The 72,089-nt window shown below is 33.6% G+C and overlaps 1 pseudogene; it reads right to left on the reverse strand.

Annotated features, from left to right (window-relative positions):
* Positions 1-9,844: 9,844 nt before the first annotated feature.
* LOC149566306 (arogenate dehydratase 2 pseudogene) lies at positions 9,845-60,563 on the reverse strand (annotated as a pseudogene).
* Positions 60,564-72,089: the final 11,526 nt, after the last annotated feature.

Raw genomic sequence — 72,089 nt, forward strand, 5'->3', positions numbered from 1 at the left:
AGATCTCCTGTCACCAAAGTTTTATCCTTCTTAGTTCAGCTTGCTAGACGCATCACTCATCCAGATCCATCAGCTTAAGTGCTCTCTGATAGATCCTTGCAGGATATAGCTTTCCTCATGTCTGATCTTGGTCCGTTAGTACCTCGTCCTACCCATCTCATTGGCAAATAGTTCTCTTTTGGATTTTCTCTTTCTTTTGATTTGGGATCTTCCCTTTTGGGTCTTAAAATATCTTTTCCAAGCAATCTCCTTGTTCCCTCCTCAAGGTTGTCGTGATCTTCCATATCATGGTATGCTGCGAATGGGGCAATTAGAGCGTAAGGTCTTGATTGGGTCTTTTGCTTGTTTTCTTTTTCTGCTTGTGGGTTACCTAGTGTCGTTTCCACACTGCTTCCTCTGAGATTGATGTGTGATACTAGGGCAATCCTTGCGTGTTTGTTTCGAGTCAGTTCGTGAGTCCTCTAGACGGTTGGTGAAAAGGCCTTGATGTTCTTGATAACCTTGGCAATTAACCAACAGTCCTATAGCAAATCTAGTGCTCAACTACATGGTGGTACTTCTCTTTGAAGTATCCCCCCACTCAAAAAGCTTCAATGGATTCCCTTCATCTCCATTATCCCCCATCCATATCCTACATCTGTCGCTCCTACCCCAGCTTATGCATCAGTATCTCTTTGAATCACTCCTCACACTTAGCTTTAGGGATCCACAATCCTAGTCTTAGGGATCCACCAATCAAATCAATCCACCAAGCCTCATCCTTCGAGATCCACAATCCTAGTCCTAGGGATCTCCGAAACCCATCTTCCGCCAGTCTGACTCTTTGAAATCCTGTTGCATCAGCTTTTGCCATCCCATCAGCCATCTCCCTACTATGGATTCCTTTTAGAGCACTCCGCTCCTCCATCCCCCCCCCCCAATCATGGAAAGTCTTAAGCTTGCTTTACTTTTGTGCCTCTGATTTCCCTTTATCATTCTCTTGTAGTGAGAGTTTGAGCTAATTCAACCCCTTCTCTTTGCCAACCTGTGTCTTAGCTCATCTCAATTTCTTGTACTTTTCAAGAAGTCGTCGAGCCTCATTTCTCTCCCCGCCGCCTTCTTGAGGGGGCATCATCTAAGTCTAGTCTCTCCTCTTCTTATCTGAGACTGGGGCAACCTCATTGCTAAAACATCTTCCTCGCGTCGTCTTCATTCGAACTTCTTTGAAATAGTGTTGTCTCAACACTATGTCAAAGAGGGGCAAAATGTAGACACCTAAATTTGATTACATCGCTTTAGTAATCCTATTTAGTTATCTCTAAAGGCATCATTAGTTAAATTCCTATTTAATTAATCCTTTGCCATCCCCTAGCTGATTAATTTAATTAATCATCTATAGTCCTAATTGATAAATAAAATAACCTATTATTTATCAATTAAATCCTATTCTTCTGTCTAATTCCAAAAATCCCCATTTATTAAATAAATCTATTTGATAAATGAAATCCTCAAATTCAAAAACCCCTAACCTATCTCTAATCCTCCATTTAGCCTAATCCACCCCATCCACCCATACTAACCAAGCTTAGCCACTAACTCACCCACCCTCATTAAGGCCATCCACTTGCACATCTCTAACATCCCTAATCTAATCCTAAACCCAAGCCTAATCCACCCCCTAATGTTGTCACATTCCTTAAACAAGTTTAAGACTTTCCTAATCCAAACCAAAGTCTCCCCTCAAAAAACCCAACCACTAAGTCATGAGTGCTCTTACAAAACATAAAGACTCTTACAAGCCCACTCATGACTCTTACACCCATCTTCCACACTCTTCCCTCTTCCACACTCATTCCTCTTACATCCCTCTTACATACTCAACCCCACTCATCATGCCTTTAACCAACCCTTTACCCTAACCTCTTACACTCATCCTCCTTGTGACAAGTGTCACCTTCCCATTGGTGCTAAACAAGCACAATCCATGTGCTCCCCTTTGAGTGCATCTTAGCCCTCCTTAAGCCTTCATCCATCCTTGCATCTAAGCCCTCCATCTCTCTACCCCTTAGCCTATAAATTGAATCCCATCCCAAGCCATTTCATCAACAATCTTTGAGCTAAAGTTACCATGCTATTTTGAGAACCAAAGCCATCAACGATACCCTTATAATGCCAAATTGAGAGCTCACAAAGCTACCAATTTGTCATTACCCATCTCCATTGAAGCAGCTTTTGAGCATCTTGAGCATACATCCATAGAAAAAGGACACATCTACAGAATCAAGAAAGCATGGAGTGCTTTTTCTTGTGAGGTTTGCACTTCTTGTTTTCTTCCTTTGTCTAAGCATATATGTGAATTTAGTTTTTGGTTTGTGAATGTTTACTTTATTTGTTAATGTTCTTTGCATACAAATTCTTGTTCTACAGAATCTAGTGAAGTATATGTTTTATACAGAGTTTGACAATCATGATTGGACCTTAATCATTTTGAGTAGGGTACACGATGATATGTTTTGGTTAGGTGAAGTAGATTGTCATTGATAATGACCTAATTCATAAGGTCATAGGATTAAGTAATGAATGTTGTAATCATGTTAATGAGAAGAATTTCATGATGATGGTTAATACAAACCTAAATAGTAAGTTTGATGGAAGGAACATGAAGATTGATTCCATTCAAGATGAAGGAGTGAAACTCTAAGTAAGATATTAGGGTACAAGTTTAACCACGGATCAATGGCTAACTCTGTACCAGAGAAATTTTTGCATTTAGCTTATGTAATGACAGTGCAAGGTAGAAAAGTTAATCTATGTGAGATTATCCTATTGCAATTATTAGATAATATTGCAAAGTTGAAGAAGTCAAAGAGTGTGGTTTTCAGATTTGAGCCCTTATTGACTCATTTATTCTTCTATGCTTCAAGGAAGTTTCTTGGATTGATAAATTGGGATAACAGTGAGTGGTTAATGAAATTGGTGACACAATGCTCTAGATCAAAGCCAGAAAATGTCAAAGATAATGACATTGATAGGATGATGAAGAGTTTCCAGTCTGAAATGAAATAGAGGTATAGAATACCTCCCTCTATGGTAGAGAAGTACAAGGAAGAGTTATGCTTTATGGTGGAAATAGACATCACCTATATGGAAGCTATAGTACCCAAAGTGAAATTTATAGAGAATATGGGATATGAGATGAGTGTAGAGCTCATAGAAGGGTATGCATAAATTATACTTGAATCTGAGAAGGACACAGAGTGCCCTAGATGGGGAACATTTGAGGACAAAATAAGAATAGTTCAATCTGAACTACATAGAAAAGAAAGCAAGCAAAAGGAAGAAAATCAGATAGATTCCATCTTTAAGGAATCAAAAATGACTAGAAAAGATTTTTATAAGATAAAAGGCATTGCACTGGAGATGAAAGTCAGTGGATAGACTGAAGTATTGGCAGCAACTCCCAATGTTGTTGAAGGACCTTCAGAAGGAGTGATAGTAGCACAACCTTGTGCATAAGTCCCTATTTCACCTTATGCAGTTGTACCACAAGTGCAACCAATCAGAACAAGGAATGAACAACCTAAGAGGCATTAGAGGTGGAAGCACTTGTTGCGCAGAGAAATTTTGAGAGATTGGTAAGGGTAAAACAAGAACCTACACCATCAGCCAAGAAAAGGGTCAAGTAGACCACCAATAGACCAAGAAGAAGGAGAAATTCAATACAAGTGAGAAGTTCAAAGAGTTCTGAGGATGAAGCAAGAGATAAACCTGTTGAAAAAGATGCACAAGAAGCTAGAACAACAACCGAAAAAAGAGCTTGGAAACCCAAGGTAGAGAATCTGAGCATGCAGATAATTAATGATGATAATTTTGTACAATTTAATAAGTATTACAATATGTATATAAATATGGATAGATATAAGGAATATGATTTTGAGGAACAAGAAGTTTGAGAATATATAGAATAAAATACTTGAACACCTATACAATAAGTTAATTAATAGGAAGAAGAGAGTGTTAGAAGAGGATCTAAGTATGAGGATCACATCAATAAATAAACTTTGTGATGTTGAATCCAAGGAGGGCTTAGAATTTTGAAGGGTATTAATCACTTGTTGAGGAACAAAAGAAGATAAATTCTTCTTATGGGAGGCAATTATGAGGATGTAAGGAAAGAAATAGAAGAGGCATTTGTAAAGTATATGACTATAGCACCAAAGGTGAGTGTGCAGTCAAAGTTTGATAGCCCAGTGTATGTACAATTCAAGGGAAGAGGAAGAAGTAGAGGAGACACAGCAGGCACTATCACCATCTCACATTTTTATGCATATTGAATCCATGTGAGAGGATAGTGCACACATAAGTATAGACACAAAGGAAAATCATTTTGAAACATTTGGCCAATTCATTGTTGGCAATATCACTGCATACACTAGCTCTGATGATGATGAAGAAGAAGAAAAGAAATTTAAAGTAGATAAAAAGAAGAAAAAAGGAAGAGAGAAGAGGAAGAATAGAAAAAGAAAGAAGAAGATGAAAAGAAGAAGAAAGAAGAAGATGCAAGAAAAGAAGCTAAAGAAGGAACAAAGTTGAGGAAGAGAAAAAAAAGGCAATTGTACATATGCCTATGGTAACTTTAGTAGTAACAATAGCTTGAGCACTAGAAATAGTATCAATTTTATCAAAAGATGAAGATTAGAAAAGGCTGATGAACACTTTAAGAAAGCTATTTAAGAAAAAAAAATTTTGAAGTCTTTGGAGAAGACTCTAGCTGAAGTCTTGTATCAAATGTAGAAGACAGTTACCACAACCATAGTCAATCTACACTTGTAAGTAAAGGAAAAAGAGTTGGTAAAGACCTTTTATGGGGAATTCACAACTCTAGCAGAAATAGCTTCAGTGCAATCATCGATGAAGCATGATGCATCACTATTTCATAAAGTATACTCAAATGTCATAAATGATCTGATAACCATCTAGATGTTTGTAGATTTGAGGAGGAGCATAGATGAAGGTAATAAGTTGTATGGACAATGCCTAATTTCATATAGTTACCTATCAGATTTTGATAACAAGATCAAAGGCCCAATGAGTGAGATTCATGTACTCACTAGAAGATTATAGCAACTAGAGGCCAGAATTGAAGATTTTGAAACTAAGATAGAAAAGATCCACAATGCTATCATAAGAATTGAGTATGACAAGGAAAAGCTATTAAGGAGATTTTCTATTCTCAGAGAAGACTTATTATCCAAATTTTTCATTTTGCAGAGGGATTTGGGGGAGTGTCTTGTAGCTAACACAATCCTATGACAAGTTTTCCTATACTGACTTGAGCACAGTTGAAGTGGCATCTTATGCACTTTGAACACTCATTGATATATCTGATATAGTCAAAGTGAACGAGAAGAAGGACTTTCACAAGATGAAACAGGATTTTGTAGATTGCATTTCCAGAATGACTAGTAGATCAACAGATGGTAACAAAGTTTTGTGATACAATTTTTTGACACCTTTTCCATTGATGTCAAAGGGGGAGTATTATGTAGAAGGAAAATTGTATAGTTGTATGTATTGTATATGTAAGGAAAAGTACACTTATGTACTTGTGTATCAATATAAAGGAGTGATAAGGAATGTAATGATCCATCAAAACATGAATAAAATTGTTATGTTTTGAAGACAATTGTGTGTAGTTAGTTTTGTTTATTTTATTATGTATGACACCGTTTTGGGACTTGGCCAATTTTCCCAAATGTTGTCATCAATTCCAAAGTGGAATATTTTAGGAAATATGGTTAGATAGATGTCTTGATGATTTTCATTTATGGCAACATATATTCAGCATTTCATTTATGCATTTAGAGTTAGAAAATTGTCTAAGTGTTAGACAGTTTAAAATAGCACAAAGAATAGATGTTTAGTGTACGGATGACTCATTGAGATTTATCTTATGCATAGTTGAGGAAAGCTTCATGAAAATATCATGATAATGTGTGTTAGTTCCTAGATTTGTATGTACAGTACAAAGTAAGTTATGATTGAAATACTAGTGCGGGTATTTAACAATGCAAAATAGAGCATAGTAGAGAATTGGATTGTACGGACTTAGAAATTATTTTGGTTAAAAAATAATTACTAATTTATGATGAGCCAACTATGTGGATATTATTCCATAAGTTATTTTATATTATGTCAAGCATGTGAAGACATGAAAGCTGACTGAGCAGATTTTTGTAAATATCAAGATATAAGTAAAGATCTTATTTTGTGCAGTTAGATGAAGTTGTGTATGCCATATGTGAGATGTATATGACATGAGAACTATTGTGATAACTATCTACAAGCCTTATGTGATACGAATTCTGATGTATGATTAGAACAAGTGTAAAATACAATAGATAGAAAGTATTGTATGTTTATCTATTCTTGTAAAAGAACTAAATTGTATAATTGCATGTTAGGGCAGTGGGCTCTTCTTAGATACATTATGTTTGTTCTACCAACTTCTAACAGGGTTGAGACTTCTAACAAAGCCTAGTCTCCTAACAAGAACTCAAGACACTATATGTACTTCATAGACTCTTAATAGGGTCAATATCCTTAATAGGATCCTATTGTTTAGTGAATCATCTAGTAGGTATCATCCCTACCAAGATTTTCCCTTGGCCAAGGTTTCCCTAGTTAACAAATAATGGTGTTATGAGTTATCTATGTCCATGATTATATTTACTATTCAGCATTGTTTCTTTACTTTCATGTGCAAGTTATAAAGTAATTGACAATATTTAGTTGTGGGCAAAATTTTGTAGAATACTAATTCAGCCCCCCCCCCCTGGGTATAACCTGTTTCTAACAGATCGACCTATTACCATACATATCAAAGAGTTATATAGGAAATTAGAAGGAAGATGTAATACTATTTTATAGGAATATTTTTGGAACTTCTAAAAGGAAATGGATCAAAGGAAGAGAATCCCCACCATCATAGTTGAAAAGTACAAGAATGGCATGTGTTTTCTAGAAAGTACATACAAGCGCATCATTAATGTAGTACAACCAAGGAATCATTGGTTAACATATTTTTCATATGAAGTGAGTGAAGAAGTAGTAAAGCCACATGTAGAATGGCTACTAGCTTTACAAAGAAGCCTTATTTTGTCAAGGTTCAACACTTTCTTAGAGGTGAGAGGCAAAATTCTCGGGGAAAAGAAGACATTAGATAAGAGAACACCAATGAGGGTAAAAAGAAGCCAAGTTACAAAGGCATCTAAGGATGCATTGGATGAAGTAATGGGTAATAGGGAAATGGAAGAACTTGCAAGAGGTTCCCTACACAAATCTTAAGCATAAGTGGAGGACAAAGGAAAACCAATGGCACAACATGAGAAGGAGCCATAAGAGACTAAGACTAACTTATAGGTAGCAAACATAGTAAAGAAAGGTAGGAGGAAATATACCTCACTCTCAATAAAGTATAGTGTAGATACTGTTGGTGTTTTGAAATGCTATAGGTTTCAAATCACTCCAATGAGAACAAGACACATCTAGGGGTATCTAAGTCCCATCCTTAACATGTCCTTTCAGACACTAGGCCAATTATAAGGCTTGACCCTTCTCCTACTTCAAGCTCTACTAAACCTAGGTAGGTGTACCTCAAATTCAATTTATATGGTACTAGTGCTAAACATATTCCTGAATCTAACAAAGCAGATAGAAAGCCTAAATCTTCTAACACTTATGCAAGGATCTCCAACATGGAATAGCTAATAAAAGTGAGGACATCATATTTTGGTTCTTCAACATGAAAGGGAGAAATATTTGATTAATGATGTTGATTTCAGCAAAACATGACATGAACAACATAACCCTATGATCCTTCAAAATGATTAGTGTCTTATCTATTGGGAAATCACACAAAACCCTAACACGCATCCCTGAAAGTCATTGAAATATGACATACATCAAGAGTTCATGATCTATCTATCTGCTTTGTGAATTAGACATCTGCATCCCACTGAATCTCATACTCGACCTATCCCTTCATGAGATCTACAATCCTATGATGATGAATCAAACATTTACATAACTCCTTGATTCATAAGCAAAATAGATCAACAGATTGCAATTGAGCTTCATAATTTTTTTTTACAAAACACAAAAGATCACAAACAACATGAACGGGAGACAAGATATCAGAGTGAAGACTAACTTGCTACTGCCTTTTCATTCATTTCTTTGAAACACATATAATGAGATGCATGAAATTGAAATGCAAAACTACCTAACAGATTAGAACTATCTGTATTCTCATTTCTTGTTGTTCATTACAAGAGAAATTGCTGAAGAAAATGGTATCACAGTCATGAAAACATGTCAAGAACTGCAACCAAGCGGTTTCACAGTGAAAAATTGGAATGAACCATGGTATCACAGTAGTGAGTAGTTTTTCTAAAAAATTGGAACCCTTACAATTAGAAAGAAAGAGAATGATATAGAGGAATGAATTCTCGGATCTGCTTTATGTCCAACATGTGTCCACTTGGAAAACTTCCATCTATAGATGTAAAACCTCTTTCATCTTTCTACCCATTTGATCTAATTCAGTTTTCATCATTATCCTTTAACAAACTTGGAAATATCTCTGCTGAATGATGAAAGCCATTCTATTTTTAAAATATCTGATATGCATCATGATATGCTGGCAAAATTTTGATTTAAACTGATTTTAAGGTGACCAAATTTGACCCTAATTGCATTTTTACCATGTTTTACCCACATTCAGCTCATTACCATGCTAGAAAATAGTTTTGAACTTCAACACCTGAATATAGTTGCAAGTTGGGAATCTAGAAGAAAACCTTGAATAACTTGAACAAACAGCTTCTTGTGTAAAAACAAACTCCAAAAATAGAAAGTTTTTCTTCTCTTGGTTCTAGCAATATATAATATCACTATATTGGCATATTGGAAACCCCCTAAAGCACATTTTTAAAAACATGCCCCTCTGTTATAAAAATCTAGTCTGCACTTTTAAATTTTTCAAAAATTTAAAAAATCCCAAAGTTCCAACTATAGAAAAATGCTTCTTTGAATTTAAAACCCTGTACGTGCATTTTTTAGAGAAAATAATTTAAAATCATTTTTTTTTTTCAAATTTTGGCCCTACCCATGCATCTCAGGTCAAACCTAGTTTAACCAAGCCGCCATGTGATAGTACCTAATTGGTCAAACCCTACACACTCACCAACTACTAGGTGACACGTGGTAGCCTCTCATTGGTCTGCCTGGCATCACCACATCATTGCCACATGTCACTTGCTGAGTAGGTTGCCATGTCACATGTTGAGTCAGCCTCATGCCATGTCATCACGACATAGTGACCACGTGACATGTGTCACCTTCTACCATGTCAAATCTAGTCACCTATCCATCTCAGCTTTTCCACATTAGCGTGACATCATTAGTCCATGTCACTACCAGCTCAATAGGTCACTATGTCACTATGGTTATCTATTGTGCATCTTCACTTGGCAATATAATGACCATTATAGGATCATCCATGTGTCACCATCCTATTGTCTGGGATTCCATGTCATTTCATCGTTTTGCATGCTCATTCAAAAAAAAATTGGTGTTTCACTCTGATCCTAGGGCCGATGCACATGGTCAAGCTTCCAAAAGTCGTGTGTCTTTAAGACACTATGTTGTCAAATGGATTTGTATTTATACATTATAAACGTTCATACCCTAGTGAATGTGGGATAAAACATCTTTAACCAATTCCCTTTGAAAACGTGTTGCATTCTATGTGGCCACATACTCTTCTTCTCTTCACTGTGGATTCTTTAAGTCTTCTAATCCTTCATGTTGCCGCCAAGGATGTCGACCACTTTCTCTAAGGTCTACTTTCTATCTTTGTTAGATTGATATTTCTTAGAGAAAATACTATAAGTGCTTTAAATAGTACTCCAGGCCCTTCCTCAAGTGTGAACATGATGCTCATCTTGAATGACCTGTCAATTCTTGGAATTATTGGTTCTCTGGCCAACATCAAAAAGCGGGTAACATTGTTTGAATCATCTTGAATCCCATCTGCAAGAATATCAAGACCATAAATCTCAGTAGCTCAGGCACTTACTATAGCTCCTGTGTCTTTGAGATTATGAGTAGCTATGAACTAGGTTGCACCTATTATATCATCTACTACCTCATGTATAACACCCAAAGCACTCAGTGTATGCTCGCATTAAGAGAGTTCCTATGGATGGCTTAGAACACACTTGAGATCTTCCTTCTCCACCACAGCAAGTGCTAAAACGAAATGATGAACTACTAACTACACTTCACCCATAATATGCCAACAATGGCAAAGAAGCAAATCATAATTATAGTGAATGTTGCCTCCATTCCTCTATCGTGAGTTACCTCTGCTCATCCTGTGCCCTAATGTTTTTAATCTTCATGTGGGTGTTCTTCCTTCTTGCTGTGGGTTGCTCTCCTAAATTCTTTGGGGATGGGTGTGGGCATTATACAGTGAAGTGTTTTTCATAACACAAACTTTTTTAAGAAATAAGATAAGCTCATGCTTTAAAAATATAATATTTGTTATTATTAGCATTGTTATCTAGCAAATGCATATTTGGATGTTATCTATTTTGCATGTATTGGCTGAATAAGTATGTAACATATGTCTCATTTATGGCTACTAGCCTCACATGGATAACAACAAAATCCATCAATTTTAAGTAGTAGTCCATAAGAGATATATATTTGCACTAATTAGGATATTATTTCTTTTTGATGCCCTCTTTTAAACAGTAGCTTGTACTTGAATGGGGAATAGGTTTTTCTTTTTTGGTACACTTTTTTATTGTTAAAAGATGCACTAAGAACCAATCTTGTGGCATAAATGTATTGGGGAACCAACTTCATAACTCATAAAGAGATGGTCTTAGCTCATCGCCTCTTTGCGAAGCTATTCACTGATACTCACCCATGAAAGAGGTGAAGATAATGCCTAATGACATTACAGGCTTCAAAATACTTTCTTACTTTCATGTTCCTCTTAAGAATTGCCTCTATTGCAATAAGATCCTTTGAGAAATGAGTATAGTTTTGTCATGAGGAGCATGTCCAAGAAGATAAGTCAATATAAGTGTAGGATCATGATAAGTTTTCTCCAGTGTCAGATGAATTTGCTTTAGGTTTCTAAATGCAAAAATGTTGAGCTTAGGTTGTCATGAAGCATGCCATCATGGTGGCCTATCAATCTAGCCTTTGACTATTCATACTGGTATTAATGCTTTCCCACAACCTCTTCTTTATTCCAAATATTGATGACATATAAAAATAGTCAACTTGACCTCTTAATGATTATGTTCATGTACAGAAACATTAGCATGGAAAGAATAATTACAACATCTTTTAAAAACATCTTCATTTCCCCATGTCTAATCAGTTTGATGCAATTAGTCGGGCCCCAAAGTGGGTCTGGCTAAAAACATTTTCATTTTTCAACAACTAAACTTTCAAATTGGTCCATTAGTCATCTGATACCGATCCAAATCAAAATCCATCACTGAACTACCAATTAAAACTCTTTTTAACTCTTTTTTGCAACTTGCCAACTTAGTGTCAAGAGGTCCTTTGACTGTCTTTGGAAACTGACCCAAACACCTAACCTAGTTTTGAAATCAACAATATTGGCTCTCTTTTTCACATACTTACACCATGTCAAATATCGTCTCATGATGAATTCTCAGTCAAAAGATATTGAATGTCAAACTTACCCTTTTAGAATTGCCTACAAGAAAACATGTCAGAAAACAATAAATCTCTTTCGGATTTGGCTCTGAAAACTGGGTAAACTGACACTTGGGGAAACAAAAATTGGGGCATTATTTCATTTTCATGAGGACAATCTAAATCTATGATTAAGGCTCATGATGAATAATGAGGTGGAAATGGCAAGCGGTCAAAGTGGGCTACTTAGAATTTGCAGACTGAAAGCATTGGTAGGAAAGCGATTTTTGCAAATGGAATGGACCTGGAAAAGTGTGTAGACAGATTCATCAAGATCTAAAAATTGTTGCACTTAAAGTATTTTTAGAGTACAACACAATGGTACAATCCATTTGATCTCAGCTATTATGGGTTTCGAGATATGACATCACGAAAAGGGATACTGAACAATCTGCCTATCTTGACACTAGTAAAAAGTTACAAATTGCATTTGGAATCACATTCAAAAACTAATCAAACATATTTTTTATAATCTTAAGAAACATAGAAAGTCTCTAACCCCTAAAATGTCATACAAAAGGAATTTTCTCATTTGGATCAATTGGGTCAATGTTATAACAAGTCAAACAAGGCTTCCCAGAATTCAAAACAATTCACATCAACATGACAACAGTAAATGACCAACTTTGAGGGGTTCAAAACCTAGTCAAACGGATTTGAAATGACTAAAAATCTGAAACATAGACTCTCTGGTATGGACACTAAACACTCCCAAAGCAGCAAGTCATGACACATTACTAAGTGCAAGATATTCAATTGCAAACGTAGCCTCCTGTTGTTGTTTGACACTTGGGAAAAAATGCAGAATTGGACATTGCTCAAAATGGGACTTCACGGAATAGCTCAAAATGTCAATTTATCTTCATGAAACACATAGATGTACTGAATGCATGGTGTTAGGAACATTAAACACCTCATGGACCTCAAAAGGATAGTCGGGTACACGTGCATCAAAAAGCACTTAAGGGCATTAAAATTTCTCAATGGTACTCAAAATCAAGGCTTCAATTTTGAGTCCCAACAGATACAATTGTCAAGAAAATTTATTGTGATATATGGAAGAATAGATTCTCTAAGTTTTCTAAAGAGAACAAAAACAAAGTTGAAAGGGTGACGCTTAAAGTTGTGAAAGCAATTGATGAAAGACTAGAAGACATCAATACATTGGTACCCAAGGAGCTAAGGAAAAAACTTTATAAAAAGTGGAGCACTAGTATACAAAATATTGGAAGGATTCTTTATGAATCATTATCCAAACTAAAGTGAAAAATGAAATGAATAGACAAAAGGACATGTATAGAAGTATACAGGAGAAATTTTAGCATGCACAAAAAAATGATTAACAAATCGACTAGTCACATCAAAGAAGTTAAAGAGAGTGTACAAGATAAACACTAGCATGAAGTTGCACGTGAAATAGATGAGTACATCTAAATGAACGAACTACATGGAGGCATCAAAGAATTATCAAGATCAAGAGGTGAGGATACATATAAAGAAAAAGAAGGGTTAAAGAACAAAGTGTTGACCCAAAGTCATGCACATGAGATGTTGGACAAAATGAAGACACACCTAGTCCTTAGATAGAAAAGGATAGTGCCCCACTAGTCACACATATAAGTAAACAAGTCATTAATACCCCAAGGGAGGAAGAAAGTATGGATAGAATCAAATCAACGGACATTATAAATCAATAATAGATTGATGAAACCATCACAGTGGAAACTATAGCATTTGAATTATCTCCAAAAAGTGAAGGAGAGAGAGAGAGAGAGAGAGAGAGAGAGAGAGAGAGAGAGAGAGAGAGAGAGAGAGAGAGAGAGAGAGAGAGAGAGAACATCTTATATGACACATGCATTGGTATAGGAAGAAGAATGGTAAGAGGACAAGTCACTAGAGATGGATCGAGTAAAATGGAAGTTAGAAGAGAAGAATAAATCTAATTATATAGTTGAAGAAGCCCAGTAAGAAGAAGAGACATTAGCATTAGGGCCAACATCTTCAAGATCCAAAGTGTCATATAAAAAAACACTTATACAAAAAAGAAAGCGAAGTGTAAGGGGTATTTCCAGAATTGAAGGAGGTGAACAAATCTAGAAGAAAAAATGAAAAGGTGGATATCTATCATCATCATCCTCTTCAAGCTTTGAAGATGAAGGAGAAATATTTTTAAAGGATGTAGATATAAAAAAGGAAAGGAAAACCCTAGATAACATCAATTATGAAAAGAAACCAACAATAAAAGATATGGATCTAGATGAACTCAAGGAGTATACAAAAATCTTGAAGATATGTAATAACCTAAGTGATAGGAGTAAGCGACAACAAAGGGAAAGAACACTAGTCATCACCAAAGATATTATTGTAGAACTAGACTTAGATGTAGTATATGGTCAAGATATAGATCTGATCAGTCAAATTATTGTGCTAGTTGACAATACCAAGGAGCAACTAGGAGATGTTGAGGTCCTAGTAGAGAAGAAGATGGAGGAAAAAAGAATGGAGAAACTCATCAACTTGGTAGAACTCAAAAATACCATGCTATAAGAGGTGAAAAATGAAATGATTGAGACATTGAAGGTCACTACACTGGTACTATAAAAGGTAATTGATCCTAGTTAATTCATACATGACTTAGAGTAAAAAATCCAACAATCTAATAAGGAGCTTCACTAAATGTAAATTGCATTCAATATAATAACTAATTCTGCATGAATATATTTCCAAGACCGAGGGACAATTGCACTTAATTCAACAATACAAGGTAGAACAAGAAAATAATATTATACTTCTAGCAGTGCAAAGCATAATGTAACCCTTGAGAGGTATAATACAAAGACAAATTAGGAATAAAGAAGCACTAATTGCCATAGCACTGGTTAATACACTAGATGGACTTGAAGATCTCTTGGAAGACCTAAGGATTGAGACCATTGCTTTCACTAATCTCAATGCATCATGGGAAGCTCATCTTGCCAGTACCTAGAGTCAATACAAGGATGTATTTGACACCCTATGAACCATTTTTCATTGATGAAAAAAATGGGGAGAAATGAAGAAGATAGTGGGAGAAGAGATGAAAAATAAAATAAAATAAGAAAAGGTGGAAGATGAATAACGTAAGCAAGGGGATATTGAAGAAGAAGAAGAATAGATAGGTAAGAACAAGGGGATGAATAAGTACAGAATATGGGGGGAAAGAGATGGAGAAGAGAATGTAGACAGAAGTTGAACAATAAGAAAAAAGGGGGAGAGAAAAAGAAGAGAATTAGACAAGACAAGAGGAGTAAAGTAAAAGAAAGCGAAAACCAAGAAAGGTAGAAAAGAACAAAGAATGGGAGGATGAGAACATAAAACAAGTAAATGAACCAAAGAGGAAAATCATAAAGCATTCAACTATTAGAAGTAAGTGGCAGAATGATCAAGGCGATACACCCATAGGGGAAGATCCAAAAGAGGAAATCACTAGAATTTGACTCTAAGAAGAAAGTAACAGTATGATCAATGAACTACACCCAAAGGGGAAGATCTGAAAGAAGCAATCATAAGAATTTGACTAAGTGCACATGTCAATGTAAGGTTCTCTACTGATACAGTTGGATGAATGCAGACAGAAAGGTAGTTTGACAAAAGAGACAAGAATGGTTCAAAATGTTTTTCCCTCAATGCCAAAGGGGAGATTATTGGACTTACAAGTCTCATTGGAATGAAGATTATAAATTGGTGTTTTCATTGATTAGTAACTGGTCAAGGAAGATATAGATGTTATAAGGTAACACTACTACTAGTAGAAGAATGAACCATTATGCATGCATATGATAATACAATATAGACCACCACCGAAAAATAGGCATGTAGGATAGTTGATCACAAATCATCTAAGATAAATCACCATGGACATTACAAGATGCAAGGTCAATCAAAGTTGATGTGAAAAGGAGATATGATAATGCAACAAAAGGATGCAAGGACAAAGGCTACATATAGGTCATAGGTGGACTAGGAGGGATGCCAGTCTAGACCCTACTAGTAGGTGTCATGAGTTTTCTATGAATAGCTTTGGCATGAATTTCAACTCTAAAAATTAGTGGAATTTTGTTTTGGGTAACCATGTCACAATATTGTAGAGTGTCTAAAGGCACTTAGACTTCATTAGTCATGTTGTTGTTGTTGTCAATTGTTGAGAAGAAGAGTTTTGTTGCTGCCAAAAGAATTAATATTATTTTTTCAAGTGAAAGCTAGTGAAGAATACATTTGCAAAGGATAGTGGAGCAGCAGACAAGCTATTTCAAACAATGAGACAGAGGTGAGGCCAAAGGGATCATAGGGAAAGCAAAGTAAAGAAGAAGGTCAATGCATCTTCAAGGATGTGCAATGGAGATCTACACAGCTTGAGATAGTGTTCTTCAAAGATCACTCACTTATATTGCTTTCTTACCATTGCATCTATTTGTAAGCCTCTAATAGGGAAAGTTTTAGTAGTAAGTTGTTGTAAATCCTCTTAAAAGATGTCTCTTGAAAAGAGATTTGTAAATCCTCCAACCAAGTAGCTCTCATAGGCTTTTGTAATCCTAACAAATTATAGACATTCCTAACTAAATTTGTTCTTAGAAGGAACATTTTTAGCTCTTAACCTAGAAACCCTTTACATACACTATAAAGGCTAGTGGATATATTACTCTCGTCATGGTTTTCCTCCTCTCATCAAAGGTTTCCACATACAAAATCATTGTATCACTTGATGTCTGCATTTTTGTGTGAACTTGCATGCTTTTACTTATCTGCTTTTATTGTTGCATTACTATTTACACAACTAGTGTTTAGAATATATTCAACGATAGCTCAAATATCTAATAGAAAAGTTCATACTAATTCACCACAACCCCCTCTCAGTACCCGTTGGGACCAATATACTTGATTAAGACTATTTATCCTAGTTCAAAGCTATTACAAAGACCTACTAGGATCTACCGGATTAAGAGATTTAAAACTTCTTATGAGATTCACCTGGTTAGAGGATTTTTTCTTTAGACTTATTAGGATCCTCCTTACCCTATTGGTTGAGTAACTTAGCTAAGGAATTTAGCTTGCCAATCTTTTAGAATTAACAAGTGAAAGTGATCTAATAATAACACCCACTACTTGACAAATTTAATACACTTTTTCTCAATTTCTCTACTTTGAAACTCTCTTACAAGACTTCTACACCTGTCCTAATTTTTCAAATCAAAATCTTGCATCGTAATCACATCCAAATTGATTTACATCACCATTTTTATAATTTTTTCAAGTCAATAAAAAATCTTAAATGTGTTACCATGAGTTGACTCCACAAGAAATTCAAATTTCCAGAGAGGGCACTAATCCATTGATTTATTTGCCTTGATGTCAGTATAGAACAATTCACCAATCAAACAAATCAACTTTTGACTTTGATTTTACCGAGTTGCTGAATCTACACAACTTTACCCTGTTAGTTGATTTGTTCTAACTATTGTCATTAGTTTAGCTCCTCAAATCTTTATATGTACTACACTCTAGATGTTGTGATGCTAAATATGCACTCTATGACTTTGATGATGTTTCCATGTCAATCGCACTCTATGAAACATCAAATTCCTCATCATAGATCATGAATACTATGACTAGATATCTAGTCACTGACACAGTAGACACTTAACAATTCTATTTGTTAAATTTATTCTTCTATTGGCATTGCCAATCCATCAAGTCGAAAATATTGTGTTGCCAGCAATAACAACACCACTATAATAATCCATGTTCTCTGGGGCCAACAATCTCTCCAAACTTCCTCATTATGCCAACTTATTCCCCCTTCATTAATATTGAAATATTGAAATATAAAATAGACAACACAATGTAAATAATAACAATTTATAATTTAATTTAAATATGACAAGACCAAGACAATAAATTATGTCAATGAAATGATGAAGAAATAATATGTAATTAATTAGTACATTCATAAAGGCAAATCATAATTTCAAATATACATTAAGAAATCATTAGAAAAAAGTTCAATCTTAATAGAACCTAAAATAGTATTATTTTTCAAAACATAAAATATAATAATACAATCCACTTAACCTTTGTAAAATATACTAATGACATAACAATAACTTAAAAATCATTAATACCCACAATCATATACTTCTAATATATATCTGCATTAGGAAGATAGAAAACAAAACAAAAAATCAAATATATATGTCAAACAATAACGCTTACTTTTACTTCAAGTCTCTAATTTTGTTCCAAAAAATCAAATATTTATGTCAAATGATAACGCTTACTTTTACTTCAAGTCTCCAATTTAGTTCTATCCTATATTTGAATCAACTCAAGATTACATGATCCATCCCAAATCATCATGTTTATGTAATGATTATGAATTGCACCTCTTGAAAATCTAATAACTAACTTCTTATTATAATCGATTATTACATTAAAAATTTACATATAAAATTAAGTGACCTTGTTTATCAAAAATTTTAATTCATTTCAAAAGGAAGTTTATTTTCCTCTTCCTACTTCAGATTTGATTTATTGAATTAAAGGAAAAGCCTATAAAATGAAAATAGTTGTCTAGCCTATAAACTGAAAAAAGTTGTTGAAGACAACCAAGCATAAATAGTGTTGTAATAATGGGAATACATACACTTTTACATGAGCCTTGCAACTTTACTTAGTTGACACGAGTAGAAGATATTGAGATCTTTGAATGACAAGTAAAGAATTAGTCTCATCTTAGTGGGCATCTTTGCACTCTTCTTCTCCCTCCTTAGTACATTAAACCTGTCGCCATTGCTTTGACCTACAAATGATTAGGTCAATAACTTTTTACATTTAATCTTTTGGATGGAATATGTCATTTTTTGATGATTGCACCCTCTTTAAGAAAGAATAGTTTAAGTTTACACTTAGTTATAGCATGACTTAATGATCACTTAAGTTACTTGCCATTTTTCATATGGTTATGTCTATTATTATATGTTCTTTGCCAACTTCCTTCGCAAGCAAGGCAAAATGAAGGGGAAAAAAAACCCACATTGATAATGTGATCATTGTCCTTTGTTTGATTATCTAGATTATATCTTCTTTGGTATATGAGATGTACGGATCACTTGATTGGCAATCTCAAATGAATCATTTTGAAGAGCTTTACAAGCCATTTTTCCCTTGGTGATTTTGAATGTAGATGATTTGAGGTGTGATAAGAAGCCCCACATTATCTTTTCCCAAAGAACATGGCCTACAAGGAGACTCTAAATTTATCATCATTATTGTTTTCCCATATTAGTTGGTACACATTAAAATTTGGTAGTCTGTCCCTAAAGCATTATTGCTCTTTCTTTCTTAAGTGTGAGGAATTCAATTAAGATAGAACTCTAAAATCAAGAATAGCTTTTAAGAGTCTTTTTATGGCTTCAAATGTTGTTGCCACTCTAAAAGGTTTGGGCGAGTAAAACGAGGGAAGGACTAGGGCAACATGGGTTCCACTCATATTAATGGTGATGATTGATTTAAAGAATAAAACACCTTTCTTCTCACATGGCATCCACATTCATGTTATTAAGGTTCAAGCAAATCATTAAAAATATGCTCCCCACTTTATTACGGCCAGCTTGCTCCCATGGCCCACAATGATACACAAACCTTATTCCACACCCACAAACAACACTTATAATGCCCCACATAGACTGGTCCATTCCAACTCTCATATAATGTTTGCATGGTAAATTGCAAGAATAATTAAGTTCTTACCTTTACTTTTGTACCAAATTTTCCATGCAGCCAATGGTGAAGATGCACTTTATAGTCTCATATAATAATCCCATGATCAAAACTATTTCCATCGGTGGGGGAGCTCACTTATATGACATAATTTTGAATAAAATTTATATGCTATTTTTTTTGGGGTTTTGGAGTTGATGTTAGTTCATTTTCTAGTGTATTTTTTTTAATGTACATGGTTTAATCATATATAAAGAATCACATTTTGATTTTGTATGTTAATTCTAAATTTAAAAGTATCATAGTTAAGATGATTTATTAGGAATATGATTTTTTTTATAAGTTTGTATATCAATTATCTTGATTGTGTGTCTAGAGTTTGTATTTAAATGTATCATCTAATGTTATTTTAAGAATTACTAGAAATTGACTCCAAGAAATTTGTACTAGTCCTAGATTAATCACACTTTATCTAGTTTCAATTGTATCAACATTCACATTCTCTCTATTACCTCACAAGACTTGTAAAGGAAGTTCATGGTATTCTCTCTATTTATAGCAAAGGATTGAATTAGATTTTAATCATCGCCAAATTCTCAAATGTAATGATAAATAAACAAGTTATACAATTTATAGAAGGTAAGAACTTTTATGGACTTGTCCACATGATAACCAAGTACTTTAAGAATAGACCACAAACATGGTCTTGCCCCAAGCCCTATAAATTTTAAATTATAGTTACCACAAATACTTAATGATTGATGGTGTCTATTTTTAGTATCAAACTTTTTTTTTTAATCAAAGCTTCTCAATCAACCAAACTAAATAAATTTGAAAATGTATCCAGAGCTCTATGATTCGTTTCTATCTTTTATTTCTTACTCTTAATTACTTAACTATTTTCTTATATTGATTAAACTCACCTATGATACGTCCAAACCAACAATCAGAGATTTAACAAAATACTAACAACAAATCAACATCAAAAATTACAATAGTTTAACAATAGTTTGTAAATTATATCTAACAATACACGAACAAACAAACAAAACTAAAGCATTTCTTAGATGATAATCATATGATGCAATTTATTTTCTCGGACCTTGGTGGGCTCGTAGCTTTCATACTCATCCTTCATGATAAAAGTCAATGTAATTTATTGTCAACCTTCTATCTAGAGTGTATTTATTATATTTTAATTCATTATGTTTGCCTTTGTTTTCCTTTCTTAAATCATGTGTCTACAAATATTTATTTTTTCTTGAATGTTGGTCACATGATGTATTTTTATGAGGAGGAGGAAGAAGAATTTGTACATGGTGTATAGTTTTAATTTAAAATCTTTAAAAAAATTATAAGTTAATTATTTTCAAATTCATTAGATAATATAGATGATGTTTCATACACTTTTGTTATCATTTATGATATTTATAAGATACTTATCAATAAATGTATGGTATAGATACAATTAAGGCTATAGGAAAAAATGGTCATGACATTAAATATTATCCTATTGTGACCATATTTCCCTATCGCCTCTTTTTTTCATTATATAATCATGATTTTATCACTAGAATCTCAATTCATAGATCTCACACACCAATCACCCTCATATTTTTTCTTATAAACTTATAAGTATTATTCATTCATACTTATAGTCTTGATATTATTATTGTTTATATGCATTGCTCTAATATCTCATATGTTGTTCAACCTTCACCTACTACACTTTTGTTTATACATTATACATATATAGCTTTATCTAGCTATAGCAACATTAAGTCTCAACTTATTTATACTCTGCATTTGATTATGTGTATCCCCCTTTGTTTCTTCCACTCATATGTCTTGGATTTCTAGCAAGTTGCTTGTATGTACACTTATATAAATTTTATCTTGTACACTAATAGTTTCCCACACATTTGCCTCAATGCTTTACTGTACCATCCAACAATTGGCCACCACTACAAGTGAAATACAAAATGCAAGCCCTGTTTTAATAATTTAAAAATATATCCTCATAAGGACTTGACAAGTGAATCAATGTGTAATCTATTGTCATGTGACTTTTTTTATGGAGGGTTCAGACCTGTGAGACAACCCAGTGAAGGCGTGAGGCCTACAAGCTACTAACTAGCCAAGGCCATCACTGAAACAATTTAGAAACCTCTTTGGCTTAAAGCCAAGGACTAAGGAGCGTCCATGCCATCAAAATCACCTGGGGCATGATCCTGACCTCATCCCTTATGATGTTGAAGCCTTGCACTCAACAAGACTTTATCCCTAGTGTGCTCTTTCTGAGCAATTCAACTTCACCAATAGACCAAGGGCCCATTGATGACATGTGACATATTAACCTATCATTCGCTAAGAAAAAGTGTGGCTTTTCAATTTGTAATTAATAATGGTAGAAGAAATCCATTAACTTGATTCAATATTTTGAAGAAATATTTTCATATTAATTTTATAATGGGTATTTGCTAAATTATTTACATGAAGCCAACAAATGTATTTCTTTATTTGATTTTATTGTTTACATCACTATTCCACCAATCTCTTAGGGACATAGTTAATGATGTTATTGATTACATTTGACTAATATTAGGGTTAAAAACACTTTTACATAATTAGTACAATATAGTCAATAAATAAATGAGACTATATCAATAATTATGAAAAAAAATTAATTGCGTTAATGAATATATAATTTGTCAAAAAACAACAAGCATCAATAATTATTTACCAGTAGTCACCTTGCAATCATCAAACTTAAAGTAACTCATTCAATTATTAGAGTTATAAAAAAAAAAAAATAGTCCTATAGTATAGTACATATCATAATTACGAGATTAAGTTGGTAGAAATTAATATTACTACACTATGGCATCATTATAACTTATTACCCTCATATATCTCAATAAAATAAATAAATGTCACTAGTTTCATATCAGTTCACCATTAACTTGAAACCTAAAGGGTGTACATTTTTCACTAGATTGGAGGAGCCTTTTTGTATCATGCTGCAATAGTTCATGTCACATCAATATATCATATTACCTTCTACCAAATTAATTGATGAATCTACAAGATTACTGCATTACTTAAATTCTATTTCTCATTATTTTTCTTCTATCATAAGGTCATTGTGAAAATAGACACATAAAATCAAGCATAATATGTAAGATATTAGTAACAATAATACTCTCCAAGTTGAAAGGGCATGTGTGTAGCTAAGTTGGTGTGAAGGTGAGTCAAGCTAATGATTCAAGTGATACGTATCAACTTCAATTTGAATCTCATTTGGATTATCACAAATCGTTTAGCACAAACAAGTAACAAAGTTGGCTTGAGGTTGTAGGTAATTCCCCATGGTATTAGGTTCAAATTTGAGATTGGTCCATCCCCAAGGATTAGTCTCCCCATATACTTTCCCCTTCATGAATCCCAACTTAGTAGTAAGGGCTCCTAAGGTAAGGTTTGGTTGGTCACAAGGATACCCTGAGTTACAAAAAACATATCATCCAAGTTGAAGGTACTAATGATAATGGAAATAAATGTGCACCACTTATGAAGTCAATGATGGGTATACTCTTGCTGTTATTTATAATGATCCTATTATTTTTGTTCAAAACCCTATTTTAAGACTTCATAATACTACTAAAACTAAAGATACCAAACATTATGACATTTGGTGAAATATGTACATACAAGTGAGTATGAATGGCACATCATGCAATGGTATGATGATTGACCCTGGTGCTCTAGAAAAAGTTTTGGTAGGCACAAGGGAAATCATAAAAAATGAAAAAGTGTCAAATATAGTAAAGGGTGTATAATTAATCATGCATTCATATGATATTTATCAAAGCAAAAAATTAACCATATTTTTAAAATCTGAAAAATAAGTGAATGTAATTGACATTGTAAGATCTTCATTGGGTTCTACATATATAATCTCAAAAATAACACATGTATATATCAATCTTTCTTAGAGATATTTCATGACCATGAATCATTATCATCATTGAATCACTTATTTTATATTATTACATTAAAAATAATAATTCCCAATGGGTCCTTGGTCTACTAGTGAAGTTGAATGGATCCAAATGAGCCCATAAGGTATCAAGTAGTATTGAAAGCAAGACTCTGAAAACAAAATAAATGAGGTTGGGATTGTTCCCCCAAAAAATTGGGTTGATTCGATATCTCTTAGTCCTTGGCTCTTGGTAAAAAAATGTTCCAAGTTATAGTCTCATTCTCCTATTTTATGTAGCTAAAACTACTTTATGAAGGCCCTTGCTACGCTAGTATTCACACAAACTTTTTTTCCCCATTGATTTTCCTTATTTTTTGTCTAAATATCCATAGAGAAGGGAGAATTATATGATATTATTTCATTTAAATGATTTTTTTTCTTATTGAGTTTAATACATTACCATTTTAGTGCACTCATATGTCTTATGTTTCTACCACTACTCCTTTGTAGAATTGTATAACCATTTTCTTTGACAAAAATACTTTATCCACACAGGTCTTTATTTTTTTTTCTATATTATTCATTATTTTTCTGTCATTATGAGTGGATTACAAAATACAAACCCAATTTTAATAGTTCACAAAAAATATCCTCCAAGTTTTGAATAGTTATAATCTATTGGCATGTCATATATTAATATATCCTTCACTAATAAGATTCATGCCATGTTAGTTTACAATGAATGATTGTAGAAGCAATCCATTGACTTGATTAAATATTTTTAGATTAATTTTATAATATTATTTTCTTAACTATTTCCATTAGACAAGAGAATGTATTCCTTTATTTGATTGTATTATTTATAGTATCATCCCTTGAATCTCTTATAGACATACTTAATGATGTTGTTGATGAGGTCTCTTAATAATAACCATAATGTAGACACTTTTAGAAAGTTAGTATAGTATATAGTGTTGGCATAACTATCAAAACTCTAAGGGACTATACTGGTGAAGGTATTGGTGTGACTAGTTATGATCTCATTGTCATTGATGTCAAGGTGAAGACTGATATAACACATACTTGTGACCCCAGTTCACAGGTCTGACTGGAGAAATAAGAAGGACAAGCCAAGTTGAGACAATAAAGAGGGCAGTCACACTTCTAGACTAAATCATGCTAAGTGTGTAAGGATATGAAGGGTGTTCTCAAGCAAGAAGATAGGTTGGTATGATTGGCCAATGTGAAGAAAGGATGAGTCATGCTAGTAGGATAAAGAGAAAGGTAAAGATACTTGTGACTTCCATGTCACAAAGCAGGTGGGTCACACCTAACATTGCATTTAGTGGGAATGGTACTATTACATCAAGGACATATGAAAGAAATCAAATTTGAGTTATTTCTAGTAGATCAAGCTATCAAAGTCATAGAATATCTATAACTTATTTTTGTACAAGGTAAATCTCACAAGAATGATACATGACAAAGACAAGGATTCAAGCTAACATAGATGCAGAACTCAAATTTTGAACTTTCATATTAGGGTTCAAAGTCAAGTAATCAAGGATCATACAAAAGACTTTAAGTTTGAAAGAACAACTTAAATCACAAAGTGCAAGAGAATGAAGCCATAGAGTTAAGATAAACATGATCTTGAAACAAGGTTCACAAAGAAGAGTCAAGAATAGTATGTAAGAAGATAGTGTGTTGAGGAGAGCCAGTGTGCTGATCAACATAGTGAAGAAGTATGTTGTAGGCAGTAGAGCCAAGAACATAGCAACTGTGTCTGAGTTATAGATCTAAGGGAGAGAAGAGAAAGGTTTAGACCAATTCAAGTGTATCCAAGTGACCTATATCCAACTAAATATAGTAGCTATTTTGTTTAGATCAAAATCTATTTTGTTTTACAATCACTACAACAAAAAGTCCTATTGTAGGTGAACTTTAAGAAGTTCTTTGTATTCAAATCCCCTAACAATGTGACAAATTAGTTTTTGCTTCAAAGCCCTTTAACCAAGATGCTCTTAATTTGAAAGAATCTTACATGTGTTTTCTAAATCCCTTAACTAGGTGGCACTCAACAATGTCCTTGTAATCTTTTAATAGAGATAATCTCTTGATCGAATGTAGTTTAGGAGAGTGAAAAAATTGTGAGGATCATCTTACACACTATGGTTTTCATTGTAGTCAAGTTTCCAAGAGATAAATGCCAATGTTATGTGATTTTATCTTCATGTTAATTCATTTTTCTTAATTCTAATTAGTTGATTTCGAGACATCACTATCAACAAGTCAGTATGCAGGAAAAAAGGTGAAAGAAATTAAAATTATCTAGAATATACTGATTCAACCCCCTCTCAGTATATTCACCTATGTGTGGAAAAATAATTGATATTAGAGCCTAGGACCTATAAAGGAAGGAGTCTAACAACTTGAGTTCAAAGATCAATATGATGAAGAGAGAAGTGCTAAAGTTTTCAAAAGAAAAGTATAGCATATGGTGCAGAAAAATGAGACTACATCTAATAACTCTTGGAGAAGGGTACTAGAATCACATTGAGACCAAGTATGTTGATCCCAATGGTCCACTAAGTGTTGATTAGATAAAGGATAAAGATATTCATCTAGTTACAATGGATACCCTAGCTTGCACCATGTCATATGTTCAGACAAGAATGTCTAGAAGGATAAAGATGATAACCTAAGAGGGAAGTAAGATGAGATGAGATTGAAAGGAGGATAAGAAATTGAATAATATGACAAGAGGGTTAAGGATCTGATGCTAACCCCAAGATTTGTAGGAGGCACACTATAAGAAGATGATGTAGTGAGAAATATACTGATAACCTTTCTACCCAAGTATACCTTAAGAGTCTCATCCATTCAAGAACTAAGATCAAAAGAAAAGCTTAAGGTATCTCTTGATTCCTTAATATGAAATATCTTTGTGTTTGAGTTTAGAAACTACAAAAAATAGTAAACCAAAGGGTGAAGTTGCATTGAAAGCTTCAACTACACTTGTTACACCCCAAAAAGAAAAGAAGGTGGAAAGAAATTGAGAATTGCTATGTTGAAGAGTCTAAATAAGAAAATTCAGAGGCTTTGTTCACAAAAATAATACCAAGAGGAAAAGGGAAGTATAAGGGAAAGATTCCATTTAAGTGTTTCAATTGCAAAAAGGTAGGAAACTTTTTTGCAAGATGTCCTAATCCTATCAAGAAAGAGAAGAAAGGATGGACAAGCTTCAAAGAAAAAGAAAAGAAGTGTTGTTACATCTTTGAGGAAGGTGTGACTAGTGAGGAGTCAACTAGTTTAGATGACAATGATGATGATGAGCAGAATTTTTTGCTATAACTGAGGAAAGGGAGGAAAGAACTTTAATATTAAGTACCAGCTATAATAAAATGTATCATATATAGTGGGTGCTCTCACCACATGACTGGTGACAAGAGAAAGTTCCACGAATTAGAGGAATGGTAAGATTTGATAAAAACTCTTCATGTACGATAGTAGGAAAGGGCATTGTTTCCCTAAATGACTTCACTAATTGTGAAGATGTTTGTCTGGTAAAAGGTCTCAAGTATAACCTACTAAGTGTAGCTTAGCTAGTCAATAAAGTTTATAAGTTTGATTTTGACAAAGGATCATGCAAAATTCTTGACAAGACAAGTAAGCTACTAGGTATAGGAGAAAAAAGAAGAGGTAATCTATTCTACCTCAACACGTATGTCAATACTTTTTGTATAGCTAAGTATGACAATAGTTGGTTGTGGAATAGGAGACTATGCCATGTAAATTTTGAGAGTATTGTTAAGGTAGGAGGAAAGAAATGTGAGAGGCTTGCCTCCAATCAATAAACCTAACAATGTCATGTGTAAAGGCTATCAACTAGGAAAGTTGGCTAGTTCTAGTTGTTAGGAATGAACCATGGATAGAAATAACAATTACATGCAAATATAAACTATATCAAAAAATAATAGATCACACAAAAAAGAACACAAGATACCAAGATTTAACATGGTTCACCCAATCCCTAGGCTACGTCCACCAAACAACAAGTATGATATTATTATGATCTAGTGATTATAACCTGATTACAATCTATAGTCCCTTACAGGTCAATACCATTGCAAGAACCAATTTTTGCATCACAACTATGAAACAATCCCTAACCCTAAGCTCTTTTATACAAGTATTTTTACTACTTTAGGGTTATAATTAATAATTACATGTTGGCCCAAAATCTCAATAAAATAGGGCCCAATTATGAAGTATGTACAGTACTTTTCTAGTCAGTCACCATAATCTAACAATCTCTCACTTGGGGATTTATTAGGCTCCACTCTAAACAAAAATGTCCCACTTGGAGACTAATCCTATAGCTAGGCCACTACTCTATGAGGCTCCCACTAGATCAAACCACCCTAGACTCTGTTGTTCTTTTATTCATGTTCAGTCTAGAAAACCAACTGAAGCTAAAGAGGAATTCAGCTTCTCCCTTATCACTACATTGGTAAACATATCAACTGGATTTTCATTTGTATGTATCTTGTCTAGCTTTAACTGTCCATCCTCCAAAACTGATTGAATTAAATGGTACCACAACTATATGTGTTTTTTCTTAGAATGCAGAGCTAAATTCTTCGCAAGATGAATGGAACTCTGACTATTTGTAAACAAATAATTATCCTTTTGAGGATGTCCCAATTCTTCCAAGAAGAACTATAGTCATATCATCTCCTTGTCTACTATCTGCCTTTGTAGTGGATAAAGCATTAACCTTCTATAACCTAGAAACCCAGCTCACGGTTGCCCCACCAATAGTAAAGACATAACCCATATTACTCTTCCTGGTATCAATATCCCCTGCCAAATTTGAGTCAACATAGCCCTGTAAATCAATACTAGAGCCCCCAAAGTGTAAACACTTATTGGATGAGCCTCTCAAATATCTAAGAATCCACTTGACTACATTCTAATGCTCAATTCCTGGATGACTCATATACCTGCTAATGACTCCCACTACATGTGCAATATATGGCCTTGTACATACCATAGCATACATCAAGCTTTGTATAGTTGAAGCATAAGGTACCTTGGAAATCTTATCCTCTTCTTCTTATGTCTTTGGACACATCTTCTTAGTCAACTTCAAATGACCAAGTAAAGGTGTGCTGACAACTTTAGCATTCTCCATAGAAAAACGTTGCAACACCTTCTCAACATAATCAACCTGAGATAGTGTCAATGTCATGTTCTTCCTATCTCTACAAATTTTCATACCAAGGATTCTTTTTTCTGCCCCCAAAACCTTCATAGAAAATGAATGTGCTAACTGGTGTTTTAGCCCCTTAATATGATCCATGTTAGACCCAACTACAAGCATGTTATCAACATATAAACATAAAAGAATATAGCTCTCATCATCCAATCGCTTAAAATAAACACAATGATCTGAATGACACCTTCTATATCCATGCTCATGCATAAAACTGTCAAATTTTAGATACCATTTCCAAGGTGCTTGCTTCAAGCCATATAAACTTTTCTTCAATTTGCACACTAAGTTCTCCTTACCCTTGACTGCAAATCCCTATGGCTAAGCCATATATATCTCTTCATCCAAATCACCATGAAGGAAGGTTGTTTTAACATCAAGTTGCTCTAAATGCAAATATTTAGTAGCCACAAGATTTAAAATAGTATGGATAGAAGTCATCTTAACAATAGGAGAAAATATCTCATCAAAATTAATGCCCTTTTTCTGTGCAAATCCTTTTACAACTAACCTGGCTTTAAATATTTTCTTACCTCCATCCTCTTCTTTTAACTTTTAAACCCACTTATTTTGTAAAGCTCTTTTACCTATGGGCAACTTGCATAAATTCCATGTCGTATTCTTCAGCAAAGAGTCCATTTCATCTTTCATTGTAGACTCCCACTGAATCTTAGTAGCTACCTATACAACTTCATCATAACATTCAAATTCACCAGCATGAGTAAGTAAAATAGAATATAAAGAGGGAGAAAATCTTTCTAAAGGTCTATTTTTCCTTGTTGACCATCTAACATTCACTGATGTGTGGTATTTTTTGTTTTTGTTGTTGCACATCATGAGGAATGTTTGGAACATCATCTTTTGGAGTATCATCCAGGTTTACATAATCATCTTCTTTCTTCTCATGTTGTTGCAATAGATCTTTATATAACACTTTCTTATTGAATATGACATCCCTACTTCTTACAATTTTATAACTTTCAAAATCCCAAAGCCTATAAGAAAATTCATTAATGGCATATCCAACAAATACACATTTCTTTGACTTAGCTTCTAGCTTGGTTCTATTTTTAGAATCTATGTGAGCAAATGCTTCACAATTGAAGGTCTTAAGAATAGAATAACTCACCTTCTTACTATTCCATGCTTCCTGTAGAATACCACAACCCAAAGGAGTAGAGGGACCTCTATTAATCAAATATATAGTAGTATTAATAGCCTCTTCCTACATGTGTAAGGGCAACCTAGCATGCAACCTCATGCTCCTTGAATGCTCTATTATAGTCCTATTCATGTGTTCAACCATTCCATTTTCCTGTGGAGTCCTTGGAACGATTTTCTATCTACGAATACCTTTAGTGGAGCAATAATCTTCAAATTCATGATTCAATACTCAGCATCATTATCAGATTTGAGACATTTTAATTTCTTACCAATCTCATTTTCAACCAAGCATTTCCATTTCTTAAAAGTTTGGAATACATCAGATTTCTATCTAAGGAAACAAACCCATACTTTTCTAGTTGTGTCATCAATAAATGCAACATAATAATGAGAGCCTCCAAGGGAAGATACCTAAGTTGGTCCGCATGCATCAGTATGCACAAGCTCTAATTTCTCCTTTTTTTTTCCTTCCTAGTCTTCATAAAACTCACTCTCTCTTTTTTTTCCATACAAACAACTTTCATAGAAATCCATATTAACACAATTTAGACCTGGTAAAACATTCTTTGAACGAAGTACTCTCATATCTTTCTCACTCATGTGTCCAAGTCTGTTGTGCCACAGCATTGTATCAGAATTTACAACAACTATTTGTTCTCCCTGCTCAACTATAGCAATTGTTCCTGAACATTCATTTTTCTCTTAAACAATTAAAGTAGAAGGAACAATATGACCTATACAAAGATATAAGGTGCCTACTTTCACACCTTTTTCTACTACAAGGGAACCTTTTGAAACCTTCCAATTTTTATCATTAAAAGTAACTACACAACCCTCATCATTGAGTTGCCCTATTGAAATTAAATTCCTACTCAGCCTTGGAACATGTCTTACCTCATGTAGTAGCCAATAATTCCCATTCTACAACTTAATCTTAATTTTTTCCTTTCCAACAATTTGACAAGGTTCATTATCCCTCAAATAAACAAGTTCAAAATCCCCTTAAACATAATCAATGAAATAACCTTTATGAGGCATAGAATGAAATGAAGCACCAAAATCCAAAACCCATGAATCATCAACACTTTCTAAAGATAGAAGCAAAGCATCCTCTTCAAATTTTTTATTTGCCACATTTGCCTCCTTGCCTCCATCTAGTTTATCTCCTTCATTTTTCTTTTGATTCCAACAATCTTTGTTTTTGTGCCCTAGTTTCCCACAGTACTAGCAGTCATTTGGTCCTCTTTATTGAGACCTCCTCCCCTTTGACTTTCCTCTTGATTTCCCATAATTTTTGGAATTACTTCCTCTTTTAGTCATTTTGTCTCTAGTTTGTGCGTTCAAAGCACTTCCTAATGTAGATCCACGTGAGGATTTCTTATGAGTTTTGTCACTCAAAAAAACACAAATCACATCATCATATTTTAAGGTACTAGATCCAGGAACAAAATTACTCACAACCATTACCAAGCCATTCCAACTATCAAGCAAATAACACAAAATCAAGAGAGACCTAATTTCTTCATCAAAATTGATACCCATAGAAGATAACTGACTAGTAATAGTATTAAACTCATTTAAATGATTCACAATAGATCCACCTCCTGCCATTTTCATATTAAATAAATGCTTCATGAGAAATACCTTGTTTGAAGTAGAGGGCTTTTCATACAGTGTCACTAGGGTTTTCATCAACTCTTATGTTGTCTTTTCTTTTGTAATATTAAATGCCATTGATGGTGTCAGGCATAATTGAATGCTTCCAAGTGTCTTTCTATCTAAAAGATCCCATTCATCATTTGACATAGATCCCTGACTCTTGGGTTTGCTTTCAAACGGCTTCCATAAATCCTTCTGATAAAGATAGTTTTCTATTTACATCTTTCATTACTGAAAGTTCTTCCCATTAAACTTGTCAACCCTCAACTTACCCTTGTCTGCCATCACTCCCACTTGACTGTGAGACTCCCACTCAATTGTGAGACTTTCCTATAGAGGATAACTAAAAAACAACCTCGATCTAATACCACTTGTTAGGAATAAACCACAGACTTAAATAACCATTAGATGTAAATATAAACAATATCATAAAATAATAGATCACACAGAAAAGAACACAAGACACCAAGATTTCATGTGGTTCACCCAATCCTTGGGCTATGTCCACCAAATAGCAAGTATGATATAATTTTGATCCAATGATTACAACTTGATTACAATCTCTAATCCCCGATAGCTCAATACCACAGCAAGAACCAATTTTTGAATCACAACTATGAAATAATCCCTAACCCTAAGCTCTTTTATAAAAGTATTTTTACCACTTTAGGGTTATAATTAATAATTACATGTCAGCCCAAAATCTTGATAAATAGGGCCCCAAAAAAAAATTCAAGCCAATGCCCCGAGCCCTGAAGAATTTATGAAGTATGTACAGTACTTTTCTAATTAGTCAACACAATCTAACACTAGTTGGTGCACTCTGACTTGTGTGGTGATATGAGGACTAAGACTATATCTAGTTATATGTATTTTATGTCAAGTGTTGGTGTTTTAAAACCACAGGTCTAAAATAGAACCAGGATGCAAAATAAAAGTGGATGCCTACGGGTTAGCTACTTCCTATGTTCAGAAAAAACTTACTCAGATCTAGACTAACTTAACAAAGAACACGGGCTTTCTGCACTTTATGCTCTACAAGACCAAGGTGGGTACACCTAGAGATTTTATCACTTTTTCACTAATCTTTCTTACCCATTATTTATCCCTTATAGCATAAAAATGGTCTATTTTCTTCTTGGAATTGAAAATAATAATTGATTTACAATAGCTAACTACAAACCCAACAACTATTACAATAAGTGAATGACCAATATGTAGTTATTTGTTATGAGTTTTAGATAGTTAATTTTGATTTAAATGTGAACTATGCAGCTAAATGATTGCTTCAATTTGCATCTCATTTGATGATCAATGCCTTATCCATTGTTACATAGAGTTATACCAGTAAATCTTGATCTATTTAATTAACTTACACAATTTATCAATTGTTAACCCTAAATTCCATTCTTATGATATCCCTCCCATATATTTAGAAACCCTATCAATTCATAGAAGAATTTACTTAATTGCTTGAATTAAAAGCAATAATAAATTGACATACAACCTGTCCTAGCTACATTAAATTGAAATGAACTTTGCTCACTCAATCTCAAAGTGAAAAGCATATAAAAATGGAAACAAAATTCAAAGGCACAGATATTGATAACTTCCTCTTGTATCTATCTTCTTGAGAACTGTTGATGTAAATAAGTATTTACTTATTACATTTAATTAAGTTTACTTAGGTTAATGCATTAGTTTATTATATTGCATTATTTTATTTGTGAGACACTTAGGAGTTTGTGCACTCTTGTGAGTTGTCTTGATGACATCACAAGGGGTCTACACCTCTTTTAAGCACATGTTGTCTATAACATAGGAATCTTCTACACACATATGACACTTTTTCATTCTTATCCATTCATCTAGAATGATGGATAAGGTGCTTAGTTGTCTTATCTTCTAGTTGTTTCTAGAGAATTCTAGGTGCTTCCTGAGAAGCCTTTATATATAGGCACTCCTAGTGTGTTTCAACATCACATTCTAAACAGAGCAATGTATTCAAACGTACTTTGATTAATTGATCATATCCATTTTTCGTCTATAGTTGTGCTTGTGTTTGAGTTCTTAGTTCTTAGGTGCATTTTTTTCCTTAGGAAAATTCTTACATGGTATCAGAGCAACTTGGAGATTTTCTCATCACATAGCCATTCAAGACCACACTTGCTTCATCACCTTAGCCTGAATCTAGAGTGCTACAAAAATTGAGAGTATTCGGAGCTAGATCTAACCTTGCCATCACATCTAGAATGTTGATTTGATGAAAATTGGCTACAAAGCTTCCTACCCTATGCGAAAGTCGATTAAGAGGCAAATATTTTTTTCAAACCGGCACTCGAATGATCGATTTGCAAAATTGGTATGATCATTTCAGATCTGTACATTTAATTTTTAGATCTACATTTTTTTCATCTGCATCTCTGCTATTTTTTTGGATCTACATTATTTTCCAAAAAAAATTTGCCATAGGGCCATAGGAGAGATTTTTTGCAAGTGAAGTTTGAAGCTTGTTGGTACAAATCTTATATTTGCATCACATTTAAAAGGTCCAAAAACCTCTAGATCAGATTTTGTTTCATCCAAATCGAACATCTGAGGCAAAATCTAGAGCCATTTTTTTTTTGGAGGCATGACAGCGATTCAGAAAAAATAACAGTAGCAACGATTTTCAAACAACGATATCTTCCTCATATGGACTCCTTTTTGTCAGCAATTTTTTTTTGTTTTGGGGTAGGATTTCATGATCTACACATTGGTGTAGGTGGTTTGAGATCTCTATTTTTGAATTTTTCTGCAACTCCAAAATCTAAAATTTTGCCACTTAAAATGCTTGGTACGGGTTCATCTGGACTCCAAATCAGGAGGTTTCTTTGATTGGTCCATCCTAGAAGAGGTAGATTTGATCTACTTGAACCTAGATAACTATAAGGAATCCAGTCAACTTATGGTCAGATATCTCTCTCAGCACAATGTACTACCATATGCGCCAGATCTTGAGTATACTATTGATCAAGTTGACCTCCTTATTCCTACTCTTTATCACTATATGGAGTATAAAGTTCTAAAAAAGGCATTCAAAATTAAGTCATCTGATCCATATGTTTTATGGATGTATCTTTGGGAGCATTATGGAGATCCAACTATTCCTCCATTCCCAAAAGATCTTCTTCCACTAGTTGCAGCTGACTCCTCTTTAGATGAGATTACACCTCTAGCTCCTGTTGCTCCAACTGATCCTATTTCAGCCACAGATGCTTTGGAATCAGTACAGTAGGATACTTTATGTCTTCCTACTCTACCTTCATGCGAAGACTTCCTTTCAAACATTGCACAGTTGTTCATGGAGTCTCACATTGAAGATGTGGGAGATATTCTTGATGACATTCTTCTTCTATTTGAGGTAGATACTTCATCCTTTTCCGTAGTGACAGATTCATGTACTTTAGCATTGCAGGGTACTCATGGTCTTCTAGGTGATGATTTCTTGCCAGACATTTGAATTCTATTCTTGGAGTCACACACAGTAGACATGGGAGACTTTTATGATGATTTCTCACTTCTCTTTGCTGAGGAGTCTTCTATGGTTGTTGCAAGGACCCACTCTAACCCTCAACTCCATGCTCTACATGATCAATCGTTCTATATTGGCGTGATTATGGATTCTTCTTTATAGCATTTGCAGGAGGTCTCTTCATCAGTTGAGAAGACTGTTGGTTTCCTGAGATAGGTTCTACCTCCTTCCTTGTTCAATATGCTCTTCTCTTTAGCGATTTTGGAGGAAGCCATCATCAGTATCGACGCAAGGACTTTTGAACAGGCTTTAGAGATACCAGTCATCATAGAGATTCCTTGTCCATCCAAGGGATGCATCTCATAGGTACCCTTGCCTTTGTTTCTTCCAAAGGGAAGGAACATCATCCTATGGTCATTGATCAACTTCTACATTGGAGCATTCTTCACTGATCAGCACACTACTTTTAAGGGGGGGGGGGAACTACCTCATCTCCTTCTCTTTTTTGGGGGGGACTTTTTCCTCATAGGACATTTTGTCCTTCTCCATTCTCTTTTGTATATATTGGATGTCTATCGTAATGGGGGGGTCTTGATTACTCCATCCATTGATGCATCCTTACTTATCTCTCTTTTTGGGGGAGGGTTTTTCCCATGAGGTTTTCCCTCTTTCCCCGCTTTATGAGAGATTTGCATTTTCATTATGTACATGGGTACCTAACATGGCCTAGTAGCTGGGACCCATTCTGCATCTTCATCCCAGTTTCATAAGCTTAAGGGAATTCCCCTAAGTTGTACTTAAGGAGGGGTTTTGGTGTAAATAAGTATTTACTTATTACACTTACTTAAGTTTACTTAGGTTAATGCATTAGTTTATTATATTGCATTATTTTATTTGTGAGACACTTAGGAGTTTGTGCACTCTTGTGAGTTATCTTGATGACATCACAAGGGGTCCGCACCTCTTTTAAGCACATGTTGTCTACAATACAGGAATCTTCTACACACATATGACACTTTGTCATTCTTATCCATTCATCTAGAATGATGGATAAAGTGCTTAGTTGTCTTATCTTCTAGTTAATTATAGAGACATTCTAGGTGCTTCCTGAGAGGCCTTTATATATAGGCACTCCTAGTGTGTTTCAACATCACATTCTAAAAAAGGTAATGTATTCGAACATACTCTGATTAATTTATCATATCCATTTTTGGTCTATAGTTGTGCTTGTGTTTGAGTTCTTAGTTCCTGGGTGAATTTTGCCCTTAGGAAAATTCTTACAAGAACAATACATATCTGATTAAAAACTTAGAATTTGAAATTTTTTTCATTTCATATTCACTATATTCTCATAGTACAAAAATTGAGACAATACATAATTGACATAAGAAATGGACCAACTATAAATAGCATAAAACACTAAAACAAAATAGAACTCGAACCCTCAACTCCCATCTTGGAAATCCTTTTATAGACAAAGATTGCAACAAGCTTCATATTGGAGGACACTTTTCAAAATTTGATTCAAAAATAAAGTACAAAGACATTCTTGATTTTTCCTTTTTTCAGATATTCTTCACACTTAGACAAAAGTGGGGAAGCAATTCCAAAACTAGGAGGTGGCAGCTTTTCTTCAAGTATCTCCAAGATGAACATGTGTGCACTTTAATAACCTATCATTGTCATTATATGTTCTCTATTTTTTCCTTTATTCCTTTTACTTCTAATTTCAACTACTTAATCACTATCCCCAAATGGTAAGGTCTTTATGCCAGCTATGACCTCCTAGATTGTACTATCAGTTTCAACATCTGGCCAAGTGGCATCTCTGATCATGTTGAATTCCTTGAGGCATTTATTCCATTTGGCATCTATGATGGTTTTAACCTCTATAGTTACCTTTCCTATCTATGATTCCAACTTATGCAAAACATCAATTATACAAAACATCAATCATGTCAAATGCTACCATGACATCTACCTCATTATTACAATAAGCAATAAATTTGACATGCTTCAAAATGTCATCAAAGAAAGATGACCACTCCTACCAGTCTCTTACATTTCCACTTTCATTAGAAATATTGGGTAGAAAATTAGGAGTTCATGTGGTTATTGCTTTCATTTCATTCTAGATTAACTACAATTTCCCTAGAAAAAAATCATTTAATTCGTTGACCTTATGAATCGGGTTCCTTATAGAAATAACCATCCCCTTTTGCAAATCTTTCTTCTACGTCAACATGGGGACAAGGTTTTCAAAAAATTGTGTGTATTGGCCCCATGTTGTGAATAAGGGAGATAATAAAGAAATTTCCTCAGAACACTAATATTTAGCTCCCTATAGGACAATGTAGCTACTGTGTACATTTTGTGAACAATTTTTTTTAAAGAAATTATCATATTAATCAAAAAATTCTTTAGAGTTCTGATTTCTATCTCTTTTCTTGATTCTAGTTCTTCCTCATCAGTAGCAATAGATTGGCCTAACATATCCCCTATATCTAGTGTATAGACCTAGGTTTGCATACATTTTTTTTTTCAACTTTAGTGGTAGGCCTAGCAGTATTTTTTAATGCTCCTATTTCATTTTCCAACTAGAAATTCCTCTATTTTATGACATATGTCTTTTTCATCTTCTCTTCATAATGTCTCCTTGTATTCATATACCTATCATAGGTTGTATACAATTGTTCCTCCATTACATCAATTCTATTCTTAGATGATAATCATATGATGAAATTTATTTTCTTGGACCTTGGTGAGCTTGTAGCTTTCATACTCATCCTTCATGATAAAAGTCAATGTAATTTATTGTCAACCTTCTATCTAGAGTGTATTTATCACACTTTAATTCATTATGTTTTCCTTTGGTTGCCTTTCTTAAATCATGTGTCTACTAACATAACTACAAATATTTATTTTTTCTTGAATGTTGGTCACATGATGTATTTTTATGAGGAGGGCAAAGATGAATTTTAATGTGGTGTATAGTTTTAATTTAAAATATTTTTTAAAAATAAATTATAAGTTAATTATTTTCAAATTCATTAGATAATATAGATGATGTTTCATACACTTTTGTTATCATTTATGATATTTATAAGATACTTATCAATAAATGTATGGTATAGATACAATTAAGGCTATAGGAAAAAATGGTCATGACATTAAATATTATCCTATTGTGACCATATTTCGCTATCGCCTCATTTTTTTCATTATATAATCATGATTTTATCACTAGAATCTCAATTCATAGATCTCACACACCAATCACCCTCATATTTTTTCTTATAAACTTATAAGTATTATTCATTCATACTTATAGTCTTGATATTATTATTGTTTATATGCATTGCTCTAATATCTCATATGTTGTTCAACCTTTACCTACTACACTTTTGTTTATACATTATACCTATATAGCTTTATCTAGCTATAGCAACGTTAAGTCTCAACGTATTTATACTCTGCATTTGATTATGTGTATCCCCCTTTGTTTCTTCCACTCATATGTCTTGGATTTCTAGCAAGTTGCTTGTATGTACACTTATATAAATTTTATCTTGTACACTAATAGTTTCCCACACATTTTCCTCAATGCTTTACTATATCATCCAACAATTGGCCACCACTACAAGTGAAATACAAAATGCAAGCCCTATTTTAATAATTTAAAAATATATCCTCAAAAGGACTTGACAAGTGAATCAATGTGTAATCTATTGGCATGTGACTTTTTATTATGGAGGGTTCAAACCTGCAAGACAACCCAGTGAAGGCACAAGGCCTACAAGCTACCAACTAGTGAAGGCCACCACTAAAATAATTCAGAAATCTCTTTGGCTTAGAGCCAAGGACTAAGGAGCATCCAAACCATCAAAATCACCTGGTGCATGATCTTGACCTCAACCCTTATAATGTTGAAGCCTTGCACTCTGCAAGACTTGATTCTTAGTGTTCTCTTTGTGAGCCATTGAACTTCACTAATAGACCAAGGGCCTATTGATGATATGGGACATATTATCCTATCATTCACTAATAAAAAATGTTTATTTTCAATTTATAGTTAATGACGGTAGAAGAAATCCATTAACTTGATTCAATATTTTGAAGAAAGATATTCATATCAATTTTATAATGGGTATTTGCTAAATTATTTACATGAAACCAACGGATGTATTTCTTTATTTGATTTTATTGTTTACATCACCATTCCACCAATTTCTTAGAGACATAGCTAATGATGTTATTGATTACATTTGACTAATATTAGAGTTAAAGGCACTTTTACATAACTAGTACAATATAGTCAATAAATAAATGAGACTATATCAATAATCAAGAAAAAAATTAATTGTGTTAATAAATATATAATTTGTCAAAAAACAACAAGCATCAATAATTATTTACCAGTAGTCAACTTTTAATCATCAAACTTAAAGTAACTCATTCTATTATTAGAGTTTTAAAAAAAATTAGTCCTATAGTATAGTACATATCATTATTACAAGATTAAGTTGGTAGAAATTAATATTACTACACTATGGCATCATTAAAACTTATTACCCTCATATATTTCAATAAAATAAAAAAATGTCAATAGTTTCATGTCAGTTCACCATTAACCTGAAACCTAAAAGGCATACATTTTTTACTAGATTGGAGGAGCCTTTTTCTATCATGCTACAATGGCTCATGTCAAATCAATGTATATCACATTATCTTCTACCAAACTAATTGATGAATCTATAAGATTACCACATTACTTAGATTCTAATTCTCATTATTTTTCTTCTATCATATGGTCATTGTAAAAATAGACACATAAAATCAAGCATAATATGTAAGCTATTAGTAACAATAATAATCTCCAAGTTGAAAGTGCATGTGTGTAGTTGAGTTGGTGTGAAGGTGAGTCATGAGCCATAGTGTTGGGCTAATGATTTGGGTGATACATATCAACTTCAATTTGAATCTCACTTGGATTATCACAAATTGTTTAGCCCAAACAAGTAGCAAAGTTGGCTTGAAGTTGTAGGTAATTCCCCATGGTATTAGGTTCAAATTTGAGCTTAGTCCATCCCCAAGGATTAGCCTCACCATATAATTTCCCCTTCATGAATCCCAACTTAGTAGTAAGGGCTCCTAAGGTAAGGTTTGATTGGCCGCAAGGATACCTTGAGTTACCAAAAAAATATTATCCAAGTTGAAGGTACTAAGGGTAATGGAAATAAGTGTACACCACTTATGAAGTCAATGATGGGGATACTCTTGATGTTATTTCTAATGATCCTATTAATTTTGTTCAAAACCCTAGTTTAAGACTTTGTATTACTACTAAAAATAAAGATACCAAACATTATGACATTTGGTGAAATATGTACATACAAGTGAGTATGAATGCCACATCATGTAATGGTATGATGATTGACCGTTGTGCTCTAAAAAAGTTTTGGTAGGCACAAGGACAATCATAGAGAATGAAGAAGGGTCAAATATAGTAAAGGGTGTGTAATTAATTATGCATTCACATGATATTTATCAAACTAAAAAATAAAACATATTTTGAAATCTGAAAAATAAGTGAATGTAATCAACATTGTAAGATATTAATTTGGTTCTCCATTTATAATATCAAAAATAACACATGTATATATCAATATTTCTTAGAGATATTTCATGATCATGAATCATTATCATCATCATCATTGAATCACTTTTTATATATTATTACATTTAAAATAATTCCCAATGGACCCTTGGTCTACTAGTGAAGTTGAATGGATCCAAACGAGCCCATGAGTCATCAAGTATTATTGACTTGAAGAATCTGGAAAAAAAAATGAGGTTGGGATTGTTCCCCCAAAAAATTGGGTTGAATCGATATCCCTTAGTCCTTGGCTCTTGGTTAAAAAAGGTTCCAAGTTATAGTCTCATTATCCTATTCTATGTAGCTAAAATTGTTTTATGAAGGCCCTTGCTAGGCTAGTATTCACACAAACTTTTTTCCCTAAATATCTATAGAGAAGGGAGAATTATATGATATTATTTCATTTAAATGGTATTTTTTCCTTATTGAGTTTAACGCATTACCATTTTAGTGCACTCATATGTCTATGTTTCTACCACTACTTTGTAGAATTGTATAACCATTTTCTTTTAGGAAAATACTTTATCCACACATATGTCTTTATTTTTTTCTATATTATTCAATATTTTGCCTCTATTATGAGTGAATTACAAAATCAAAACCCAATTTTAATAGTTCACAAAAAATATCCTCAAAGTTTTAAATAGTTATAATATATTGGCATGTGATTTATTAACATATACTTCACCATTAAGATTCATGCCATGTTAATTTACAATGAATGAATGTAGAAGCAATCCATTGACTTAATTCAATATTTATAGATTAATTTTATAATATTATTTTCTTAACTATTTCCATTAAACAAGAGAATGTATTCCTTTGTTTGATTATATTATTTATAGTATCATCCCTTGAATCTCTTAGAGATGTATTTAAGGATGTTTTTGATTAGCTCTCTAACTAATAATCATGATGTAGACACTTTTAGAAAGTTAGTATAGTATATAGTGTTGGCTTAACTATCAAAACTCTAAGGGACTAGACTGGTGAAGGTATTGGTGTGACGAGTTATGATCTCATTGTCATTGATGTCAAGGTGAAGATTGATATGATGTCATGATCAGTGAAGCTTTTTGAGTACATACGTGTGACCCCAATTCACAGGTGTGACTAGAGAAGTAAGAAGGACAAGCCAAGTTGAGGCAATAAAGAGAGTAGTCACACTTCTAAAGTAAATCATGCTAAGTGTGTATTTGTAAGGATATGAAGGGTGTTCTCAAGAGAGAAGATAGGTTGGTATGATTGGCCAATGTGAAGAAAGGATGAGTCATACTAGTAGGATAAAGAGAAAGGTAAATCTAACAAGAATGATACATGACAAAGATAAGGATTCAAGCTAACATAGATGTAGAACTCAAATTTTGAATTATCATATTAGGGTTCAAAGTTAAGTAATCAAGGATCATACAAAAGACTTTTAGTTTGAAAGAACTACTTAAATCACAGAGTGAGAGAGAATGAAACCATAGAGTTAAGATAACTATAATCTTGAAACAAGATTGACAAAGAAGAGTCAAGAATAGTATGTAACATGATAGTTTGTTGAGGAGAGCCAGTGTGTTGATCAATGTAGTAAAGAATTATGTTGCAGGTAGTAGAGCCAAGAACATAGAAATTGTGTCTAAGTTATAGATCCAAGGGAGAGAAGAGAAAGGTTTAGACAAATTCAAGTGCATCCAAGTGATCTATATCCAACTAAATATAGTACCTACTTTGCTTGGATTAAAATCTATTTTGTTTTCCAGTCACTACAATAATAAGTCCTATTGAGGGTGAACTTTAAAAAGTTCTTTGTATTCAAATCCTCTAAAAATGTGACAAGTTATTTTTTGTTCCAAAGCTCTTTAACCAAGATTTTATTAATGTGGAAAGACTCTTACATGTGTTTTCCAAATCCCTTAACTAGGTGGCACTTGACAATGTCCTTGTAATCTTTTAATAGAGATAATCTCTTGACTGGATACACTTTGTGAGAGTTAAAACTTTGTGAGGATCATCTTACACACTATGGTTTTCACCGTAGTCAGGTTTCTAGTAGATAAATACCCATGTTATGTGATTTTATCTTCATATTAATTGATTTTTCTTAATCCTAATTGGTTAATTTGTAAATATCACTATCAGCAGACCAATATGTAGGAAAAAAGGTGAAAGAAATTGAAATTATTCTCAGTATATTCATCTATTTATGGAAAAATAATTGATATTAGAGCCTAGGACCTCTAAAGGAAGGAGTCTAACAACTTGAGTTAAAAAATCAATATGATGAATACAAATGTGCTAAAGTTTTCAAAAGAAAACTATAACTTATGGTGTAGAAAGATGAGACTACACCTAATAACTCTTGAAGAAGGGTAGTAGAATCACATTGGGACCAAGTATGTTGATCCCAATGGTCCACTAAGTTTTGGTTAGATAAATGATAAAGATATTCATCTGGCTACCATGGATACCCTAGCTTGCACCATGTCATATGTTTAGACAAGAATGTCTAGAAGGATAAAGATGATAGCCTAAGAGGGAAGTAACATGAGATGAGAATGCAAGAAGGATAAGAAATTGAACAATATGACAAGAGGGTGAAGGATGTGATGCTAACCACAAGAGTTGTAGGATAAACACTACAAGAAGATGATGTAGTGAGAAATATACTAAGAACCTTTCTACCCAAGTATACCTTAAGAGTCTCATCCATTCAAAAACTGAGATCAAAAGAAAAGGTTGAGGTATCTCTTGATTCCTTGATATGAAATTTTATTGTGTTTGAGTTGAGAAACTATGAAAAATAGTAAACCAAAGGCTGAAGTTGTATTGAATGCTTCAACTACACTAGGTACACCCCAGAAAGGAAAGGAGGTGGAAAGAACTTCCAGATATTGGAAAGAACTTAAGAATCTCTATGTTGAAGAGTCTGAATAAAAAAAATTGAAGGCTCTATTCACAAAAATATTACCAAGAGGAAAAGGGAAATATAAGGAAAAGCTTCATTTTAAATGTTTCAACTTCAAAAAGGTAGGACACTTTTCTGCAAGATATCATAATCCTATCAAAAAAGAAAAGAAGAATAGATGGAAAAGCTTCAAAGAAAAAGTAAAGAAGTGTCATTAAATCTTTAAGGAAGGTGTAACTAGTGAGGAGTCAACTAGTTTAGATGACAATGATGATGATGAGTAGAAATTTTTGCTAGATAACTAAGGAAAGCATGGAAAGAACTCTAATATCAAGTACCAGCTATAATAAAATGGATCATAGATAGTGGTTTCTCTCACCACATGACTAGTGACAAGAGAAAGTTCCAAAAAGTAGAGGAATGGTAAGATTTGGACTCTTCATGTACAATAGTAGGGAAGGGCACTATTTGCCTAAATGACTTCACTAATAGTGAAGATGTTTGTCTAGTAAAAGGTCTCAAATATAACCTACTAAGTGTAGCTCAGCTAATCAGTAAAGGTTATAAGTTCAAGTTTGATGAAGGGTCTTGCAAAATTCTTGACAAGACAAGTAAGCTACTAGGTATAGTAGAACAAAGAAGAGGTAATCTATTCTACCTCAACACTTATGTCAATAGTGTTTTTATAGCTAAGTATGACAATAATTGATTGTGGCATAGGAGACTATGTCATGTAAATTTTGAGAGTATTGTTAAGGTAGGAGGAAAGAAATGTGAGAGGCTTGCCTCTAATCAATAAACCTAACAATGTCATGTGTAAAGGCTATCAACTAGGAAAGTTGGCTACTTCTAGTTAGTGCACTCTGACTTGTGTTGTCTTATGAGGACTAAGATTATATTTAGTGATAAGTATTTTATATCAAGTGTTGGTGTTTTTAAACCATGGGTCTAAAACAAAACTAGGATGCAAAATAGAAGTGGATGTCTAGGGGTTAGCTACTTCCTATGTTCAGAAAAAAACTTGCTCAGATCTAGACTAACTTAACAAAGAACAAGGGCTTTCTACACTTTACACTCTGCAAGACCAAGACAAGTACACCTAGGGATTTTATCACTTTTTCACTAATCTTTCTTACCCATTATTTATCCCTTATAGCATAAAAATGTTCTATTTTCTTCGTGGAATTGAAAATAACAATTGATTTATAGTAGCTAACTATAAACCCAACAATTGTTCCAATAAATGAATGACCAACATGTAGTTATTTGTTACAAGTTTTAGATAATTGATTTTGATTTAAATATGAATTATGTAGCTAAATGACTACTTCAATTTGCATTTCATTTGATGATCAATGCCTTATCCATTGTTACATAGAGTCATACAAGTAAATCTTGATCTATTTAATTAACTTACAATTAAATTTATCAGTTGTTAACCCTAAATCTTATTCTTATGATATCCCTCCCATATATTTAGAAACCCTATCAATTCATAGAAGCATTTACTTAATTTATTGAATTAAAAGAAATAATGAATTGACATACAACCTATCCCATTTACATTAAATTGAAATGAACTTTGCTCACTCAATCCCAAAGTGAAAAACATATAAAAATGGAAACAGAATTCAAAGATGTGGATATTGATAACTTCCTCTTGTATTTATCTTCTTGAGAACAATACATATCTAATAAAAAATGAGAATTTGAAAAATTTGTCATTCAATATCCGCTATATTCTCATAGTACAAAAATTGAGAGAACAGATAATTTACATAAGAATTGGACCAACTGTAAATAGCATAAAACACTAAAACAAAATAGAACTCAGACCCTCAACTCCCATCTTGGAAATCCTTTATAGACAAGGATTGTAACAAGCTTCATATGGAAGGACACATGTCAAAATTTGATTCAAAAATAAAGTACAAAGGCATTCTTGATATTTCCATTTTACAAACATTCTTTGCACATGGACAAAAGTGGGGAAGTAGTTCCAAAATTGGTAGGTGGCAGCTTCTCTTCAAGTATCTCAAAGATGAACATGTGTGCACTTTAATAACCTATCATTGTCATTGTATATTCTCTATTTTTTCCTTTATGCCTTTTAGTTCTGATTTCAACTTTTTAAACACTATCCCCATATGGCAAGGCCTTTATGCCAACTATGACCTCTTAGATTGTAATATCAGTTTCAACATCTGGCCAAGTGGAATCTCTGATCATGTTTAATTCCTTGAGGCATTTATTTCATTTGGCATCTGTGATGGTTTTAACCTCTGCAATTACCTTTCCTATCTCTAATTCCAACTTATATAAAACATCAATCATGTCAAATACTACCATGACATCTACCTCATTATTATAGTAGGAAATAAATCTAACATGCTTCAAAATGTCATCAAAGAAAGATGACCACTCCTACCATTCTCTTACATTTCCATTTTCATTAGCAATATTGGGTACAAAATTAGGAGTTCATGTGGTTATTGCTTTCATTTTATTATAGATTAACTACAATTTCCCTAGGAAAAAGCCATTTAATTCTTTAACCCTATGAATCAATTTCCTTACCAAAAAAACCATCTCCTTTGGAAAATCTTTCTGTTGTGTCAACATGGATACAAGGTTTTCAAAAAATTGTGTCTATGGGTCCCATGTTGTGAATAAGGGAGACAATAAGGAAATTTCCTCAAAACATTGATATTTAGCTCCCTATAGGACAATGTAGCTACCATGTACATTTTGTGAAGAATTATTTTTTTAAATTATCTTGTGAATCAAAAAATTCTTCATAGTTTTGATTTCTATCTCTTTTCTTAATTTCAATTCTTCCTCATCAGTAGCCATAGATTGGCCTAGCATATCCCCTATATCTTATGTATAGCCCTATTTTTGTATAAATTTTTCTTCAACTTCAATGGTAGGCATAGCAATGTTTTTTAGTGCTCCTATTTCATTTTCCAACTGGAAATTCCTCTATTCTAGGACATATGTATTTTTCATCTCCTCTTCATAATGTCTCCTTGTATTGACATACCTATCATAGGTTGTATATAATTGTTCCTCCATTACATCAATTCTATTCTTTCCTAGAAAAGATGTTGAAGTCATCAATCCATAAATCCAATTGCTAGATGTGGAATGAACATCCCAAAAGATCATATTCCCACTAGGTGACTCTTTGATTTCCATGAGAGTTGGTTTTTCATTCTCTAGAGCATGGCTCGATATTGAAATGGTTTGAGCATCAATGTTATAATCAAACCCTCTAAATTCCCCTTGTTGATTAACATCTTCAAAAGAAATAGTTTTTTCTTGTCTCTTCATTTGATCAAATGGGAATGAGGAATTGATTTCCCATCCTAGGAAGACAATCATACCACTTCTTTGTATGAATTCTCTTGCTCCATCAATAGTTAACTTCTCACTCTCAAGATCATGCTCCTATAGCCTCATGACCATCTCTTCTAATTTTTCATTGGAGTCACCTAGTTTCAATTGCAAGGACAATTCCTTTTTTTTTTAATTTCAACAAGAAGGTTTTTAACTCTTTTATTTTTATGATGTTTTCATCATTCATAAATTCTTTGGCCTCAATAATTCTATCATCTACCATTCTAGCCTTTAGCTCCAAATTCTTTGCTCTCTGGTCATCCTCAATTGCCTATGTCATCAAGAAGCTTCACCTTGCATCATCAAAATATTAATTGCTCCTTGGGATAATTTGCAAGGCTTTCTCTCTTGCCTTTTGAGGAATCTTTACCAATTTTTGTTTCTTCTTACTCTATTGAGCCCATGCTGAGCATTCTGGTTGTTCTTCATCATCACTCACTTCCACTACAATATTTGGTTCAAGAGACTCAAGATCTACTCATTTTTTAATCTCTTCTAAAGCTTGAGATAAAATCTCATCAAAATTCTTAATACACCATTTAAACCTTTGCCAATAGCCCTCTTAATGATAAAATCCCTTAAAAGCTGAGTCAATTTTCTTCATTTCTTCTTCAAAACTCATTATATCTCTCCACTTCAACATTTTGTCTCTACACATATTATCCTCTAAGTAATCTACAATTACATTCTCTTCCCATAAACATTTGGTCACAGGAAAGTTGTACCCCCTCATTTTCTTTAAAGCATTCCTAACAACATTACCATGATCATATGTTTGTGCAAGGGTAGTAGGAAACTTGTGATCGCTAAGAAATGCATCAGTTTCTTCAATTATATTTTTAGCTTTTTCAAAATCCCCAAACTTGGAGGATCTACATAAGAATTTCCCTTTCTTGAAATTTTGGCCGAAGTATTCCCTATTTGTTGAAATTAGTTGCCCAAAGAACTCAACAATTCCTAATCTTTCTAGAATAAATTTAGGGAGAAGATGTGGTGGCTAAGGGCACCCAAAAACCCTAATGACTATGTAATCTTTGAATAGAAAAATGCTAACCCAATCGTTCCCTAACTATTTTTCTTCATGAAAGCATCTAGAGGGTTTTATCAATTTCCTAACATTCCTAGGAACCCTTTCTACTATAGCTCCCAACATAATTAAAATAGGGAATACAAAGTCATTGTAAAATGAAATAGTATTTGAATAAGGGTATAATCTTTGCCATACCCTTCACCACTATTGTACAGGCATATTTACTCCCATTTTTTATGTGCTTTCAATGAAGCTTTGATCAATATATCAAACATTCTTGTACAGAATCAAGTGCATCAACAGAGAGTAATGATGAAATTTTAAATTCTCCAATCTTCCCACTTGGGCTGCAACAATCTCATTATGAATGTCATTGATTATGTAAGTGATAATGTCATACCCAACATTGGTGTGTGGATCCTAAATATTCAATGTCATCATATAGAGTCTACTGGTAGCATTCATAGTCCCATCTAAACCTATGACCTTTTTCAAACCAAAAACTATGTTTTGAAGATATCTTTGGAAATTCCCTAGTGGCACAAAATCTCCTAACTTCTTTGGTATATCTCCTTGTTCCTTTCTCAACTTTGGGATGTGTCTCAGCATGGTCCTACCAGTGTATAAATTCTTATGGTTACTAAAATTCTCATCAAATTTCTCCAAGTCAATTGGCAATGAAATAGGTCCGCCTAAGATGAGAGCTTCAATAAAAGGCTCCTTATCCAGCAAGCAAAGTATACTTCTCTCCTTCTTATTGGAATGATTTGCTGATAGGATTGTATGCTTTAATCAATGCCTTCATCAAATCAAAATCAACAAAAACCTTAGGCACTATCAATTTTCCTAGATTCCTATTCCAAAGGTTAGATATAGGAACCTTTTCCATTATGTTCTTGTAAAAGTACCAAAATAATTCATTACCATTTCTATCTGCCACCTCTGCATCTCTGTAGAAATTGTATGGATCCCTAAAAGCATGGTCACTTGCAAATTGAAGGTTTGATGGTCCTGGTAAGAAACATAACCATTCTTCAGCAAATGGGATAGGGCTTTTCCCTTTTGAAGAACTCAACAAAGCTTCTTCAACTTGGGCTTGTGCAATTAACGCTCCTTCCTACTATGTTATTATTTCACATTATCACAACACTACTGAACTCTGTCTGCTAGAACTCTTTGCAACTTCAACTCTATTGTAAAATTTTAAACACTTTTCAACTGGTAACAAAATTCTCTCTCTATTTACCTTTTATTATTTTCTACAAATTAGAGTGTGGCATTAATGGCATTAAAATAACATGCATGAAATCTTTTTAGTACTTCAAAAGCTTCTCTATCTTTAAAATTTACATTGTTTGTACCTCCAACACATCATTTATTTCTAGCTTGGACATGTGCTTTAATCTTTGTTTTTTTTTTCCTGTAAAACTAAAAGTAGCAATATGGCAATTAACTTATTTTCTCCACTTCTTGGTGGCTTCATGACTCTCTTTACTTTTGGCCATGACTACACAAAAAAGGTTACTGTAACCATTTTGTAGCTTCACTTCTTAATTATTTAACTGTGAACTTAACCCTATAATGTCACGTTATTCATTTATCTCTTCTTTGTGATAATGTCTTCTTGTTCACCACATAGACCCATGAAGCAATGAAATCTTTACTTAACCTTCTTTGTAACTTTACAACAGTTGAGAGCTTATCATTCAACACTATGGAGATGTAGTGTTAACTGTCAAAACAAGCATTTGCACTCCATCACAACTCTAAATTAAACTACTTATAAATACCCCATGAAGTAGCAAACTATAATACTTAACCATCTTGCAGCATCGTAGAAATTAAGTTGTATGTCCTATTAACCACAGTGACCTACCAATCCATATCATACAATTACTCAATCCTTTATCACAACATCTCTACCTTAGAACCTTATCATGGTTTAACACCTATGAAGCCACAAAAATTCTTATCTTTATCACAGCTTACCTTCTTAACTTACCTTTTAACCTTGCAAAGCAATGAAACCTTTATCTTGGCCACATTGCTAAATCTCCATGGTTTATGACTTAACACCTTCCATACCGTGACGCTACAAAAAAATTACCTTTAACCCTTTTTCCACTTCACAACATTCAACAACATGACATCTTGTAATCTTGTGATATTGCGAACATTGCTTTAGATCTAACTATCACCTTTTTGCAGCCTCGCATCCATAAAACTTAACTTATGATTTCATCCTATGATGTTGTGATCATTAGTTATCTCCACTTCTCCACCCTAACCTCATGTTATGTTTAACTGTAGGAGATGTAGTGATAATTTAAATCTTGATCACCATGGTTACAATTCGTAACTTTGCAACTTAAAAATCACTAAGTAAACCACAAGTTGCAACCTTGTGAATCTAAGCTTATCTCCACTTCGCAATCTTAATTTTGATGCTAGCCATATTTCTCATAATGTCATAGTTATCTTGTGACTGACTACTTCACAACATTGCCACTCTTATAATAGTTATAGAACAAAATGGTGAGATGAAGTGATCAAAAGGCTTTCATGACTTTGCAACTTAAAACACTTAGGACCACAACTTTATAACATATAAAATAAAATATAGAACTTAGGGGTGTGGAATTTTAGGTGTATAACCAAAGTTTTATTATTTCCATAAAAAATCATGAATTAATTAACAAATCATAAGGTATGAACAACAATTTAGGTTTTTTCATAAGAAATGACAATATTTTAAGAAACCCTAGACATGAGGATATGTTTTTGTCCTGATTTTCAATAAGAAATCAACACTTAGGATTAGTGAGAAATTATGCCATCATCAAGTTTTTTGATGATTTTTCTAGGATGATTTGGACTATTTATCTAAAGGAGAAGTCAAAATATTTCCACATGTTCAAAGCCTGCAAGCCAAGGTAGAGAGGAAGACTAGTAAGGCATTGAGTGGTTGAGATTATACTAGGGAAGTGATTTCACCTCACAATAATATGAGAGCTACTATGAAGAACAAGGGATCAAGAGGAAGATGTCAACTCCCAAGACACCACAAAATAGAATGATGTTGCAGAAAGAAGAAATAAAACAATCATAGATTGTGCAAAAACTTTGATGATTAAAATAATGTTGTACAAGTCTATTGGAGAGAAGTTGTGAGTACAAATGTGTACACCTTGGATAGGGTATAGATTTAAAAGGGTACAAACAAGACACCCTATGAGCTATGGTCTAGGAACTCAGCATAGGTGAGTTACTTCAAATTGTTTGGAAACAAGTATTACATAAAAATGGTTGAATACCAAGGAAATTTTGACCTAAAAAGTGATGAAGGTATATTTTTGGGATACTCTACAAAAAAAAACATGTAATATTGTTTAAACATCTGGACAAATAAAATTGTGGAATCTACCAGTGTGAAGGTAGATGAGTTCTCTAAGAAAAAAGTAGGAGAAGTAAAGAAAGAGCCATAAGATTACAAAAAGTTTGTATGCACTCTATTGACTAAGTTAGTGATAGAAGAACCAATCGAGGTAACACAAGAGAAAGTTCCTATACATGAAGAATTGGTATCTAAAGAGCAAAGAGAAGTAGCACCTAAAGGAGAAGTAGTCCTAGCTAAGTATGTTAGGAGACACCACTCAACATATCAGATCATCAAAGAAAAGAATTTTGGAGTGATGACTAGAAGGAAGATGAGAGAGATAGTATGTCTTCTCTCACACATGGATCCCAAAGTCACAAGAGAATCCCTAAAGGATGAATACTAGAGAAAAGCCAAGGAAGAAGAAATTGACTAGATTGTGACAAATGATATATGGACCTTTGTGACCCATCCTAAGAACAATAATTTCATAGCTGCAAATGGGTATTTAGAAACAAAATGAGTGAATATGGAGAAGCAATCAGGAACAATATGTCACTTATCTGCAAAGGGTATGCATAGAAGGAAGTTATAGACTATGGAGAAAACTAATTACCAATGATTAGACTAGAGGGAGTTAGGATACTCCTAGCTTTCATAGCATACAAGAACTTCAAAGTGTACTAGATGGATGTGAAATCCATATTATTGAATGGACTAATAGAGGAATAGGTATACATTGAAAAAATAGAAGGTTTTGAGACTAAAGAAAGGAAAAATCAAGTATAAATACTATAGAAGAGGTATACATAGGAAAAATTGTATGAAAAACTACACTCATACTTAATCAAGATTGGATTTGTGAGAACCAATGAAAAAAATAACATCTACGTAAAGAAGGAGATAGAAGTTGGGTTGTTGATTGCAAAGATGTTTGTATTTGACATCATCTTTGGAGGAGATGAGAAGATGAGCACATAATTTGCATAAGAAATGAAGAAGGATTTTGATATGTTCATGACTAAATAAATCAAGTTCCTCATTGGATTACAAGTGTCCCATCTAAAGGGAGGAATCTTCATTTGACAGATAAAATATATGAGGAAATTTATGAAAAATAATCAGTCTAGAAGGGGCAAATTGGTAGGCATCGCAATGGTGACCGGTTGTAAGTTATCAAAGGAGGATGAAAGATTGGAAGTGAATAAAACTGTTTAGTAGCCTATGATTGGTAAACTACAATATGTGGTGCAGAGTAGATTGGATATTGCATAAGTTGTTGGGATAGTGGCTAGATTCTCATCCAATCTAAAGGACTCACACATGGTTATTGTGAAGAGGGTCTTGAAGTATCTAAAGGGTACTAAAGAATGAGGTTTATGGTATCCTTGCAAAGGAAAATTTGAGCTCAGTGTCTTCACTAATGTTGATTGCATAGGGAACATAGATGACAGAAATATCACAATTGGTGGTGTATTCTTTCTTGGAGGAAGATTGGTGGCATGGGCCAACAAGAAGCATAATTGCACATCACAGTCAACAATAAAATAAGTGTATGTAGCATCAGTAGTGAAATACATGTAGGTTTTTTAGATTAAAAAACTTCTTGATGGAATTAAGAGAAAATAGAGGAACCAATGGTTATCAACTACGATAACACAAGTGCAATAAACATATCCAAGAATAGAATTATGCACTCAATGACCAAGCACGTGTCAATCATCATTTCCTGAGAGGGTAAGTTCAAGAGAGATAGGTAAGGTTGTAATATGTACCAACCAAAGAAAAATGGATAATATATTCACAAAACCTCTTTAGAAGGTTACCTTTGAGTATCTTAGAGGAAACTTAAGGGTATTATCCCTATTAAGCTTGAAATAGAGAAATTGGGGCATACATCAATCCATGATATGTAAATGACTAATTATAATGTGGATTGATGAAAAAATGGAACTAGTCCATGGGGGGGAATTCATAGAGACATGATGTGCACCTTTGGCATTTTTGTTAAAGGGGCAAAAGAAGACATGGAGAAGAAAAAGAAGCATAGAGGAGATGAAGCATCAAGCAAGTAGTGGAGAAGGAAAAAACAAACAAAAAAGTAGAAGCGAGAAGATCTATCAAAGTGGAATAACCAAATGAAATCAAGCAAGTAGCAAACTTACAACATGGGACATCATCTGAAGGGGAGATGTTGAATAAGAAGAAACAAGGCAAAGTCATGATATTATTTACAAATAATGTAGTATTCCATAAAATTTATCCAAATGTATTGAAATGACTAAGAGATATGGTCAAGTATTGTCATCAATGCCAAAGGGGGATATTGTTGGCATAATTTTCAAAATTCTAAGGGACTAGACTAGTAAAGGTATTGGTGCAACCAGTTCTAATATGGTTGTCATTAATGGCAAGGTGAAGACAAAACATAGATCGGTATAATGTTTGTTAGATAGCTAGGGGTGGGGGTAAATTAGCTATATCTAGTTATCCTACATGCCTTAAAACACTTTAATACAAATCCAACCTTCATACACTTTCATATCAATAACTTGGTAATGACATTTAATAATTCAAATCACACTTCAAGACTTTTTGCATCAAGTTGTTATCTCACTATTTCTTACTTATACCAAGTATCAGAGAAATCACTTAGCATATATCGAGTTGCAAAATTATGTAATAAATCATGAAAGTAAACATGTAACATAATAGCAATTACACATTTAACACAAATATTTAATGTGGAAACCTTGTAAAGGGGAAAAACACTTGGGAACTGACAACCCAAAAAAAATTTCTCTTCTAAAGTGAGCTCTGTTAGGAGCCAACCTTGTTAAAGGTTACATGTATATTTTTAATGTAACCTAGTTAGAGGATTTTAACCAAATATCATCTAAACCTTATCACTCCTTGAAATTTCTAAAGGGTGGCTTGCTCCAAAGGACTTACAAACATCACTAATGGATGCTACTGTATAGGATTTCAAAAACTTATTAGGTCCACTTTGTTAAGATATTTTATCTACTACAATTGCAAGAAAGTAACAATCAAGTAATCTATTAGACTTGGCAATAAATTGTGTGTTCAAATGTGTGCTTCTCTTTGTCTTCTTCCTTTTGATCTCTTTCTAGCCAATTTACACACTCACACTTTAACTTAGCACTTCCTCTGCTTAATCTTTCCACTTCTATTGTACTCAGTTCACCTTTTGTCTTCAATTAAGCTGAAAAAATCAATCAAAAACACCAGCATCAAAAACAATCAACAACCAAAAACAATCTTGTTCATCCCCTAAAATAGAAAACTTTGTCATTCTAAAATCTTCCAAAAAAAATTTCTTAATCACAATCATAGATCATAGATGCAATGAATCTAGACACTCGATGTATACATCTTCTCCTTGAAATTTGAGCTCATCTCCATTCTATTAAATCTCCTTCATTAGATCTTCATTACATTTCTTCAGTTGTAGATCTCATAACTAACTTTGACTTATCCTATGAACTTCTTGGTCATTCTTGGTTTTCATCAAATGCTAGCCTCATATTAAATCTTTTCTTAACTTGTTCTATTTATTTAGCCTCAATGAACATTAAAACTTGACTTGGGCAATACATCACTTGATCAATGTTGAAATTACTTGGTTAATGCTAAACTTTAGCATTTCTTTATCAAGCACTTGGTTAATAATTTATTCCTTCATTCACTAATCAAATTGTCTTGCATATACACGATATTTATCACTTAATCACAACATTAAATGATTTAAAATAATAAAATCAACATTATATTGTCACAGTCCAACTCATTCAAGTTCCCATTGAATACCATCAACTCTTTCATCATCCTACTTTCTTCAGATCCTCTTCATCAATCAAATGATATGGCACTCTAATGAATTGGCATAATGTCTAACTGTTGGTCTAAATAAGTATATACTATTTACACTTTACTTAAGTTTACTTAGGTTAATGCATTTTCATATTAGTTGTCATGTAGGCACCTACGAGTTTACATATTCATAAGAGTTATCATGTTGACAACATAGTTGTTTGTACTCCAATTGAGCACATGGTTTCTACTACATCTATTTATGAGATACACCTTTACATTCTTATCCTCTCCTTACATGTACATTCATGCACAATGGATGATAATCCACTCTTGGTGGACATGTGCTTAGTTGTTGCTTATCTCTTTGCATGATTCCTAGTCATTTTGATTGCCTTTATAGACAAGGCACTTCTATGATGTATTAATCCAATTATCTGATTAATCCATTCTCATTTGATCATATATTTTCTCTCTTGTGCTATCTCTTGAGCTTCTAGATCCTAACATTTCATTCTTGCCTTAGCCAAATTCTTACATGGTATCAGAGCTATACCAAATTCTTACATGGTATTAGAGCCATAGGAGTTTCATTACATAGCCATTGGAGAGAGTTTTTCTTTTGTAAGTCAAGATTGGACCTTGCTTATGCAAATCAAATGTTGGCATCACATTCAAAAGGTCAAAAAACCCCTAAATCAACTTTTATTTCATCAAAATTAGACATCTAAGGTGAAATCTAGAGTCATGTGATTTTTTGAGGTGCAACGGTGGTGATTCAGGAAAAATAATTACAAAGGTGATTTTCAAACAACGATATCTCCCTTATACAAACTCCTTTTTTTGAGCAATTTTTTTTGTTTTGGGGTAGAATTTTGTGATCTACACATTGTTGTAGGTTGTTTACAATCCTTGATCTTGAATTTTTCTTAAAATTGCAAATCCTAATTTTTGCAAATTCAAAGGCTTCATTTAGGCTCATATGGACACATATTCAGGTGTTTTTTTTTTTTTAAGTACATGATTTTTTGTCTACTTTCTAGATCTAGTATCAGTTTGGAGTAATTTCGAGTAGACATAGTACTTTCAACATTTGGTCATTTTTGGCCTATTTTGGCACTTTTAATTAGATCCTTTAGACATCTTGTGTCTTATCTTATTGAGTCTAATATAGCATCATATGTGTAGATGTATCTATCAAAATTAGGAGTCCACTGTGATCTATCTTGACAAGTGGTCAATTTTACATGCACTAAGTATAAAGTGCCAAAATCATCCATTTGGCCGGGGGTGGGGGGTGGGTTGGGGGGGGTTCTTTGATTGAATGATTTGGGGGGGGGGGGGGGTGCCTTGAGTGTTTTCACTTCTCTTTCTCTTGTGTTCTTTTTATTTTTCTTCATGGGTTCTCCTAGGTTTCCACTTTTAACTCCACATAATTATGCTACATGGAAAATTAGAGCATGGAGTAAAATGATGGAAAAAAGTTTAATTGATTATGTTGATAGAACCATGGTTGCACCATCTGATCCTGATAAACTAAATGAATAGAATCATAACAATAAGGTTTCTATTGGTACTTTAAGGAAGTATTTACATGAAGATCTTATCTTTCATATTGATAACTGTAAAACAATAAAGGAAGCATGGGATAAGTTTGCTAGCTTGTATGAAAAAGTAGACAAAGCTAGGGGTTTTGAATTTGATGAAGAGATCATGTCATTAGATCCAAAGGAGTTTGACACAGTTCAAGACTATATCACCAAGGAAATGAGCCAAGGTCAATGGTTAAGGATTGTGGAATTACCATAGAGTATGAAAAATTGATCTATAATTTGATGAGAAAACTTCCTCCAAAGTGTGCATCATTTGTTTCAAGCTTCAACACTTATAAGTTGACCTTAGGTTCTTCCTACACCATACCTTCATTTTATTCCTCCAAAAAGATGTTGATGGTAGAACAATAAAACATGATTAGCATGGGGATTCTCAAGTCTTCAAAGTTCAAAGCATTGGTGGCTAGTAAAGGGAATCAAGGAAAAGAATCTAACAAGAAGCATAAATCATGGCAACAAAATTTATAGTGAGAGAAAGAACACTCAACCTCCTCACCACAAGACAACTCCAACAATAAGGGAAAATCATCCAAGAAGGAGTTTCTTACTTATGCATATTGCAAGAAGAATGCACATTAAGAACATCATTGTTACAAGAAGGGGATAGATGAAATCAAGAATCTTCTTGAGAAGAATCAAATTAGTCTACCATCAAGAATGACTACTTCATCATCTTCTTCACATTTAGATTTTGATAAAGGAAAGGATCACATGGGCAAAGGTCAAGCCTTAGTAGCTACTTCAAGCCAAGATTTAGGGAGATGGTTTCTAGATTCAAGGGCTTCTCGTCATATGGCATCTTCACAGTCTATGTTTCATCATTTCATCCTTGTCATACTCCACCTATCTTGATGGGAAATCATACTTACATGAATGTGATTGGGAAAGGAACTATTGATAAAGTAGAGGGATACTTCAAAGATGTGTTTTTTGTACCTTACCTAAGTATTAATCTTCTTTCCATTTATTAGCTCACTTGTGGAGATAGAAGAAGGACTGTGGAATTGACAACTGATTTAGTTTTTATCAAAGACTTGGAGACTAGACAGATCATTGCTATAGGGGTGGTTGATCATGCATCTAGGATATACTACTCAGATTTTTCTCATCCTGATGACACAGATTTCTTAGTAGATTTTGATCACACTTCTATTGTTGATTCAAACTTTGAGGAGAACTTTGGCCTCTTGAAATTATGTGTTCTCACATTTGATCAAGTTCTTGAGCCATCCATTTCTTCTCCTACTATTGATGTTGCATCTACTATTTTTCATTATGATAATTGTATTCACATAGCCATGGACTCAAGTGATTTAGTGTAGCAAGATATTCGTTGTCTTCTAGACTTAGTTCATGTAATGTCTCGCCAAGGGATCCAAAAGAATTAACCTAAATTTTTACTAAGTTTGCCAAACTTTTTTTTTAGAAAAACAAGAAAGAATAACATACACATCAAACATAAGGTAGTAGAAGAAATAACATAGAATCATCAATAAGAATACATAACAGGTTACATTCATTAAGGATCACAAGACATTGAATCACATTTAAATTTAATTAATACTAAGTCTAACAAATACCACATCCATATCAAAGAATAATTAAAAGTCCAATGTCCATTTAAATAATATACATTTTTTTCTAAATGCCACTTGACAATAAAATTTGGAATGCTCAATCATCCACTACACATGTCACAGGGCATGAAAGGCTAAAAGAATATACTTTATAAAAATAGAATTACATCATCCTCCTCATATCCATGATACAAAGTACAATACAATAAATGAAACCATCCATCATAAAAGATATAAACATCCATCATAAGATATAATCATCCATCATAATGATAGAAAGATAGAATGAAATGAAATGCAAACAAGGAAACTCCAGCCACGGTAGCAACAAATGGATCTCAATGGTAAGAGTAAAAAGCCCGACTACATGGAACCTAAATGGCCCACTCCCATTGCGTTGAGGAGATAGTCTAAAGTCCCAAATAGGATATCAAACCAAATATCAAAAGTACTCTCTAAGTGCAAGAAATCCTAAAAGTATTCTATCTCAAGGGTTCCAATATAAATCAACATCTATACCCAGAGGCACACAAAGACGTGTAGGAAACCTACTATGTAAGTGGGCAAGTGTCATCGCATGAATCATGCTAGAGTTACCTTGGTAGACTCTTAGGACCCCAGCCCTCTAGTGATCCTTATGCAGCCACTAGTATCGTCTCGTACTGACAAGGCATACTACGAAAACAAGGTCACAACCAAGAATTCTCTCTACTCCCATCCTAGTCTGTACTAGCACTTGAGGCATGGGTGAGAACATACAAAGACTCTTATTAGGATAATTTTATTTCCATTTAGTGTAGTGTTTTCACTTATTAAATAAGTTACAATGGGTTACCTTGGGAACCACTTAAGGCCCCAGCCCCCATTGCAAGCCACTTCCCAACATTACATTTAGATAACCTACCTTAGGCTCATAAAAGTATAAATCAAAGAATCATAGTAAAATCACCTTAGTCCTATACAAGTGACTGGAAAGTATCAAAAGATAAATCACAATACCCATTGGTTCTCAATGAGTAGCCAGAAAGTATCCCAATAACACTAATCAAAGACTCAAAATGGTTAAGTCAGGTATCTCATAAACATACATTTCAACTTCACACAAGAAGACTGGAAAGCAATAAAAATGGTAAATACATCCCATCATAGAGCATACTAAACACATTACCATGGTTGGGTTAAAAAGATCAAGATCAAATCAGCATAGCATCACAATCACATAACTCCCAAGCCTCTAGTAACTTCCTAGGACTTGTCAAAACTCTAGGTCAAACCATGAAACCCCAAAGCATAGAGAACACATAGAAAACATCATAGTCTCATAGTTTGGTTTGATTTGAAAATACGCAGTTAAGTTAAACAATAAGGTTTCAATTTTCATTTTAATGTATGTTTTCAAGCATATAAGATTCATAGTTTACCCTACATGTTAACCTATTCATTTGTCCAAATGAAATATAGAATTACCCTCCCATTATATTTTAGATCAATTTTCTAAAAATAATCAAAGGATAATTATTTATTTAACTTATTAAAATAATAACTATTGATTTTTAAATAAGTAATTCCAACTTAATTTAAATCAATATTATTAAAATAAATCTAAAATTTTATTTAACAATATTCATCATTAATTAAATTTAATTAAACTAATTTTTAATTAAATTAATTAATAATTATCAAACTATACACTTGTATTAATATCTCATTAATTAATAATAATTAGTAAAATTATTATTAATAACTAATTAAAAAATAACTTTATTAACATTCTATTAAATAATAATTAACAAATTTATTAATAAATTCCTTAATTAATAGTTTACTATATTTATTTTATGTATTTAAAAAATTATTAATATTAAAATTAACCATTAATAAAGTAACATTTATTAATAATAAAACCTTTTTAAAAATATATATATATAAAACAAAACATAAAAAAACAATGCAATTTTGAATCATAGGCTGGGCGACTAAGCCACAACAGCCCTCCTGTCTTGGCAGTAGGCATACCTGTTGTCCATGGCAGCAGGCCTGCCGTGCAGCCATTAAAGATGTTGCAGCCCTTGCTACCTACGATGTTAAGTAAGGGGGGAGGTGGGGGTGTCATGGCCTTGCCTCCCCATTTAATATATTTTTCTAATTTATATTATATATATTTTTTAATATGTTTTGTTTAAATTTTACAAAACAATAAACCCCCTATAAAAATTATTTAAAATTTCTTTTAGCAAAATTACAACCAAAACTCTAATAGAAGAAAAATGAGCAACCTGTCAAATTTAATTGCTAAAATTTTGATTTCATTACAAACCCTTCCCTATGTAATATTCAAATTTGAAGGAGTATTGTAATGATACTTTCAATCTTCTCATTTACAGATGAATTAACATCCATAATAGAATTTTCAAAACTACAAGATTGAAAGATTTGTTTGAGATGAAATACAGACAATCAATTTTCAGTCACAAAGAAGACAAAATTATTTAAATAACATAATCAACTATGCAATTCAACACATAAGAATCTACATAGATTCTAATGCTAAAATCCCAAACATCCAGAAGATTTCTAAGAGAAATTTCTTCTCTCAAAACCTTCTCTCTTTCGAACCTCTTTCCTCTTCCAAAGTTCTCAGTCCTTTCCCAAAACTTTGATTCTTGAAAATGAACCCTCAATTGGTGATAAGAAGTTCTCTCCTAAAATTGGGGCACTAATTGTGCATTCACCCGAGAGGACTCCTTGCTCACTAGACTTTAACTTGTTATTAACTTTTCTTAATCTTTTCTGAATCTTTTCCATGCACGTTTATAACTTTATAAAATAATTTTATTTAATTTCACTTGACTTCTATTATCAATTAATTTATTAAATTTAATCTCATTCACGCATCATGTAATCATGAAACTTTTAATAAATTAATTTCTTTTCACACTTCTTAAATTATTTTTGAACTTTTAATTGATAAAATATTTATTAACTTAAATAATAATAATTTAGCATTTATTTAAAAATGAATTCTAAATATATTATTATTAAATTAAATAAATATTATCACGTTCTAAAATTATACTTACAACTTTCATCTTTAAATTTAATTCTTTTTATTTAATTAATTTCTCAATTAATTAAATATAATTAAATATTAAAATATCATAATAATTTTTCATTAAATTAAATCACTAATTTAATAATTTAATTTGACTTAATTAATAAAAAAATCACCAAAGACTCATAAAACAAAATACGAAAACCCAACAAAGAAAAACACATACAAAATCAAACTAAAGGGTTATAATCACGAATTAAAATCATCAAACACGTTCAGAAGGTAAATAATTTAGATACTTGTCTTAATTTTTTAGGAAAAATGGCTTAAAGGTTTAGGATTTGGACTTAAGAATTTATCTCCCCTCTCTTACCATTGAGATAATGCGAAAGGGTAGCTCATCCTGGCAATTCAGAGAAGTTGATACCTAGTACCTACAACCTGTATAAAATCTATGCATGTACAAACATAATATTCTAAGCTAAATAAGCAATGGAAGGAAGTGGTGTATTGTGTAGATCTTGACTAGTAGGTGACTACGACTCCCTTCCTTAACCACATCAAAAATGCCATACATAAAGAAAACATACACGCACACCATACACATGTAGTATGGGGTTAGTATCCATAAGAGAACACATATGATAATCCATCTAACTAATCATCATCAATAATTGAAAATACTGTAATAATCATCGTGCATACATGAAGTATAGAGTACCAAGTAATCTCATTATATATCAACTAAATCTGAAATAATAACTAAAAATCTCTAAACAATGCTACTAATCATCAAATATAAATTTGGTCTAAAAGAGTTTGGCAATGATAGAAAAAATGTAAATTAGAGTAGGCACTACATCCAGCCCCCCCTAGACTTAGGCTTACTCCTAGAAGCCTGCAAGAATAGTAACACTAAAGAACTCACTGTGCAGGTACCATTGGACCCTTTCCCCTTGTAGGAGGATATGACTCCACTGAGAACACTCTCTGGGATCTATCCATGTCTCCAACTATATGTTCTGAAGCTAAAGGTCTCTAGTTTGAGAATTGTGATTTCCACTGAGGGCAATGGGATGACTTGTGTCTGCATTGTCCACATGAGAAACACTCTTTATCAAAACTCCATTACACTTGAAGTACACTAAACCGTCACTACTGCCACTAACATAAGAAGGAATCCTCTGAGATGGTTCGTTAAATTGGTTTCACTTATTACGTTGTGCATTGTGATACTTATGATAGCTCCTAAACCTAGGTCTATGCTCAAGTCCTACCCAACGTGCTCTGTCTTGATCGTGAACTGGAGGTAGGCAATCAATGATGTTTTCCATCATTTGCCTCAGATCAACCTCCTTAGATTAAACCTATTGCTCTCTAAGGTTCTCTTCTTGATGCTCACTAAAATGATCTTCCCTATTCCCTTCCTCAATAGGGCTTTCATGGATAGACTCATGTTTACTAATAGCTCTACCTCATCCATGACCTCTACCATGGCCTAGGCTATGATCTCTAACTAAAGATCTCATCCCAGATATCATCCTACAACAAGATACAAGATGCTATAATAACCATAAAACATACTACTATAAAGCATAGATAAAAGGCTCATGTTTTTAAAACAATTTAAGTTCAATTTTCAACTTTTCTTATTTTTAGGTTTAAGTATAATTTCAATTTTGAAGTCTAAGTGTTGAAGTATGAAAAATATACAACTAAAAGTTTAAGTTCTATTTCAGTTCAACTAGTTCAAGTTTCAATTTAAAAAGGATATACATAACAATTTAAAGTTTTTCATTTCTGTTCAACTAGTTAACAACTAGTGGCATTCCAATATACCCAGAGCTCCCAATGTAGAACTCAGGCTCTGATACTAGATTTAACACCCTGCCAAGGGATCCAAAAGAATTCACCTAAATTTTTACTAAGTTTACCAAAGATTTTTTTTTTAAAAACAAAAAAGAATAACATACACATCAAACATAAGGTAGCAGAAGTAATAACATACAATCATCAATAAGCATACATAACAGGTTACATTCCTTAAGGATCCCAAGACATTGAATCACATTTAAATTTAATTAATACTAAGTCTAACAAATACCACATCCATATGAAAGAATAATTAAAAGTCTAATGTCCATTTAAATAATATACATTTGTTCTAAATGCCACTTGGCAATAAAATTCAAAATGCTCAATGATCCATTGTACATGTCACAAGGTATGAAAAGTTAAAATAATATGCATTTATAAAAATAGAATTACATCATCCTCCTCGGATCCATGATACAAAGTACAATACAATAAATGAAACCATCCATCATAAAAGATATAAACATCCATCATAAGATATACACATCCATCATAATGATACAAAGATAGAATGAAATGAAATGCAGACAAGGAAACTCCAGCCATGGTATCAATGGATAGATCTCAATGGTAAGAGTAAAAAGCACTACCACCTGACTATGTGGAACTTAAATGGCTCACTCCCACTATGCTGAGGAGATAGTCTCAAGTCCCAAATAGGATATCAAACCAAATATCAAAAATACTCTTTAAGTCTAGGAAATCGCAAAGGTATTATATCTCAAGGGTTCCAATATAAATTGACATCTATACTTAGAGACACACAAAGACACCTAGGAAACCTACTATATAAGTGAGAAAGTGTCATCGCACGAATCATGCTAGAGTTAACTTGGCAGTCTCTCAAGACCTCAGCCCCTTAGTGATCCCTATGCGACCACTAGTATCTTCTCGTACTAACAAGGCATACTACGAATGTAAGGTCACAACCAAGCATTCTCTCTACTCCCATCCTAGTCTATACTAGCACTCGAGGCATAGGCGAGTGTAGACACCTAAATCTGATTACATCAAGAAGTAATCATATTTAGTCATCTCCTAGGATATTATTGATTAAATATTTACTATTTAAGTAATTAATCATCATCCCTTAGTTAATTAATTCATTTAATTAACTATAGTCCAATTGATAAAATAAAATGATCACCCAAAATCAATTTATCAATTAAATCCCAATTCCTCTATTAAATTGGATAAATCATTAAATCTATTCAATTTAATTCCACACTCCCATGTTATTGAATAAAATATTTAATAAAATATCTAAAATCTTAAAAGCCTTCCTAAACCCTATCCTAACCCCTAATCCAACCCATTAGCCCATACTAACCTCACTTAGCCACCTAACTAACCTATCCCATCACAGCTAAATCACTTACCCCCTAACCCCCCTTCTAAGCTAATCCTAATTCCCTTCTAATCATGTGCACAATCATAAACATGGTTTAAGACTTGCTAACCCAAGCCAAAGTCAACAAACTCAACCACTCCTCTTACATCCCCAAAATATCTCTTACACCTCTCTTAATGACTCTTACATCCCTCTTACAAACTCAACCACCCTCATCAAACCTTTGACCAACCCTTATCCTATCCTCTCACACTCACACTCATATTTAGTCATCTCCTAGGATATTATTGATTAAATATTTACTATTTAATTAATTAATCGTCATCCCCTAGTTAATTAATTCATTTAATTAACTATAGTCCAATTGATAAAATCAAGTGATCACCCAAAATCAATTTATCAATTAAATCCCAATTCCTCTATTAAATTGGATAAATCATTACATCTATTCAATTTAATTCCACACTCTCATTTTATTGAATAAAATATATAAAAACCTAAAAGCCTTCCTAACCCCTAATCCAACCCATTAGCCCATACTAACCTCACTTAGCCACCTAACTAACCTATCCCATCAAAGCTAAATCACTTACCCCCTAACCCCCCTTCTAAGTTAATCCTAATCCCCTTCTAATCATGTGCACAATCATAAACATGGGTTAAGAATTGCTAACCCAAGCCAAAGTCAACAAACTCAACCACGCCTCTTACATCCCCAAAATATCTCTTACACCTCTCTTAATGACTCTTACATCCCTCTTACAAACTCAACGACCCCCATCAAACCTTTGATCAACCCTTATCCTATCCTCTCACACTCATCCTCCTTGTGATAAGTGTCACCTCCCTATTGGTGCTACACTAGCACAATCCTTGTGCTCCCTTTTGAGTACATCTTGACCCTCCCTCAACATCTCATCATCCTTGCATCTTGACCATCCATCTCTCTACCCCTTGGCCTATAAATTGAACCTCCTCACTTCACAAAATCATCCACCTTCCATGCAAAGTTATAATGCTATTTTGGGAGCTTAAAAACTACCAAAATACCATAATAATGATGGAATCACTCCATGAATCTATTGTTGAAACCTTTTTTCATTCACTCCATCCATCCATCTAAAGCTTGAGCATAAAATTGTGAGCAGACATATCTTAAATTAGTGAGAAATCCATTCCATCATAATGTTATACCATTTGGAGCCTAGCATTCTTGGTTTGCTTCCTTTTATGGTGATAACAATTAGTCCTATCTTAAGTGTATGCTCACTTAGTTTTGTTAATGCTTTCTTTAATAGCTAGTACTCAATTTACACTACTAGAATAGGTGATACATTTTGGTACGCCTAGTGGGGCCCCATATTTGGGTCAATCTAATCAATTTTTGGGTTTTTTGTGTTAACTAACCAAATTAACCTTGTTTGCTTGTGTGTTTTTGTGATAAGTTTGATGATCTTGTTCTAGGTATGCAGGTCATCCTTTGAAAATTGTACTCTCATCCATCTAACCATTTTTAATTTTTAAACACTTAAAAATTAGCTTGTTTTGCTATCCCATGACCCTAGGAATGCGATCTCGTGATCGTAGGAATGCAGCAATTAGCTGTCGAGAATGTGAAGTGAGTTCATAGTTCATCCCCAACTAGTTGCTCCCAGAATATCTTTGCATTACCTCCAATTTTTCTTTCGCAGGAATGCTAGAACAATCCATGGGATCGCCAACATTTTCCTAAGAGAACGTGACTTTTGACCAATCAAACTTTTAAACTCATTCCTATCATTGACCTCTCAAACCCACTAAAGAATTCCCCTATGGGAATGCTGATAAATTCACCTACAAGATCACACTGTGTTTTTTAACCCGCGGCCTCATTTCTTGCACTTTTTTCACCAATTCTAGGTCGCATTCCTGCAACTTTTTTCCACATTCTTGCTCTTGTGGGATAGCTGCTTAAACCCGCGGGTTTGCTATTCTAACTGCTTGGTTCAAATTTTTGACATTTTCTAGTGCACATTTTTATGTTGACTTGTTTTCTGTAGGTTTTATTAGCATGTCTTTAAACTCATAATCAAATCATAATTTTTTTTTTTTTTCTTAAAAGTATAAATCAAATTTTGACTTTTAGTGGTTCCATAGGATATGGACTATTCTAAGCATTTTTATGTATATAAAAAATAACAAAAAAATTTTAAAATATTTTTCACATAGTTAAGTTTTGATTTTGGGGATTTTTGGGTAACTATTCAAATTAATTTTTTGTAGCATTCCAGGTTGGAGCATCTTACAAACCTAATCATGTTTTTTGTAGATTTTTCTTAGAATGAACTTGCATGTTCAAATACATCTCTCATTGAATGAATGTCACTTAAATAAATCTTGAATTCCATGGACTAAAATCAACTTTTTATTGGAATGCATGCTTAAAACAACAAACACAATCTTGAATGCAAAGGATCAAATCATCATTGCAATGCCTCACACTTCAAATTTGGGCATAAAATACTTAAACACAATCTTGAATGCCTAAAATTTAATGAACATTACATGATCTTGACACACTTCGATGAAGCTCAAATTTCTTATGTTGATGAAGTCTTGATTTCCATTATGCTAACGATGCTGTCAAGTTGGAATGAACATTGTATGTCATAAACATGAGTGTCTTCAATCATAGCTTACAAAATTTAAGTCATCAATTGGAAATGAACGAGTTTCTTTTACACCCAAGATCACTTATGTGATCTTTTTTTACACTATTTAGGAGGCCTTCTTGGGGATTTCATCACCCCTTGGGATGACCTCAACTCTAGCATTCTGGAAAAGTATAAATGTTGAGAGGTGAATTGAAAGACACCTCTCTTGTAAGCATAATCTTTTCACTCTTGGTTAATCCCCAAAGAACTTTATACCTTTGGGAAGTGAAGGTGGAGATTTGGGTTACTATCCCCTCCTGGCTGAGTGGCATTATTTTCTTTCATTTACAGATTTGGGCCTCACATACCTTGCATATATTGAGGACACCTCTAGCTAATCTTGTATATCCTAGGAAACTTCTTATAGGGTTGTTGATGTATTTGATGTGCTTGAGTGTTCAAAATCCTCTCCATGTTTCAAAAACAATCAATACCTTTTGCTAAAGAGATCACTTATAAACTATTTACAATGGTTGTTAGCAAGTCCATTCGCAACAACCCTAAGTCTAGTTTGTTCCACTTTATCCCTTGGTAAGTATTCAACCCAAATGAAAGACATACTTAGCGCAATCACTACCTCATCAAAGGTTCATCCACAACTTCCAAAGCATTGTCATCATAACCACATCCTTTCCTACATCATTCTAGTCTTCCATCAAGTCTTGTTTATCTTGAGATAGCTAAAGTCTTATTAGTCATCTCCCCACCCTATTTCCATATCCTTTGGATTCATTCTTTCCTTTCATCATGAGCTTAATCCAAATCCAAATCTGAGCTTCCCAACTTATCCTAAATTTGCATTTTCATATCCATCCATATACATCCTTCATCCCGACCTAACTCATCAAAAAAACATAATGTCACAATCCTATTATGATGAGTTTGATCATCCCACCTTTTCTCCCACCCCATCCTATTCCAATGATGATGATAATCTTGTTGACTATGATGGATATATAGAAAGCCTTAGAGGTATTACTCCCAACATCCAACAAAATCCAATCATTCTTCCAAACTACTCCATCCTTCCTCCATGCATATCCACTAGTACTCCTTACCATGCCTTCGACAAGGGAAATCCATTATTATTCTCATCCTTACCTCCTCCTTATATTGTGCCCACATATTCCTCTTACACATTAGTCATACCTCCATCTTCCTCTACTTTCGTCTTCCAGTCCACCATTCCAAAACAATTCTAGTAGCTATATCCCTAGTCCAAATCTACCATCCCAATCTCCTCCCAACCCCTTTCCAAATCCTTTGACTGATCCTATTTATACAACACATCACTCCAATCCCCTTACTCCTCCTAGTCCAACACACTTGTCTCCAAAGAATTTTACAAGGAAGCCAAAGCAACTCCATTTCCCACACCCATCACTCCTCTTACCTTGTCCTATCGCTACCATCCCTATCTCATCCACCCCACTTATCAAACCCCTTCCATCCCTTACTTCCCATCCATCAAATCCCTCCAAATCCCATCTACATCTTGTCCTCTTAGCATTACCCAAATACCATGTACTAAACCTCACAAGCCCATCCCCATCAACCCACCCCCATTACAGAACCTCCTACCTATCCATCTACCTCACTTAAAGAAACCACCATACTTCTCCTATCATACCATCCACTCCCATCCATTCTTGTCATGATCTTGTCCAAAAGCATGTCAAAATATTCCCTAACACAAAAGAAGATCCCACCATCCCACTTATTCCCCTACATTATCCACTTTTACCATCCCCTCCATATCTAAATCCTACCATCATACCTAATCCATCTCAAGATCCATTTCCATCCACCCATCCAAATCAAGATCCTCTCCTTCCATCCCCTTTGCTTCCTCATCATGCATATCCCATAATCCATGATGATAGATCCATAGAAGAAGAACTAACTATCATATATGAAGCTTCAACTCCTTTAGCTAGTAATGGACTCACATCTTGTGTTCCAAATAATGAACATCGTATAAATAAATAAATAAAAAAGTATATTCCTCAATTTTGGTATCCCTCGTACTCCTTCAAGGTCCCAAGTCCTTCCATCTTCAGCCCAAAGTTCCCATCCATCTTATTCTCCATCTATTTTTGTCCCTTATCCTATCACTTTGTTTCAACCATCCATTTTTGGTCCATATATCACTTATCTAAACCCCACACCCTTTCCATCCATTTTGGCTCCATATATCCCTTATCTAAATCCCACACCCTTTCCATCCATTTTAGGTCCGTATATACCTAATATGAATCCTTTATCCCCTCCATCTATGTTGGGACCTCTTCCTTCCTTGCTTCCATATATTTTAGGCCCATATCCTTCATTCCCTCCATCCATTTTGGGTAATTATATACATCCATATCATGTATTCCAATCCATCACTCCCTCCCCTCAAATCTACAAGCTAGATCATCAAAGGCACTCATCCTTGAATCCCTTCCAACCCTTAACATATATCACCCCATCCATAATCCCTCCACATCCCCCATGCTCTTGTTCCCATCCCATGGCTAATAAAAGCATATTGGATGCCAAAATAAAAAATACAAATCCAAAAATCCACAAAAGTCCAAGTCTCAACATGTCCCTTCTAAAATACATGTTCCCAAAGAAAAGCATTTGATCCAAATCAAAGAAAAAGTCAAGAGGCCAGAAAGGCCCAAGCTACAAAAGTCACAAATCATGTGGATACCCAAGATGCTCATAAATGAAATGCATCTCAAAGAAAACTCTCACTTGGCATCTATTCATGCTACCCAAAAAGTCTCATCCATTCATCCTCTATCCAAATCTCCATACATACATCCTTCATCCCCCCAATCCCCTCTTAGTCCATATGCTTCTTATCCTAAATTTTCCATCCTCCATCTTCCAACTTTACTTGTAGTCCTTATTTTTGTCTTCCTCCATTTTCTCCTTAACCTCATTCAATACCATCTTTCATGCTGCTTCATCACCTTTCAAGGTGTGTGCCAATGATGATCTTTTCATTTTTCTCATCCATTTATCCACAAGCCTCATCTCTTTTCCATCCCTTATCTTTCAACTCCCACCCACCATTCCACTCATTCAATCCAATATTTTTCCACCCATCCTACCAACATCTGTGAGTAAAAATGCATCAAAAAAGTTAAAAAATAAAAATAAAAATAAAAAATCATCCAATGGTGAAAATTTGGCAATTCAAGTGCCATGGATAAGTACCATGGTGAAAACTTGGCAATTCAAGTGCCATGGATAAGTACCATGATGAAAACTTGGCAAACAAGCATCATGCGTAATTCCTCCATTCAAATGCTCTACACACTTGGGGGCACTTTCCATCACCCACCATACTCATCTCATCCCACCCTTCCCACCCCATCTTATCCCTTTCACCCACCCTCCTCCTTTAGATCTTGATCCTAATAAATCTCACCAATGAATCCATGCTTTTGGTCATCCTTTTGACATCCATTTACCATCCTAATTTTATCCACCTATCCTTTATCCACCCATTCTTTCATCCATATAAGCCTTCCGTCATCCTCATCTGCCAAACATAACTATCCCCTATCTTCCTTGCTCATCCACCCTTCTTATTAGCTTCCCTCTACCTCATTTTCCTATTATCCTTCAAACCCCTATCCTATCCCACCCCCTCTTGAATAGCATATCACTGGGGGCACTTTATTCCTTGGAGACCATGTCGTATCCATCTTTCCATCAATACTTATCTTTTTGCATTCCTCTACCCAAATCTATCTATCCACTATCCCATTTTTCATCTATCCTTACCACTCCTAGCATTACCTCCATATTTCCATCACTTGATACATCCCTTTTCATTGGTATCTAGCCCTCTACTATCCCTCATCCTGAGCTTCCATCCACTATCTCCTCATCCTAAGCTTTTTACCCCCGCTATCTTAAGCTTTTCACCAACTATCTTCTCGTCCCAAGCTTTTCATCTATTATCTTCTCATCTTAAAGCTTTTCATTTTCTATTTCCCATCCCAAGATTTTCATCTCCTATCTTCCCATCCAAAGCTTTTCATCCCCTCTATCTCCTTATCCCATGCTTTTCCTCTATCTCCTCATCTCGAGTTTTTTTCTTCACTATCTTCTCATCTTTATCTTTTCATTCGCTATCCTATCATGCTGAGCTTTTGTCCAATAATCCCTTGTACATCCTTGGATCTATTAGTTGTATATTCCTTTTACGTTAATCCTTAGTTTGGTACCATTGTGTATCTCTCATCTCTTCGTGTCAGTTCATGCTTGATCACAAATTGCAATTCTCTTGGTTCAGTGCTTTAGTGAATCCTCATGTGAGATCCCTTGTCATTGAAATGTTATCCTAAAGCATTCTAATTTCCAAGATCATCCTAGTCCTTGATATTACCAATAGATCCTTGTAGGATGCATCCTTCCTCTCATCTGATCTTGGTCCATTAGTATCCAGTCCTATCAATCTCTTTGGCAAAAGGTTCACCTTTTTATGGATTTTCATTTTCTTTTGATTTGTTTTCTCTTTGAGATTTCAAATTTTGTTCTTAAAGTATCTCTTCCAAGTGATTCAAATTATTCCCTCCTCAATGTCACAATGATCTTTTATATCA

This window comes from Cupressus sempervirens, chromosome 3 (assembly GCF_028749045.1).
Source record: "Cupressus sempervirens isolate cs-2001-9-10 chromosome 3, ASM2874904v1, whole genome shotgun sequence".
Lineage (NCBI taxonomy): Eukaryota > Viridiplantae > Streptophyta > Pinopsida > Cupressales > Cupressaceae > Cupressus > Cupressus sempervirens.